The sequence below is a fragment of the Sciurus vulgaris genome (genome assembly GCF_902686455.1).
Source record: "Sciurus vulgaris genome assembly, chromosome: 12".
Lineage (NCBI taxonomy): Eukaryota > Metazoa > Chordata > Mammalia > Rodentia > Sciuridae > Sciurus > Sciurus vulgaris.
In genome coordinates, this window is record NC_136473.1 from 109976105 (window position 1) to 110044478 (window position 68374).

At 44.6% G+C, this 68374-nt stretch overlaps 2 protein-coding genes across 8 annotated transcripts; both read left to right on the forward strand.

Annotated features, from left to right (window-relative positions):
- The first annotated feature begins 1258 nt into the window (after window positions 1-1258).
- Window positions 1259-9864, forward strand: LOC306641730 (E-selectin-like). Of its 4 annotated transcripts, none has more exons than XM_079106971.1 (13): window positions 1259-1763; window positions 2386-2769; window positions 3239-3346; window positions 3513-3698; window positions 4368-4553; window positions 4650-4838; window positions 5730-5918; window positions 6043-6231; window positions 6422-6598; window positions 7113-7211; window positions 8337-8358; window positions 8461-8542; window positions 9406-9864. In XM_079106971.1, the coding sequence occupies exons 1-12, from the start codon at window positions 1727-1729 to the stop codon at window positions 8516-8518; spliced, it is 1824 nt and encodes a 607-aa protein (XP_078963097.1). In that variant the 5' UTR covers window positions 1259-1726; the 3' UTR covers window positions 8519-8542; window positions 9406-9864. The 4 variants fall into 4 exon arrangements, with proteins under 4 accessions (XP_078963097.1, XP_078963098.1, XP_078963099.1 ...); XM_079106972.1 differs by having other exon boundaries at window positions 8461-8533; XM_079106973.1 differs by having other exon boundaries at window positions 8464-8542.
- An 8147-nt stretch (window positions 9865-18011) lies between these two features.
- On the forward strand, window positions 18012-54774 carry LOC306641729 (P-selectin-like). 4 transcript variants are annotated; one of them, XM_079106967.1, is made up of 15 exons: window positions 18012-18118; window positions 18903-18981; window positions 20667-21050; window positions 21279-21386; window positions 23631-23816; window positions 24845-25030; window positions 26086-26271; window positions 27091-27276; window positions 28336-28521; window positions 29503-29688; window positions 37981-38166; window positions 39213-39398; window positions 40857-40991; window positions 44731-44749; window positions 54567-54774. In XM_079106967.1, exons 1-15 carry the CDS (start codon window positions 18116-18118, stop codon window positions 54631-54633), a joined length of 2283 nt encoding a protein of 760 aa, XP_078963093.1. In that variant the 5' UTR covers window positions 18012-18115; the 3' UTR covers window positions 54634-54774. The 4 variants fall into 4 exon arrangements, with proteins under 4 accessions (XP_078963093.1, XP_078963094.1, XP_078963095.1 ...); XM_079106968.1 differs by having other exon boundaries at window positions 40923-40991; XM_079106969.1 differs by lacking the exon at window positions 40857-40991.
- Window positions 54775-68374: the final 13600 nt, after the last annotated feature.

Consider the following 68374-nt stretch of genomic DNA (forward strand, 5'->3'; position numbering starts at 1 on the left):
TCCTCTCCCAGCCCCTGCCCAGGTGAGAGCCCCTCCTGAGACCCTCACAGCACACAGGGGGCAGCCCAGAGTCCCTCTGCTTCCCTCCCCTGGCCCTGCCGTCCTGGGGCCTCTCCAGGGGAGGTCGGCCTGCGCCTGCTCAGCGACCCCGGGGAGCCTGCGGAAAGCCCCGCCCTCTCAGCGCCCACCCAGGGCCAGGGACCTGGGCACAGTCCTGGGAGAACGCAGGACGCTTGGGAGGCAGAATGGACCTAGCGCGGCTCAAACACCGGGTTCTAATTACCCTCCTCACCAGCCTCTCCCGCTCCTTTCTCCTGTCCTTCCTGTGATACTGAATTTCTCCCGGAAGCTTTCTCAGGACAAATTTCCAGCAGTCATGTTGCCCTTGGCCTTGGAGGGAACTCGATTTTGAGTCAGTTTCCCAAGGGAGGTGCGGCTGGAGGTACAGAGCTCCCTGTAGGCAGAGCCAGGCCTGCCTGGTCAGTGTCCTCTGTCCACTTACTCCCTCCTGCTTGTGGTTATGAAACCGATTGCTGTCACAAGAAAATGTGACACATATATATATATATATATATATATATATATATATGAGATTGAATATTACTCAACTTTAAAGAAGAATGAAACTCTAGCATTTGCTGGTAAATGGATGAAGTTAGAGAATATCATGCTAACTGAAATAAGCCAAACCCAAAAAACCAAAGGCCCAATGTTTTCTCTCATATGTGGATGCTGATTCACAATAAGGGGGGGGGGAGCGGATAGGGAAGAAGAGAATGACTTTATATTAGATAGAGGGGAGTGAAAGGAGTGGAGGGGGATGGAGGTGGGAATAATATGGAGTGAAACAGACATTGTTACCTTATGTACATGTATGATTGCATGACGGATGTGTTCCTGCAATATGTATAATCAGAGGATGAGAGATTATACTCCATTTATATATGATCTATCAAAGTGCATAAATGCATTCTACTGTCATGTACAACTCATGAGAAAAAAAATGAAAAAAATTTTTACACAGAAATAAAAAAAACTGAAAAATAAAGCCCAGAAAAAAAAAAAATTAAAACAATACAAAGGCAATACAAGGGAGAATTAACTTTGGGGACAGCACTTCTGATATCACTGTAAGTTTTAGCTTTGTGGATATTACCAGGAAACTTCTGGATGCCATTGAGGATTTCCTCCTGGCTGGATTTGGAGAGTCTGCTGTTGCTCACAGGAAGTGGGTCCTGTTATAAAGGGCCCAGCAGAGGCGATGCTCAACAGGGCTTGGCTGACTTCGCATCAAAAACGCCCAGGAGCAGGAGACAGAGCATCGCCACTCACCTGAGCAGTCTCAGCCCAAGGACCAGCGCAGAACAGTAAGTGCAGCCTTCATTGCAAGAGCGGCCTCGGACCAGGAGGCAGATTCATCAGTATGAACCGATGTGCAGACAGACTTCTGATAAGAGATCCGAGCAAGCTTTAATTGTATTGGGGTTAAAGCCTGTCTTGTCTCTTTTGCCTAAATGAGGAAAATCGTAAATTTTGTATTTATTCATTCCAGTAACACCTTTCAGATAAATACATGCTACTGGGATCCTTTATCTCGAACCTCATGCTGGTGCCTTAAACATCAGAATGATTTGAGTAACTGGCTGCCTAACTTTTCCTTCTGTAATTAATTTTTCTCCCCAGGGAAACTCTTCAAGTCTAACCCACTGGTGAGAAGCCTGAAGTCATGATTGCTTCCCAGATTCTCTCCACTCTCACTTTTGGTAAGTCGCTGTCATGAGATGGGCCAGGGCTTCTCGTCTCCTCCCTACTGACACCAGAGACCAGGTTATTCTTCCTGGTGTGGGGCTGTCCTGTGCGTGCTGGGTGTTTAGCAGCAGCCCGGCCTCTACCTGCCTGGCGTGAGGGAAACTGACTTCTTAGTGTCCTATTTCCATCTGTGTAAATATTGATCAAAAATGGTCTATGCAGGCATTGTGACAATTCAGTGATATGGTAGTTTAGGTGTCTGGGGGCATCTGGACAAATCTGAAGAGGGCAGCAATCTGACAGTTGTGGTGACTTTATATTCCCAAAGATATGATTTTGGTTGTGAGTGCCTCGCATGGTGCCTGGTGGCTCATATTAAGGCTCAGTACTGCAGAATCAGAGGCAGAATCACAAGAATCCTGTTAGGAGGGTGAGAACAGAGCCCTGGGTGGCCAGGCACAGAGAGGGGCACAGTGATGCTGCTTTCTCTCATCTCTCCTCCTACTACTTTTCCAAAGGTGAATGACTTTGTCATCCTAATCCAGACTATGTCCAAAATAAGACAACAAAGACCCAGTGAGCAGAGTTAGACCCCAGCAGGACTAAACACTGCCATTCTTTCCCGTTCCTCCCCAGTGCTCCTCCTTAGAGAGAGCGCAGCCTGGACTTATGGTGTGTCCACAAGCAACATGACTTATGACGAGGCCAGCGCTTACTGTCAGCAGAGGTACACACATCTGGTCGCAATTCAAAACAAGGAGGAGATCGAGTACCTGAACGCCACGTTGAGCTATTCTCCAAGTTACTACTGGATTGGAATCAGAAAGGTCAATGGCGTGTGGGTCTGGGTGGGGACCCAGAAGCCCCTGACCGAAGAAGCCGAGAACTGGGCTCCAGGAGAACCAAACAACAAGCAGAACAACGAGGACTGCGTGGAGATCTACATCAAGAGACTGGAAGGTTCTGGCATGTGGAACGATGAGAGATGCAGCAAGAGGAAGCTTGCGCTGTGCTACACAGGTAGGGAGCCCCAGGCCGCCGCGCGCTGACGACTCGCAGTGGCAGCAACTGGCCTCCACTGTGGTCCTTGGCTCTGCAGGATACGATGCGTCCCTGCTAAGGTCCCCTTTACTCCTTTGTGCAGACGTAGGCAGGAACCCGTGTACTGTGTGGCCTGAGCACACACAGGAGGGCCACACAGACCCAGGTGGCAGCTCAGTCACTCGTTTAGTTTTGGCAGGGGAACTGTCTTCTGGCTTGTGACGCAGGGACACCCAAGCGTGGTACAGCTGCAGCTCCTCCCCTCGTCTCCAAAATTAGTATCCGATACAAAAAGATGAGCCTGGAGCTCAGATCTGGCATTTTGTGCAGCATCATTAAAATCCCAGGCACCCCGTACCCAGGTGATGCCCACTGCACACTGCTGATCCCAACAGTAACCAATTCTTTACAAGCACAACAACTGCCCTGGTGGCTTGTGTTCCCACAGCTGCCTGCACCCAGGCCTCCTGCAGTGGCCATGGCGAGTGTATCGAGACCATCAACAACTACACCTGCAGGTGCCAGCCCGGCTTCCGTGGACTCGAGTGTGAGCAAGGTAAGTTGTTGTCACCTCCCCCTTCACTTGGGACCGAGGCCCCTTCCTTCCCAGCTGCTCTGGAGTGTGGCCTGCATATCTTCCCTCCCTGGACCAGTCAGAGCCTGTCTTCCTCCCTCCGTCGGAGGCAAGGGATGGGCAGAACTCACCTGGGTCCCCTTTGCAGTTGTGACCTGTGAAGCACAGAAGGACCCTGAGCATGGAAGGCTGGACTGCACTGCACCCTTTGGGACCTTCAGCTACAGTTCCTCCTGCTCCGTCAGCTGCGATGAGGGCTACCTGCCAAGCAGCACGGAGACCAGCCGGTGTACGTCCTCTGGGGAATGGAGTGCTCCTCCTCCCACCTGCAAAGGTAAGCCTCCTTCAGATGCGAGGACAGTCCCCACTCACCCTCATCGACCCAGGCTCCTATCCAACCCCAGGGGAAGCTCTTTTGGTGGTCATCTTAGTAAATCGTATGTGGTCTCTCAGGGACACGCTTGGTTTGAGAGAGGTTTATATTCTGTGTTTGAAGTGGGCATCTGAGGTTCTGGTGTCTTCTAAGCGCAGAACCACCTGCAGCATCCTAATGGCCTCCCTTCCCTTCTCCTTCCCTCTCTGCCTTGGCCATGCAATGGGACTAACTTAAGACAGGGACCATCAAGCAGGCTCAGCATTTCCCTTTTTTCTCTCAATCTTACCTTCTGGAACAGAGGTAAAAAGTTCAGGCCTTCCGATCCCACTGAATTTGTATGTCACCATTGTTTTTATCCTAACTAGTCAAAAATACTGATTGGGAATTTATTTTTTCTTCATATTTGCTTTCTTGTAAATAGAGACAATTTTGCACAAAGTAAAATAGATAGGAAAAGAAGGAACCATTAATAAAAATGAGTAAAAACTTCTTTGTGTGGTTTATGTTCCCAAGCATTGACTTTGGGATCTACTTTCAAAAGTGACTGTCTTCCTGTTATAAATTCCAAGCCATTAGGCAGTGAAAATAGGCTTCTGTGAAATTCATGGAGCTCTTTCAACTCCCCAGTGGTTGAGTGTGATGCTTTGGCACACCCAGCCCATGGCACTGTGGACTGTGGCCCGAACTCTGGAAGTGTCCCCTGGAACACCACGTGTGCCTTTGACTGTGAGGAAGGATTTGAGCGCGTGGGAGCGCAGAACCTGAAGTGCACCTCCTCTGGGAGCTGGGATGACGAGAAGCCGTGGTGCAAAGGTAATGTCCACACGGACAAAGTCAACATTCTCTTTCTCTTCCTACACTCGAAGTGGCTGCCAGCCTTGCTAATGTACATGGGTGCCTGCATTGCAGCTGTGACGTGTGAAGTCCTCCCCATGCTGCAGAACGGCTCTGTGCACTGTGTCCACTCCAAGGCTGGAGAGCTCACCTTCAAGTCGTCCTGCAAATTCACCTGTGACGGGGGCTTCAGGCTGCTGGGGCCAGCCCAGGTTGAATGCACAGCACAAGGCCAGTGGTCACAGCAAATTCCAGTGTGTGCAGGTGAGCAGAGATTGTGCCCTTACACGTTCCTTTCTAAAAGAGCAGTGATCTCTGAGCTTGTGCAGGGAAAATGAGAGCAGATGTCCACTTCAGCCATAGTACCAGATTTGATGGGCAACAGTCCTACCTTTGCGAGTCATGTGAAAGAACCAGGGAAAAGACTATGTAATTCTGAGTGAATGCTTTGCTGGTTTCTTAAATATGCTGTGTTAACATACACTATAGACATTGGCATGGAATAGGCAGAATTCTTAGTCTAAACAAAATCCCATTAGAAAATTTAGAAGGCAGAATGAGAACATGACCAGAAGCTAAGCTCTTCTCATTACTTTCTTCTGCAACTACCAGTGACTAGCAATGATGAGGAAGCCCCAGCATGGGCCGGTTGTGGAGATGGCCTTGCACACACGTGAGCACTGAAACTTAGCTCCAGGATGTTGGAGACATGCAGGTCCCATTACCAGGCACGGTTTCCTCATTAGCAAATGCAGCTCAGAATGATTTCCAGGGGAAAAGAGCGGCATCAAAGCCAAGCTACAAGCAGGCAGATTTTCCTGGCGCCTTCTTCTCTTCCTTTCTTTTTGGCCCCATCTGCAAGCATCCAGGATCTGTAAGTTGTCCTCTGGCTGCATAAAATCTTTCCTTTGACTTAACTTCTTTTCCATGTCAGAAGAGCAGTGCTCAGTTTCCTGTTAAAGGCTGCTCTTTAGTATGTGCCATTACAGGTGAGGGACTGGAACTCGAAATAGCCATCTTCCCAGTTGCTCAGGGAATATTGAGGACTCTGGACTTTTTTGAATGTTGCTTGGTCCTAAATGAACTGGGTGGTCAAATCCCAAGCAGTCTGCAGTTTCACAGTGGTATTTTCTGACCACCATTTTGTTGTCTCAGCTTTCCAGTGCGCAGCCTTATCCAGCCCGGAGCGAGGCCATGTGAATTGTCTTCCTAGTGCTTCTGGAGGCTTCCGAAATGGATCCAGCTGTAGGTTCACCTGTGAGCCAGGATTTGCTTTGAAGGGATCTGAAAGGCTCGAGTGTGGCCCCACAGGGGAGTGGGACAGTGAGAAGCCCGCGTGTGAAGGTACCGACTTTGTTTCCATTTGTATTAAGATAAAAGCCACCAGGGAGCCCAGGCTCGGCTGCCTGGAGAGCCCTGCAGCCACCTGGCACACACAGGCTCCACAGGGCTCGCTCTTGCCTTCCAGCTGTGCAGTGTGCTGCTCTCTCTGCGCCCCGGAACGGCTCCGTGAAGTGCACTCCTTCCCCCACTGGGAAGTTCCCCTACAAGTCCTCTTGCACCTTCCACTGTGAGGACGGCTTTGACCTACACGGATCAGCTCAGCTGGAGTGCACATCTCAGGGACAGTGGACACACGAGGTCCCCTCCTGCCAAGGTAGGGGGAGTTCATTCAGGTTACATGCCTCGTAAGATTGCAACCCTCAGTGGCTTCAGGGGCCTTGGTCCTAATTTCCTAATGCTGAGTCCTATGCAGGGTTTATAAGTTGCACTTCTTGGTGACTTAGGGTGCTTTAGAAGCTTCCAGCAGTTTTCCTAACCTCCACCCTTGTGCCTGTCATTTGCAGTGGTACAGTGCTCAAGCCTGGCAGCTCTAGGAAAGGTCAATGTGAGCTGCAGTGGAGAACCTGTGGCTGGCACTGTGTGTGAGTTTGCGTGTCCCGAAGGCTGGACGCTCAATGGCTCTGCGGCTCTGACGTGTGGTGCCACAGGACACTGGTCTGGGACACTGCCTACCTGTGAAGGTGATGCATTGACTGATGCTGGCTGCCGGGTGACCAGAGAGAAGCGAGGGAGCCCTGTTGCCATAGCGATTAAAGATGCCTTGTGTCCATATAGGAATGATTACTCAGCTGGGCACATTTATGCTTATGGAGATAGGCAGGAGACAGAGACCGGGCATGTGGGTGGAAAGGGGAGAATTCCGACAAATGGCAAAGGAGACTTGGAGAGGAAAGGAAGAGGGTGCAATGGAAGTGAGAGAGAGAGAGAGAGAGAGAGAGAGAGAGAGAGAGAGAGAGAGAGAGGATGCAGGTGCAGCCAGAGTCCAGCAGGCAGGGTAGAGTTCTGCCTGGCAACGGTGGGCAGCCAAGGCAGGCTGGACGGGTCTCAACACCCTGTTATTCCACCTCTGCCTCATGACTTGATCCAGACAGTGCTGGTGCTCCTGGGCACCAATGTAACAGAAAAGGTGACGTGGACGGGCAGGAAGATTTTCAAGCCAGGTCCTCATGGCCACCCTCCCCTCTGTTGCCCTAGCTCTGCCCGAGTCCAGCATTCCCTTGGCAGCCGGACTTTCTGCTGCAGGAACCTCTCTCCTGACAGTGACATCAGTTCTCCTCTGGCTTCGGAAGAAAGGTGAGGGAGTTGATGAATGTGCTCCAAAAACATTTTCAAAAATATCATTTTTTCCTGATTGTTGCCATATAGTTTCTCTTATAAATTTAGACAGTTACTACAATCTAGCAATTACATGAACACTAATATACTGCTTTATAATTAAGCAAAAGTCTTAGGAAGCGTTCAAAGGCAACTGAGATTTTGAAGAATTTTAGGAAATATAAATGTTAACCTTGCTAACATTGTTCAACTCCAGAGGGCGCTATTTGCATTGAATTCTGTGTTGTCTCTGAAGTTGTGAAATGGGACTGGCATTGTTCGTGCTCTGGGGAAGATGGATAAATGCTTCCTTAAAAGATTTAGGCTGGGTGTGGTGGCACATGCCTGTGATCCCAGCGGCTCAGGAGGCTGAGGCAGGAAGATTGCGAGTTCAAAGTCAGCCTCAGCAAAAGCGAGATGCTAAGCAACTCAGTGAGACCCTGTCTCTAAAAAAATGTAAAATAGGGCTGGGGTTGTGGCTCAGGACCCGAGTGTCCCTGCGTTCAATCCCCAGAACCCCCACCTCTAAAAAAAAAAAAAAAAAAAAAGATTATTTGGAACACAGTCTTAAATTTAGAGATACCTCCTAAGGAATATGTGAACACATCTATTCACACTCATGGCTTGTTTGGCTTAAAGAGAAAAACACTATTTTAGAAAACTTGATCCCAGGGATTGAACCCAGGAGCTCTTAACCACGAGTCACATCCCCAGTCCTTTCTATGTTTTATTCTAAGACAGGTCCTTGCTGAAGCTGGCTTTGAACTTGCAGTCCTCCTGCCTCAGCCTCCTGAGTTGCAGGGATTATAGGCATGCACCATTCCACCCCACAGAAAAAGGTTAAAACTAATTTTAGACATTTGAGAAATAAGATTCTTCATGTAAAAAAAAAAAAAAAAAAAAAAATCCTGACTTGGAGCTTGTCCTTTGATGGCTGTGCACTTTGCATTTGCCTTAGTTATCAGGTCATGTTCCCGCTCTGATTGTTACAGAGCCCAGGTGCACTGAGCTTGCAAGCCCTGATGATCAGGTCATATTGTGTCTGGATTTGCAATGTCCTTAAAAGTCATTTGGTCTAAAGGAATGGTTTTCTTTCTCTTGCAGCAAGGAAATTTGTCCCTGCTAGGTAAGCTGCATTCCTGTACAATGCATGCTGTGAACATTCTAAACATTTTCCTCTCTTCCTGCTGGAAACAGTGGCTCATTAGTGTTCTTATGTATCCCACAGCAGCTGCCAAAGCCTGGAATCCCATGGAAACTACCAGATGCCTTCAGATTCCATCTAAGCTCAAAGGACTCTGGTGAGACTTGTAAGTGGAAGTCACGAGGGAACATTCTCTCTGGCGCTCTGCTCATCCTTGGGCCCCTCCGAACCTGCCATTTCCCACAGGGACTCTCCATCTCCATGGCGCTTGCTGGAAAGTCATTTTGTTTCTTTGCAGGAGAGGGAAGAAACAGAGATCTGGCTTTCCTGGGCCATTTCCTCTATGAAAGATAATAATGATGGTGACAGTTGGCCCTTATGTGGCACTTACTGTGCCCTAGAAACTGCTCTAAGCTAGGAGCCCCATGAGATAGGGATGACTGCTCTATTTTTCCTCATTTACAAGGAGCAAAGGAGGCAGAGAGAAGTCAAGTGACTTGCCTGAAGTCTCAAAGCCCCCAAGTGGTGGAGCTGGGACGTAAACCCAGGCAGTCTGGTTCTAGCATCTGTGTTCTTAAGTATCTGCTCTGCTTGGGAGGATTTGTAATGGTCAAGTGAAGTCCTTTGCAATACATTTAAAAAAATCAATATCTGATTTTTGTGCAATTTTAAGTGTATAGAAAAATTGAGCAGCGTTTTGACATCTTTAGAGTTACCTGCATCTCGTCCTAGCATGACTCCTCGGATGCAGTTGATGGAGCTGTAGAGATGTAGTATTATTAACGTCCCAAGGTTACTTTAAGGTTCACTGTGTTGTGCATTCTGCCGGGTTTCACAGATGTGTGATCCCCTGTAGCCACTTGAGGGTGCCATGGAGAACAGTTTCCCTGTCCTCGTTGAAGAGCACTGGATGTTGCTCTTTGGGTGACCCCAGCCAGAGTGCACGCTGTGTGTGCTAGAATGTGTACTCTGTTGTCACCTCCAGTATGCACAAGAGTCCTGATGACACACGTTTGCTTGCACTTGCAGGAACCCTGGTGCATCCTAGGAACTAGAGTGACTCACTGAAGACAGCAAAGCTGTCCTGGGCCCCTGGCCTTCCTGGACATTGTACCTGTGCCTTGACAGCTGGGACCACGACTTCAGTGGATGAGAGTTCAGAGCCAAGGACAGCCTTCCACTAAAAGACACAAAGCAGAAGAAAGCCTTCTGTTTCCTATTCCCAGGATAGAAAGTGCTGGGTACTGAGGAGAGAGGATCGTCTTCAAAGCAAGTTGAAGAGACCAAGGCTCTGGACTCTCAGAATTCCTTTCCTAACTCTCCCTGAGGCTCTGAATCTCAGTGGAGAAACAATGTTTCCTGGCTGTTTCTCTTTAGCCCCTCACAGTGTTGCAACTGCTAGTTACAGAATTGCCTTTAGAGGGGTACATAATTATTATCAGCAGTTTACAGGAAACCAATTAGCCATAGATATTTTACTTCCAACTTGGGAAAAATGAAAAACAAAAAACAAACAAAAAACCATGACAAGGTTTTTAATGCCCAGAGGTGACTTTGCAGGCGCTGTTGGTGGTATAAGGTGCAAATCTTATTTAATACGGAGTGGAAGGATCACCAAGCACCATCTTAATCATGTTTACCCCTACAGGACTCAGTGCTTCTAAAGTGTTCTTAGAGGTTGTGCACTTCCTACTTGCCTTGAATATAGCATGCTTCTTCTTAATTCTTAATTCAGGACAAGGTTTAAAGGGACTTTTGACATTGGCTGTGTAGTCGGCTATGATAGTGTAAATGATACTGATCTAGGTTGCTGCCTCCTTTTTATTAATGAATTCGAATTTACATCTGCAGTAGATTTATGTAAAACAAACATGCAAACCAGTGTGTGTTCTGAGGGTTTTACTGCAGTTGTGTAAGACATGAGTTTTTACTCAGGAGAGTAAAAACTGAACAGAGGGTTTATATTTTGTTACCATAGTTTTTCACAAAGTATTGCTTCCTACAATGAAAAACTTCCACGAGGTCAAAATTTCTGATTTGATAAAAGCATCAATGCAAACAAATGAACATACAATTTTGTGACTTTCTTTGTAAAAATAAATGTAGATGTATGGATATACTTTGCCTTCCTACAAAGGTGTTTGTCAGATGTAAACACAATTCTTTTGTATTACATAAGATTTTAAATCCATAATAACCCACCATGTAAAGCACCAGTTTCCAAGAGTGACATGTCTAGTGATTATTTACAGTCGTTTTATTCTGCATTAGGTGTCCTGGAAGGGGGGAAGCTTGTGTGCATGAGCATTGCTTCTAAGGAGCATTGTTTCTAAAATTCCTAAGGAACTTCCAAGTATCACTGAGAATGAGACAGTCCCATCAGTAAGTGCCAAGGCTGCCCACACCAAAGCTTTCCCACATTTCCTTAACTTGGCATGTTGAAAAGTAAAATTTCAAATAGGTACTGATTGAATATCATCAGTGGCAGAACCAGCAATAACCAGGGAGGTGTGATAATGATGAGAAAGCAGAGGTTTCTTAAGAGGCAGAAGGACTCAGGGGAGGGGGGACTATTGTGATCAAATTACATTTGGAAAGAGTTATTATCTCTGAAATTGCTCAAATGCTGTAAATATTTACATTTACATTATAAATAACTGATGAAATATAAATGTGGTCTGTGTTTGGTTTCATATACTATTTTAAATTATGGTTTAAAGTATTTTGCGGTTTTAATGTATGTATTTATTTGAGGTTCTGCCAGATTTATTATACTTGACATGGCACTATAAAGTTTGACAATAAATGTGTGTATTTTTATCTTTGTATAGGCTCTTTCTTCAAATTCTTATTGCAGCTGGGTACAGAGGCACAAATAAAAATCCCAGAGGCTCAAGAAGCTGAGGGGGCCTGTGGTTGTGGCTCAGTGGTAGAGTACTTGCCACTTGGTAGCATGTGTGGGTTTGATTCTCAGCACTGCATATAAATAAATGAATAAAAATAAAGGTATATCAACATCTAAAAAAATTCAAAAAAAAAAAAAAAAGAAGAAAAAAGAAAAAAAGAAGAAGAAACTGAGGTAGTAGGAGGAGGAGGATCACAAGTTTAAGCCAGTCTCAGCAATGTGGTGAAACCCTATCTCAAAATTCAAATGAATAAATACAAAGGGTTGGTGTGTGGCTCAGTGATTGAGTGCTCCTGGTTCAATCCCTGGTACCAAAAAAAAAAAAAAAAAAATGTATTTAGATAAAATGTATACAATGGAATACACTATTTTGAACTGTGCAAGCTCAAGCAACCAGCGGCACACTCTAACCCCAGAATGTCCTATCTCCCCAAAAGAAACCCATTCCATTAGCAGTTCCTCCACCTTCTTCCCTTCCTCCTGTCCTGGCGACAGCTAACCTGTTTCTGCAGCTGTGGATCCGCCTATTCTGGGGATTTCTCACACGCAGACCGCAGGGGACCTCTGTCTGGGCTCCTCCCCTTGGTGGCACTCCCCAGGCCACCAGCCGCCGCTGCATGGCGCCTCCCTCTGTGTCCTGGTGGAGTCGCCTTCCACTGCAAGCACTCAGCACACTTTGCTTCTCCCCTCGTCAACTCCTGGGCTTTGGGTCCTTTCCTCTTTCTGGCCACTGAGAATAATGCAGCCATGAGTGTGCAGGAACATGTTTTCAGGTAGACTTAACATCATCCATTTTTTTGACATACAACTAGCAGTGGAATTGGGACATATGGTAACCACGCTTCATCGTGGAGGAACCACCAAACCCTTTTCCAAAGGGCCTGCATCGTTTTACAGTCCCCCCAGTGATGTACAGGAGTTACCATTTCTCCACATTCTGCATAGTACTTGCTATTGTCTATCTTTTTGATTGTCACCATCCTAGTGTGTGAGGTGGTTTACAAAGAGGCCCTTCAACGGTCTTTGTGGTATATGAAAAAATATTTAGAACCTAAAAAATTCATTATGGCCAGGGAAACAAAGCCCCCTTCCTGAAACCATTGCCTGCTGCCAGTCTCAATTCTACATTGCTCATGCTAATCATTTAGACTGCAGGCTCCACTATCTTCTAAGGTAGACCAAGAGTAGTTTCTATAAAATTCTCTCATCTGGAGCAGTGTCAATCCACAGGCCTGGTATGTACTGAGTTGGAAACCACCTGAAGGATCTCATTGTTATCAAAGACTCAGAATATCTGAAATCTCTAAGAATATAGGGTATAATTCTTGACTTGGTCACTCTGGCTAAAACACTTATGGCAACTATAACAATAGCATAAGAAAGAACTGTTTTCACTTGAATTTTATAGTTCATGTTACCTCAGAAGTATTACTGAGTAGAATTCTGAGGTTATTTATTAACCCAATCAATAAATGGGCTAAGGAACTGAACACTTCACAGAAGAAGAAATACAATTCATCAACAAGCATATGAAGAAATGTTTATCATCTCTTGCAATTAGAGAAATGCAAATCAAAACTGCGCTAACATTTCATCTCACTGCAGTCAGAATGGCAATTATCAAGAATAGGAGTAATAATAAGTGTTGGTGAGGATGTGGGGGAAAAGGTACACTCATACATTGTTGGTGGGACTGCAGATTGGTGCAACCACTTTGGAAAGCAGTATGGAGATTCCTGAAGAAACCTGGAATAGAACCACCCATTTGACCCAGCCATCCCACTCCTCTGTTTATCCCCAAAGGACTTAAAATCAGCATACTATAGCAATACAGTCACATCAATGTTTATAGCAGCTCAATTCACAATAGCAAACCTGGAACCAACCCAGATGCCCTTGAACAGATGAATGGATGAAGAAAATGCAGTACATATACACAATGGACTATTACTCAGCCTTAAAGAAGAATGAAATTATGGCATTTGCAGGTAAATGGATGGAACTGGAGAAGATCATGCTAAGTGAAAAACCAAAGGTGAATGTTTTCTCTGATAAGTGAATGTTGATGCTTAGTGGTAGGGGGTAGGGAAGAATGAAGGAACTTTGGATTGTACAGAGGGAAGTGAAGGGAGAGGTGGGGCAAGTGGGGATGGGAAGGATGGTAGTTTGAGACAGACGTTATTACCCTATATACACATATGAAAAAAATAAAAAAAATTATCACTGTCAAAAAGTAGTTAATGAAAATAAATAAATAAAAGTTAAAACAAAAACAAAAACAAAACAAAACAAAAAAGAAGAGGGCAGCGCACAGCAATGAGCACATGCACAAGACAGGAAGGAGGAAATGTACAGCCATGACGCATCTCACCAGCTCCGAAAAGCAAAAACAAACCAAACCCGAAATTCATATCAGAGATGAAAATAAACAAAATAGAGACTAAAAACAAACAAACAAATAAAACATCAGTGAAACAAGCGGTAGGTTTTTTGAAATAAAAAATAATCAACAAGCCTTTTGCTAGACTAACCATGAAAAAGAGAAGAGACCCAAGTAAATGAAATTAGTTTTTAAGAGACATGACAACCATTTTCACAGAAAAGATCGTTAGGGATTATTTTGAAAAATTATATACAAATAGGTTGGAGAACCTAGAAAAAAATGGACACACTTATGGACACTTATCACCTGCCAAAATTGGACATCGGGAAATTAAAAAAAAAAAAAAAAAAAAACAAAAAAAAAAAAACAGACTGGTAACAAGTAGTTAGATTGAATCAGTAAGGAAAAAAAAAAAGTGCTCTCAACAAAGAAGAACCCAAATCAGAGGGCTCCACTGCTGAATTTTACCAATCTTTTAAATGGAACTTACATCAATTCTTCTTGAAATGTTCCATAAAATCAAAAGGGAAGAAAGCCCTTCAAACTCATCCTATAAGTCTAACTCTACCTGGTTACCAAAACCAGATGAAGACATAGCACAAAGAAAAGTATCGACGAACCTTCCTGATGAACATAGATGCAAAATTCTCAAGAAAATAATCAAATTCCTTGATACATCAAAAGATCATTCACCATGAAAAGAGGAAATGAAGTAAGCACAGCAGAGACACCTGGTGTTTGCTGTGCTACTCACCATAGCTAAGGCGTGGCACCATCCCTGTGACCTTCAACCCATGAGTGGGGAAAACGTGGTGTCTAATCACAATGGAATATTATTTGGCTATAAAAAAGAATAGATTCTTGTCATTTGCAGCAAAATGGATGGAACTGGAGGATATTGTACTAAGTGAAATAAGCCAGATACATGTTTTCTCTCCTTCAGAGGCTAAAAAATTTGGCCTTAAAGAAGAATAATGATTATTAGAGATTGAGAAGTGTGTGGAAGATGTGGACAAAGGGAGGTTGAATTTGATCAGACAACACCGCACGGCACGTGTGGAAATATCACACTGAACCACATTAAATCATACAATTAATATGTGTAACAAAAATATAAAAAATGAAATGAGTACAATGTGAAATAAAAAGGAAAGGGGAGATGAGTTAATGGCTTAGGGACTCAATGAGCTAGGAACAAAGAGCATCACCATGAGATATTGAGCAATAAGCCAGCAGGAACGAGAGACAGGTAATGGGCCTGGGGCGGACTTGATTGTGTGACTTTAGAGATGCTGAAGTTTCCCGAGATGTCAAGGTGGAGGCTGTGTGGAGGTGGAGGCTGTGTGGAGGTGGAGGCTGTGTGCAGGGCAGGAGGCGGCTGACCTTGAGTAGGGAGGCTGCTATTGGACAGTGCAGTTCCTGCTGTGGACAGGTGTGGGAGGTGCTTCCAGATCAGGAGGACCAGCAGCCAGCTGGCAGAGCCACCAGAGCAATGAGGACAGTGACAGTGTGATGCATCCTGGTGCTGTGAGCTTCAGGGACGCTGGGTCATTTTATTGCTGCTTCCTTTTCTTTACAGTGTGGTGGGGAAAAGGGATGTGCACCAGGCCCCTCAGGAAGGAGGAGCCCCGTCCTGCAGACTGTCCAAGAGATGTACAGGGGCCTCAGGAGGCTGCTGATGAAGGAAGGAGGCGGAAGAAGGTTTTGGGGAGACCTGCAGCATGGGGGCGAGTTTGCTGGCTGAAGCAAGAATTCTGGGATGGCAGGGGAGCATCTGGGAAGGACGCGAAGCCGTGTTGAGACAGGGGTGTGGGTGGACCGTCCGGGAGGCGGCTTGACCCCAGGAGTCGGGAAGCAGCTGGGAGCGGGCGGGTCCCTTTGGAAGGGGCTGTGGAGGGGTGGCGTCTGGCCTTGGGTGGCTGGAGGGATAAGGGCTGTGGTGTGGGCTGCACACTCCCCCTCGCTGGGGCGACCTGAGGTGACTGCAGTGGGAGCAGCCTCACTGGGCAGGGGTCCAGCAAGCTGTGGCTTCTGCAGGGGCAGCCGGGGCAGCGGGGGTGCTTCTGTGGACCTGGGACGCTGCTCCCAGAGGCACTTGGGGCTCTTCCCTGCACCCTGGGGGGGTCTCCCGCCCTCCAGCAGTGTTGCTCCCTCCAGGTGTGGGGTGGGTTGCAGTGCCCAGCAGACCCACCTGGGGGCACAGCCCGGTCAGCCCTTCTCCTGGCCCCTTCGAGCTGCTAACAGGCCTGTGGCCTTTGCTGCCCCGGTTCCTCTCTTCAGGCTGAAGGCACACTCTTTTTCATGTTGAGGTGAAGTTTATGTGACGTAAAAGCGGCTGTGTTAAAGTGTACAACCTGGGACCTCACCGTGCTGTGCGACCACCTCCTGTACTCAGTTCCAAAATACTTTCATCAGAAGTCCTCGTCTCCTGCTCCCTCAGCACCCTAATGGCCTCCAGTCGGACTCCTGTCCCTGTGGGTCTGCCTGTGTCGTGTATTTCCCAGAAGGGACTCGTCCCACGCGCGGCCTCCCTGTCTGGCGCCTGTCACTTAGCATGCTCTCAGCTCCGGCTCCTGTTATGCCAGGGGCCGGGCGGCATGCCTTTGTGTGGATGAATAGATTCCATGACCCAGACGTACGTGCTCTAACTTTAAACCAGACTTTTCACTGTGTCCCCAAGAAAAATGTGGTCCAAGTAGCTAGAAATCTAACTCGATATACAGACAGAATACAGAAAAGTGAATCAACTGCATGTGTTTGATGGTGTTCCCTAGATAATCGCCTCCCTCTCTCAGACACACCTTTCCCCTGCAAAGTTTGGCTGGATCTAGGTTGTTCTGCCTGACAACACCTGAACCAAAGGAAACCTCTGGGGCCTGAGCCAACCATCTGTGTGCCAGGAGACAAACTGGCTTTCTGCAGAGAACTCTGCATTTGTATACGGATTTAAAAGAACAGAAATGTCCATCAAAAAAATAGAATAACAAATAACAAACAAATAATGAAATAAAACAAAATACATTCTATATTTGAGAAATAAGGTACATTTTATGGTTCAGAAAATCAAGCAACTAAAATGCGTTTTATACTCCAGGAATCTCCCGGGGCACAAAGCTGGACTCCAGGGATTCACCTCAGGAGGTGCGGTTCACAGGCTCCTCCACTAGGTGGCGAGCAAGGACAGGAGAAGGAACCGGATTTTGTCAAGTGGCCCAGGGAACTGTACTGAAGTGGGACACCCACCTTACCTTGGTCTGAAATAGAGTTTTGATCTTTGGTATTGCCAGGGCCACCTCTAAGAACCTAGATATCACTCTGGACATGGGAACTCACATAAGAGGGTTTATTAAGCAAACAGAGTGTCTCCCCCTGCAGGGTAAGAGAGAAAATGAGAGGGAGGGAGGGAGGGGAGAAGAGAGCGAGAGAGAGAGAGAGAGTGAGAGAGAGAGAGAGAGAGAGAGAGAGAGAGTGAGGAGAGAGAGAGAGTGAGGAGAGAGAGAGTGAGGAGAGAGAGAGAGAGAGAGAGAGAGAGTGAGGAGAGAGAGAGAGAGAGAGGAGGAGAGAGAGCGAGAGAGAGAGAGAGAGAAGAGAGAGAGAGAGAGAAGAGAGAGAGAGAGAGGAGAGAGAGAGAGAGAGAGAGAGAGAGAGAGAGAGAGAGAGAGAGAGAGAGAGAGAGAAGCAAGGAGGAGAGAGAAAGAAAGTGAGTAGGAGAGAGAAAGCATGAATGTGAGGAGAAGAGGAAGAGAGAATGGCGGGAGCCATCCTTAAGCAGTCGAATTCCGCAGGTTAACGAGACCAATAACGGAGAAGGATACTTGCAAGCTGACTGATGAACCGATAGCTGGCTAGGATGTTCACAGCCTGACAAGTAGTTGGGAGGCGGGGAAATGGCTGCAGCGGAAAGGGCAGGAGAGCAGCTTTACATTATATTACACCACCTACGACAGGTAGTCAGGAGTTAGCCTAGCATTAATAAGGAGAGAGAGGGAGGAGGAGGGGGAGGAGGAGGGGGAGGAGGAGGAGGAGGAGGAGGGGGAGGAGGGGGAGGAGGAGGAGGAGGAAGAGGAGGAGGAGGAGGAGGAGGAGGAGGAGGAGGAGGAGGAGCAATAAGAACTACATGGGAGGGGAGAAGAGGGAGGGAAGGATGCCCAGGACAAGGAAAGAAGGGTGGAAAGATGGAAGCAGGAGAGGAAGGAGAATCTATCCCCAACACCACTGTTCTCAGGGAGAGGGGATAGAGGCAGCTAAGGAAGGGGGTGGGGCAGAGGCCAGAAGAGGAGGAAGGGGAGGGAGGAGGGAGGAGGAGTGAACTGGGTGGAGAGAGGGCCTGTGCCACTCGGAGCCCTGCCCACCCCCCCGGCAAGCGGGCTCCCCTCTGCCAGGACCCAGAGAGGCCAGGTGCTGCCTGCAGAGGCTGAGCGCTGTGCAGCCAGAGGAGGACAAGCAAAGCCATGGTGAGCCTTTGGCCTTCCAGATTTAGCCGTGCAGAGAGACTGTCCTGGGCTTAGAGGCAGGTGGCGTGGGGCCAGAAACAAGCCATTTCGTTTCTGATTTTAAGCATGCCAGAAACCACAAATGCTCCCAGTCTCAGAGTGCAATCCTGGGGGTTCTCCCCTCAGGTGGCGACGTCCTCCCCTGCCAGTCTCTGGTGAGGTGCTTGGGTGGCCCCACGCGGAGCTGCCAGAGAAGTGTCCTCTGCAGAAAACTCGGCCCTCAGGTCTGCAGAGAGCCCGGGCGCTGTCGGGCAGATGCTCAGAAATTTATTTCTTATTTTTAAAAAATGACCTGCTTTGCTCCTCTGGAGTCTGGTTCTCTAATTCTCTTAGATATTTGAGGTATTGACGCATCATGGTCAAGTGTGAGAAGATAGCTGTCAATCTAAACACCATAGGGCATTAAGCGCCAATGAACACTTGACCATCATGCACACCAAATATTCAGTAGTTTGATGAGAAAGTAGCATAGAAAAGCAGGAACAAAAATTACTGAAATGCAGAAGAACATGAGAGCAATAATGATCAGCAGTATGAGACTAAAACTGAAATCAGAATGGAACAAAACTGCAGCAGGCTTGGGTCGATTTGATGTGACTTTTTCTCCCTTGTCTGGGAAATCTATGGCCGGGAACAGGGTAAATGCATATGTGTGTTTAATTTGGAACCTTAAGAAAGTTGCAGGTACCCCCTAAAGATGCTTTAAACTTGTTTCCAGTCTAATTTGTCCTGTATTTTGTTGCAGATATTTCCATGGAAATGTCAGGATGCACAGAGGGGCTTGTGGATCACCAAGTGGTGGATCTGGACAGTGCTCTCCTGGGGTATGTTGTGATATTCACACTTTGCCATGCCTTTTAACATATGTTCATTAAAAAGATACCCACTGAGTGCTCACAGACGCAGGGGAATTATTAGGTGGACATCTGCAGTTCCATCCCTTCTGTGACCTCTGTCTTTTTCTTCAAGCCCTGGTACTTCCCAGAACCCCAGAACCCCACCCTTGCCTGCCCCAGCCTGTACTGCAGACTCCAAATCCCGACAAGCCCAAAGCCTTTGGCTGAGAAGGACTGAGGTCAGGAAATCTCTGTAGGCACTTGTGACCTGTACCTGTTTAGCACTGGCCTTCCTCTTAATATGCCAGTGTACTTCAAGGCAATTTCCGCAGTTCCAGGGTGAACTCCTTCAGGGCAGGGGACACAGGTCCCCCGTTGGTCCTCCTCTCAGGGATGTTGCAAGTTTTCATGAGTCTTCACGATGCTCCAGCCATAGCTGGGACCCTTCCCATTCCCAAGTACATGATGTCCCCTCCCTCACCTGGACGTTCTGCTCTGACCAAGCAGGCACGCCTGGCGGCTCCTCCTGTCCCCTTACACCCAGCCACCTGGTGACTCGGAGCCCAGCGTCCCCTCATTCTCCAAGAGCTCTCTGAGTCCCTGCAATGTGCAGGCACTATTTTAGGCACTGAAGGTCAGAGTGGCCAAACAGCTTCTCCCATGGTAGGACGGGCATCGCAGCGGATGGCTGCTCCCACACAGTTCAGGGTTCCCGGGGTGTCTTTGCCCACTGCTCACGTGTTTCCGAGTCCTCTGATCAGTTCTGACATACGTGACCAAGATCAATGAGAGAACGGGACCTGAGCTGGCAACTCTCCAAGGACAGGCGGGGGCTGTAGGGCTCTTCCCCCTTGCAGAGTAGCACTGCTCAGAGACCCCGCTGTGCCTGGCATGGTGCACACCCTGGGGACGGTGTCTGTTGTGTGTTCTGTTTGGTTTCTTTGACGCCCTCATGTTTGAAGTGCCCGTGTGTCTAAGAAGCACCAAGAGTTGAGCTGCTCTGCAGACAGGACCTGGTGCGATCAGTGTTACAGTTCTACATCACTCGGTTTGCAAAGTCACGTTCGCACTACGTGATTAGGTCTATATGGCTTGTGCCAGAAGCAGCTTTCCCTGTTTAAAAAAAGGGGGGTGGGGTTTGACATAGAAAGGGTGGGAAAGTCCATCAAAGTTCTTCCTGTTCTAATTTTGCATCTCATTCAGGAGAAGACAGAAGAAAATGGATTCATGTATTATGACCACAATAATACATGTTAATGATACATGGCAGTTAGGAAGTCATCCCAGAATAAAATAGACTGTAAATATTAATGTTATATGATATGATGCTTCAATTAGTTTTAAATGATTGACAATCAATAAGACAATGAAATTTGAATTTCTAGAGCATTAAAGTCACGTGAAAGAATTTAGAGAAAAAAAACTTGTTACAAAAATAGATCTAGAAAACCTCCATGTTTGTATAAAGCAAAGCCATGAGGAGGAGCATCCATGTTCAAGTGGTGGTCCAGGTCCTGCTGTCCAGCTGCTGACAACTAGGCTGTGATCCTGAGCAGTCACTCACCCTCTGGGCCTCAGCTCCTCATCCTGAGTGGCAGGCTCAGCCTGGATGAGAGGTGGCTCTTCTCAGCTGAAACACTCTGAGTAGACATGCTTCCTGCTCTGTCTTTCAGAATTCCTGGCCCATCAAGGAACGGACTGTTGGACTTACCACTATTCTGAAAAACTCATGAACTGGGAAAGTGCTAGAAAGTTCTGCCAAGAAAGGTACACGGATTTAGTTGCCATACAAAATAAGAGAGAAATTGAGTATCTGGAGAAGACAGTGCCCTTCAACCGTCATTACTACTGGATAGGAATCCGGAAGATAGGGAATACATGGACATGGGTGGGAACCAACAAGCCTCTCACTGCAGAAGCCGAGAACTGGGGACCTGGAGAACCCAACAATAGGGCCAAGGAGGACTGCGTGGAGATCTACATCAAGAGGATGACTAATGGGGGCAAGTGGAACGACGAGGCCTGCTACAAGCAGAAGGCGGCCCTCTGCTACACAGGTGGTGACCAGGCTGGGCTGCAGTGGTCAGACCTGCCCATGCAAGGGCTGGAGGGCGGCGGGGGCTAGTTCACCTCCCTACCTCCCCTCCTCCAGCTAGGCTAGTCTCAGGTCGCTTCTGAGCGCTTCTGGTGTGTGAAGCCTGGACAAACAGTACCTACGACTGAAGAAATGACTATTAATCCTGAAAGGCAGTCGATTGAAATGCTTTTTCTCTGACCTCTTGAAGCTTCCTGCCAGCCCGGGTCATGCAGTGGCCATGGAGAATGTGTGGAGACCATCAACAATCACACCTGCAGCTGTGATGCTGGACACTACGGGCCGCAGTGTCAGTTTGGTAAGCCCCTCCCATTCCTTTGCTTCTTCCCTTGGGAGTCCCAGGACTCACCGTAGCTTATGACAGAAGTTGGTTGGGATGAAATGATACAAGCCGTTCTGAGAAATGGGAAGTTGTGGTCAGCAATTATGCTTTTGCAAGGTGTTATCTTTCTGCAAAGATTCCACAAGTCAGCATGAAGTTTCAATTCACTTCGCAAGTGTTTTTGATTTCCACCTGAGACCAGGCGTGGAGTGATAGCATTGAGCTCCACAGTAAGGGGTCAGGTGAGGGCTGAGTGACAGCACTGAGCTCCACAGTAAGGGGTCAGGTGAGGGCTGAGGGACAGGACTGAGCTCCACAGTAAGGGGTCAGGGGAGGGCTGACTCCTGCTCTCAGGGAGCTCACAATCTGTGAGCTTGATGGATTAATTAGAATCTGAAGTCTGAAAGAAACTGTACCATTTACCATTAGGAGAGAGAGTTACCCAGAAGGTAATCTCACGTTTTTACAAAGCGATGACAAGGAACACCAAAGAGAAAAGTTCATGTTGGTACACAGCGCATGTCAGAGATGCGTAATAGCAAATTCTACATGTTCATTTGTGCTAAGTGTTTCAGGAGAACACAATGGGAATCTATGTATAATCTTCCCCTAAAGGGTTTCGGTTAGTTAAGGGAAAGCTTATTTGTTCACAGTTCCTCGACTGTGATGGAACCCAAGACAAGCTGCAGTGAGCCTAGAGACTGGAGCCGCCTAGTGAAGGAGGCCGGCCGTGTCTGCACTGAGAGGCTCAGGGGTCTTCCACGGGCATCTGGGCAGTTATCTCAGAAGCACAGGGGAGACACTGGGGACAGAAAGAGAGAAGGTGGAGAGGCTCTTCCTGGTCTTGGTTAGTCACTCAGAGCAAGGAGGTGGCAATGGAAAGGAGAGAAGGCACAGGTTAAAGTCAGACTTCGACCCGGTTGCCCACGGAAGGAGGCACGCAGTACTCTGAAGCTGTGGGTCATTTCAGAATGTTGTACGTGTCTGATGTATAAAATAGAAAGTTATTGAAAAAGCGATATTTGTAAATAATAATGACTTAAATTCAAAATGAATTTGAATATCAGCCCACCAGAATAGATGCAGTTCATTTTCCTTAATCTCTGAGCCAGTACACCTACCTGATATTTTACTCCTGTTCTGGAACTTGATTTTTCAAACCTTACATAATGGTATTCCTGTTCCTCTCCTTTCAAACATTGTAGGTATGTTTTTGTCTTGCTTTCCATCGAACTATTCTTTTCTGGTTCTGTTTCTACCTAACACCATTCTTCTGTGTTCCTATGTAGGCAGTAATCCCAATCCTACTACTATTAATCCTCAAATTCTGTCTTTTGCCTTTGGCTCTTCTGACTACATGTTCTTTGTGGTCAAACGTACTGACTTTTGTGGACTCACAGATTTCTCTTTGGACTGACCAATCTGTCTCTAGCTCTCATGTCCAAATACGCTAAGGATTTCTTTGGGGATGTCCAAAAGAATGTAAAGTCCATTGTTCTCAACTAACTTTCCTTTTTGCAACTTTTCTCTGTGTGTGGAGCTACCATGTATGTGGGCACTGCTGTGACAGCTTACCTCCCCCAACATGTATGCAAGGTAATCCACTATAATATTCAGAAATTATGATTTTTCCAATATGTGTCCTGTTGTCAACTCTGTCACTGCCCTCATTGTCTTTCTTCTAAATTATTGCAGTGTTCTTCTTGATGTGATCCATACCTTTAAATTTGCTCCCCTCAAATATATTGCTTATGCCTGCTGACAATTAAAAATAATCAATATACAGCCCACACCTAATATTGATGCTTAACATTTATGAGCATCCACCCTAATATTGATGGTTAACATTTGTCTTACAGGATGAAATCAAAGTCCTTCAAGGCCTAACATAAAATCCATCTATTATAGGTCCTCATTATATTAACTAAAAGGAGAAGAGTATGTAATCTGGGTTTCTATTTTTCTCCCTAATCATATCAGGTCTCATTCCCTGCCACCTCTTTCTTTCTTGTAACATCAAAATACTTGTGTTTTTCCATTTGCCACATGTGTTTTTTATCACATTGAATTTTCTCGAGTTCATTATCATGTTTAACATGGGGCTGACGCAACTATTCATCTTCAAAACATAGTCCAGGAATCATTCCTTCCAGGAATATTTTCAAGGACACTATGATAGGTTCTGAACCCATCCCAACACTGTATCTTTCCTCATTGAAGTGGTCCAGTGTGAAGCATTGGAGGCTCCAGTGATGGGCACCATGGTCTGTAAGCACCCGTTGGGAGACTTCAGCTTCAACTCACAGTGTGACTTTACGTGTTTTGAGGGAACGAATTTAGTTGGTCTTGATAAAACAAGTTGTGGGCCATCTGGAAACTGGTCCTCTATAGAACCAACCTGTCAAGGTGAGTAACTTCCAACTAAATACTTTATCGTGATAGCCCTGGGTTTCTACTCTGAGAAAATGCTAATATGTGTTCCATCTTTCCATCTGCTCCATGTATTTCTCCTCTTTGTTCCCATACTTGTGGAGATCCATACTGAAAACTTAATATCAATAACTGTCTTATTCTTGGTTGCATCTCTGGGACTCAGGCTATGCTTGGACTCTATCAGGTACTATCTTGTGCACTTGAATTAGACTGGACCATTTAAATTCCTTTGATTTAAACTTGCACTGAATGTGGGAAATAGAAAAGTTCTCCTAATTGCTTGAGATGAATCTTCATCAAAATCTCAGGACAAGGTCAGAAGGATGGCTGATCATAAGGAGTAAGACATGAGACTCAAAGGCCATGAAAGGGCATGAAATGTATGGGCTTTGGTTTCCAAGTCTGAGTTTGATCTTCTGTACCACCAGTCAGAGCAGGAAAACTGACACTGTTTCTGGAGAGGGTAGTCAAAAGTCAGTGGGCTATACTTCTGCAAGGGACCTAGGGAAGATAATGACAGACCAGAGGCCAGGGGGATTCCACAAGTTTTACCCCTCCCCATCCAAGAAGACCGCATATGCAGATCCCTGCTTCCTCTGAACTTCTGACTCCCAGCACTCCAGGATACTCAGGCTCTGGTGTGAGAGTTGTTCCTCAGCCAAGCCCTTCACTCCACTTAAGCTGATCTGGGTTTAAAATTCTCTCCCCAGTAGTGCCAATGGTATGATGTGAAGACTAGTGAACATTTAGTTAGGATTTCTGAGGAGCCAGGATCCATTCTAGGTCCTTGACTACAGTGGTGGAATGACATGTAGCTCCTACACCAACTCTATGAAGTTAATAAACTTATCGTCGTTGCCCTTTTGTAGATGAAGAAAGTGAGGTTGCAGGCTTTAAGGGACCTTGCTTGAAGGCACGTGGTTGTCAGCTGGCTAGCTGGGATTCAAATCCTGCAGCAAGCCCTCTGAACCCCTCCCCATACTTCTCTTTCCTTACTGAAGTGGTCCAGTGTGCGGCTTTGGAGCCCCCGGAGCTGGGCAGCATGGTCTGCACTCACCCTTTTGGGACCTTCCGCTTCGGCTCACAGTGTGCCTTCAACTGCTCTGAGGGAACAAAGCTACTTGGTCATGACAGAACGAGATGTGGCCCACTTGGAAACTGGTCATCCCTAAAACCAACCTGTGCACGTGAGTGACTTCCGACTGTAGGCCTTGCCGTGGTAGTCCTGGGCCTACAGCCTGAAAACACCCATAGGAGTCTTGCTCTTCTGTGTCCCTGTTGCTCCTCGTGTTCCTTTTTCATTCTCCCACAGTGGTTGAGCTCCTCTCTATAGTTATTCACCTGAGTACTGAAACTTTGTAGGATCTATGTGTGTCATATTTGTGATAGCATATGCTGCTTTCAGGCTATGTCTGGATTCAGGCACGTTTCTTGTGCATCTGAACTGAATCAGGCAACTTCATTTTCCTTCATTTGGACTCTGTAGAAAAAAGAAAAATTCTGCTCATTCCTTGAATCCATTCTTCATTGAAATTTGAAGAGCAATATCCACATGAAAGCTTACGTTTGGTTCATAAGGAATAAGACAATATGTTGTAATTCTTGCCAGAATGACATAGAACATTCCGAATGCATAACCTTTGATTTCCAAGTCTTCATTTGGTCCTCTGTGCTATCACTCAGAGCAGACATATAGACATATTTTCTGAGGAGGGTTGTCAAAGTCTAAAGAACTGAATTGCCACATAGCTTAGGAGAATAAAGCAGACTAGAAGGCAGAATGACTCCTAAACTTTATGTTCTCCCCTTCTGAGAGAACTGAATATGGAGGCGTGCTCTTTCTCAGAAACTCTAAATCCCAAAACCCTAGACAACTCAGGGGCAATGATGTAAAAGTCACTTCCCAGCCCAGCTGGTCATTTCCACTGATACCTGTCTAGGATTAGTTTCTCTCTCCAGATAATGCCAATAATAACAATGTGAGGAATAGCTAATATCTAGTTAGTACAAGCCATGCTCTGTTCTAAGCATTTCATACAGCCATTCAATGGTATGCAGCTCTCACACTAACTCCAGGGGTTAATTCAGTTATCACCTTGTCCTTTTGTAGATGAAGACACTGAAGTTGCAGGGCTTAAGTGACCTTGCCTGAGGCAAATGGTTACCAACTGGCTGAGCTGGGATTACAATCTCAGCACCAGGCCCTCTTAACCCTGCCCACGCTGTCTCTTTCTTACTGAAGTGGTCCAGTGTGAGATTTTGGAGGCCCCGGAGCTGGGCAGCATGGTCTGCACTCACCCCTTGGGAGTCTTCGGCTTTGGCTCACAGTGTACCTTCAAATGCCCTGAGGGAACAAAGCTACATGGTCATGATAAAACAAGATGTGGCCCACTTGGAAAGTGGTCATCCCTAGAACCAACCTGTGTAGGTGAGTGACTTCCCACGGGAGGCCTTGCCGTGGTAGTCCTGGGTTCACGTGAAAATGCAGAAGTCCTGCTATTGTGTGTTGCTCCATGTATTTTGTTCTCATTGCTGCCACATTTCCTGAGGTCATCTACGGTTATCTATTTGCCCTGGTACTGATGGCTTCTTAAGATCTTATCCATAATGGTATCTGGGGACTCAGGCTATGCCTGGAATACATCAGGCACTTTCTTGTGCACTTGAATTAGACTGGACCATTTAATTTCCTTTGATTTAAACTTGTACTGAATGTGGAAAATAGAAAAGTTCTCCTAATTGCTTGAGACCAATCTTCAACAAAATCTCAGGACAAGGTCAGAAGGATGGCTGATCATAAGGAGTAAGACATGAGACTCAAAGGCCATGAAAGGGCATGAAATGTATGGGCTTTGGTTTCCAAGTCTGTTTGATCTTCTGTACCACCAGTCAGAGCAGGAAAACTGATACTGTTTCTGGAGAGGGTAGTCAAAAGTCAGTGGGCTATACTTCTGCAAGGGACCTAGGGAGGATAATGACAGAGGCCAGGGGGATTCCACAAGTTTTACCCCTCCCCATCCAAGAAGACCGCGTATGCAGATCCCTGCTTCCTCTGAACTTCGGGCTCTCAATAGTCCCAATACACAGGCTCTGGTGTGATAGTTGATTGTTTATAGAAGAAGAAAGTGAGGTTGCAGGCTTTAAGGGACTTTGCTTGAAGGCACGTGGTTGTCAGCTGGTTAGCTGGGATTCAAATCCTGCAGCAGGCCCTCTGAACCCTCCTCACACTTCTCTTTCCTTACTGAAGTGGTCCAGTGTGCAGCTTTGGAGGCCCCGGAGCTGGGCAGCATGGTCTGCACTCACCCTTTTGGGACCTTCCGCTTCGGCTCACAGTGTGCCTTCAAATGCCCTGAGGGAACAAAGCTACTTGGTCATGACAGAACGAGATGTGGCCCACTTGGAAACTGGTCATCCCTAGAACCAACCTGTGCAGGTGAGTGACTTCCGACTGGAGGCCATGCCGTGGTAGTCCTGGGCCTACAGTCTGAAAACACCCAGAGGAGTCTTGCTCTTCTGTGTCCCTGTTGCTCCATCTATTTCATTCTCATTTCTCCACAGTGTTTGAGTTTGGTAATCCATCTGCCCTGGTACTGAAGGCACCTTAGGATCATTAAATATCTTATTCATGGTTGTGCCTGTGGACTCAGACTATGCCTAGAATACATCAGGCACTTTCTCGTGCACCTGAATTGGACTGGACTATTCAATTTCCCTAATTTTAGACTTGTACTGAATGTGGAAAATAGAAAAGTTCTCCTAATTGCTTGAACCAATCTTCACTGAAATCTCAGGACAAGGTCAGAAGGATGATCATGAGGAATAAGACATGAGACTCACAGCACTTTTTCTAAGGCCATGAAAGGGCATGAAATGTATGGGCTTTGGTTTCCAAGTCTGAGTTTGATCTTCTGTACCACCAGTCAGAGCAGGAAAACTGACACTGTTTCTGGAGAGGGTAGTCAAAAGTCAGTGGGCTATACTTCTGCAAGGGACCTAGGGAGGATAATGACAGACCAGAGGCCAGGGGGATTCCACAAGTTTTACCCCTCCCCATCCAAGAAGACCGTGTATGCAGATCCCTGCTTCCTCTGAACTTCTGACTCCCAGCACTCCAGGATACTCAGGCTCTGGTGTGAGAGTTGTTCCTCAGCCAAGCCCTTCACTCCACTTAAGCTGATCTGGGTTTAAAATTCTCTCCCCAGTAGTGCCAATGGTATGATGTGAAGACTAGTGAACATTTAGTTAGGATTTCTGAGGAGCCAGGATCCATTCTAGGTCCTTGACTACAGTGGTGGAATGACATGTAGCTCCTACACCAACTCTATGAAGTTAATAAACTTATCGTCGTTGCCCTTTTGTAGATGAAGAAAGTGAGGTTGCAGGCTTTAAGGGACCTTGCTTGAAGGCACGTGGTTGTCAGCTGGTTAGCTGGGATTCAAATCCTGCAGCAGGCCCTCTGAACCCTCCCCATGCTTCTTTTTCCTTACTGAAGTGGTCCAGTGTGCGGCTTTGGAGCCCCCGGAGCTGGGCAGCATGGTCTGCACTCACCCTTTTGGGACCTTCAGCTTCGGCTCACAGTGTGCCTTCAACTGCTCTGAGGGAACAAAGCTACTTGGTCATGACAGAATGAGATGTGGCCCACTTGGAAACTGGTCATCCCTAGAACCAACCTGTGCACGTGAGTGACTTCCGACTGTAGGCCTTGCCGTGGTAGTCCTGGGCCTACAGTCAGAAAACACCCATAGGAGTCTTGCTCTTCTGTGTCCCTGTTGCAGCACAATTTATTCTACCCATACTTGTTGAGTTCAGGTATCCACGTGCCCTGACATGAAGCCTTCTTAAGATCCATTGTGTTTTATTCTTCCGGAGGGGCTCACTATTACTGAAATTTGTCAGATACTCTCTGTGCACCTGAGGTGAATTGGATGATAGTTTTTCTTCATTTGGTCTTGTACTGTGTGGAAAATAAGAAAAATTCTAGTAATTTGAGTCTAATCTTCATTGAATCCTAAGGGGAATGTCAGAAGGATGGCATGCCTTTGGCCAAAAAGGAATGACATGAGATGTGCAATACCTGCCCAAATGGTATGAAAGGACCTGAAATGTGTAGCCTTTGGTTGCCAAGTCTGAATTTGATCTTGGACTAACATTGACAGCAGGGAAATTGATATGATTTCTGGAAAGTGTTGTCAAAATGCAAAGAGCTGTCCTTCTGCCCCTGAACTAAGGAGAGTAAAGATGGAATTAATGCCAGGATGATTCAAATGCTTTTTCCTTCTCCCCTTCTAGAAAACCCATTACCCAGGCCACTCTTTGGAATACCGAGTGGCACTTTCATCTTAGTTATTTCCCTGGCGATCTCCAATCTGCCTTTTAAATTATCAGATAATGCCAAAGATAACAATATGAAGAAACCCAATGCTTAGGACTTCTTAAGAGTACTACTGTGTTCTAAGTACTTGACTTACAGTGTTTGAATGATGTAGCTCCCACACCAACTCTATAAGGTTAATGCACTAATCATTGTTGACCTTTTATAAATGAGGAGACCGAAGGTGGGCTTAAGTGGCCTTGCTTGAAGGCACATGGCTGAACTGGGATTCAAATGCAGGCAACAGGTCCTCTGAACACTCATCATGCTTCTCTTTCCTTACTGAAGTGGTCCAGTGTGCAGCTTTGGAGCCCCCGGAGCTGGGCAGCATGGTCTGCACTCACCCTATGGGAACCTTCCGCTTCGGCTCACAGTGTACTTTCAAATGCCCTGAGGGAACAAAGCTACTTGGTCATGACAGAACGAGATGTGGCCCACTTGGAAACTGGTCATCCCGAGAACCAACTTGTGTAGGTGAGTGACTTCCGACTGGAGGCCTTGCCGTGGTAGTCCTGGGCCTACAGTCTGAGGAAATGCAGAAGAATCTTGCTATTCTGTGTTCCAGTTGCTGCACCTGTCTCGTTCTCATTCATTGCATAGTTTTTTGAGTTTGGTAATCTGCCTTCCCTGGTTCTGAAGACTTCTTGAGATCAGCAGAAGGTTTTTTGTTGTTGTTGTTTAACTTTCCTGTCCCTTCACTCTCCCTTTCCCCTCATCCCTTCCCTTTACTCTACTGATCTCGTTTTGATTTTCAAAATTCCCTACCATTTTCTTTTCCTTTTTCCTCTCTAGCTTCCACATATGAGAGACACACTTGACCCACTTGACCTTCTGAGTTGGGCTTATTGCACTTAACGTAATGTTCTCAAATTCTATCCATTTTCCTGCAGAAGACATTATTTCATTTTTCTTTATGGTTGAATAAAATATCATTGTGTACATATACCATATTATCTTTATCTATTCATCCATCAGTGGACACCTAAACTGGGTCTGTAGTTTGGTTTTTGTGAATTGTGCTCCTGTAAACATGGGTATGCACGTATCACTATAGTATGGTGACATTATTAGGATAAGTACTGAGGAGTGGGATAGCTGGGTCATATGGTTTCCATGTCTAGTCTCTTGAGGAACCTGCATACTGATTTCCATAATGATTGTACTATTTTAGAATCCCAGCAACAATGTAAAAGTGTTCCTTTTCCCCAACATCATCCTCTCCGGCATTATTATTATTATTACTATTATTATTAATTATTAGTTTGTACTGGGGATTAAACTCAGGGGCACTTAATGATGAAGCCACATCCCTAGGCCTTTATGTTTTGAGACTGGGTCTCAGTAAATTGCTTAGGGCCTAAGTTGCTGAGGTTGGCTTTGAACTTGTGATCCTCATGCCTCAGCCCCTGAGTCACTAGGATTGTAGGTGTATGCCACCATGCTCAGCTATGTTTGTATTCTTGATGACTGTGATATAAGACTCTTGATGATGAAGGTATAAAATGAAATCTCAGTATAGTTTTGATTTCCATTTCCCTAATTGCTAATGATATTGAACATTTTGTCATAAATTTCTTGAACATTTGTATTTTCTTCTTTTGAGAAATGTCTGCTTAGTTCATTTACCCATTTAATAATTGGGTTATTTGTTTTTTCTGATGTTAAGTTTATGGGTTTTTTATTCTGGATATTAAAACTCTGTCACAACAGTACATAGCAAAGGTTTCCCCATTCTGTACTTTCTGTCTTCACTTCTCAATTGTTTCATTTGCTGTGAAGAAGCTTTTTAATTTGATGCCATCCCATTTATTAAAACATGGCATTATTTGCTGAGCTTCAGGGTGTCTCACTGAGAAAGCTATTGCCTGTGCATGTACGCTGGAGCGTTGACCCTACATTTTCTTCTAGCAATAGCATAGTTTCTGGTCTAATGCCTATGTCTTTGATTCATTTTGAGTTGACATTTGTGCAGGCTGAGAGATAAAGGTTTAGTTTCATTCTTCTCCATATTTGTTAAAAATATGCACCGTTTGTTAAAAAGCCTGCCTTTTCTCCGATGTATGTTTTTGGCCCTTTGTCATAGATCAGATGACCATATCTGAGTGGGTTTTTTCTGTCTTCTCCTTTGTACCATTGGTCTATGTGTCTGTTTTTATGCTGTTACCATGCAGTTTTGCTTTTTTTTGCTTAGAACTGCTTTGTCCATTCTAGGTCTTTTATTCTTCCAAGTGAATTTTAGGATGGTGTTTTCTAATTGTGTGAAGACTGTCATTGGTATATGGAGATTGCATTGAATCTGTATATTATTTTGGTAGTATGGCCATTTAGCAATGCCGTCTTCTTGTGTCTTCTCCCATTTCTTTCCTCAGTGTTCCCTAGTTTTCATTGTAGAGGTCTTTCACCTCCTTGGTTAGATTTATTCCTACATATTTTGTTTTATTGTTTTGAGGCTATTGTGAGTGGGAATGTTCTCCTGCCTTCTTTCTCAGCATGTTCACTGTTGGTATACAGGAAGCTACTGGTGTTTGTGTGTTGGTTTGGTAACCTGCTGCTTTGCTGTATTTGATTATTGAGCAGTCTTTTGGTGGAGCTCTTTGGATCTTCTAAGTATAGGATCACATTATCTGCAAACAGATTTTCGACCTTTTCCTTCCTATTTTTATCCTTTTTATTTCCATCTCTTGCCTAATTCCTCTGGCTAGAATTTCCAGTAATATATTAATTGGAGTGGTGATAGTGGACACCTTGTCTTGGTCCAGATTTTAAAGGAAATGCTTTCAGTTTTTTCCCAGTTACTACGATGTTGGCTTTGGCTTTTTCATACATAACTTTTATGATGTTGAGGTAGGTTCCTTCTATTCTTAGCTTCTTCTGTGTTTATATTGTGAATGGGTGCTGAAATTTGTCAAAGGCTTTCTCTGTGTATATTGAGATGATGAAGATTTTTTTTCCCTTATTCTATTTATGTGATGAATTACATTTTTTGATTTGCATATGTTAAACCATCCTTGCATCTCTGGATCATGATGTGAAATCTTCTTAATATCTTGTTGAACACTATTTGCTAATATTTTTTTTAAGGATTTTCACATCTAAGTTAATCAGGAATGTTTGAAGTTTTCTTTCCTTGTGTTCTTATCTAGTTTTGGTATGAGTGTGATACTGGCTTCATAGAATGAATTTGGAAGTGTTCCATTCCTTTCTACTTCATGGAATAATTTGTAGAGACATGTTTAAGCAGCCCTAAGATGGTGGCTGGCGTTGGGCCAAGAGGTGGCACATAATTAGTGTTAACATGGCGTGATCTCTTATGACCTTTTGCCTGATTAATGTCTCCTCTGCGCTAGTGGTCAACAGACGTTCCTCATTCTTTCTTGATTGGTACCGTGGCGCGTTCTTCAATTGTGTTAATCTAAGCTGATTGGCTGCCTTAGTGTATATAAGACATTCTCTTCACCTGGGAAGAGATGGCAGGACGCAGGACTAAGAGCGCACCTCTAGTACGCACCTCTAGGTTGCAGGTCACAGATCGCAGATCACAGAATGCAGGACCAAGCAGAAACCTCTAGGTCGCAGGTTGCAGGTCGCAGGCTGCAGGCTGCATGCCGCACGCCGCACCCCGCACCTCCAAGAAGCGACGGGCCTCTAAGAAGCAGACCTCTGAAAGCATAGCCTCTCTGAAAGCATAGCACCTCTAAAATTAAGCAAAGCCTCTCTTCCTCTATAAACTAGCGAATAAGCAAGCAAGAAAGAAAGCAGCCCACTAAAGAGAAAGATAATAGAGGTAGTTCATTCCCAGTCCACCTCTGATTCCTTCCTGCGGGATTGTTGCTGCGGGTGGCAACAATAATTTGAGGCCTTAATTCTTTTTTAAAGTTCTGATAGAATTTAGCTAAGAATTCATCTGATTCTGAATTTTTCTGTTTTGGAAGTTTAAAACAAATTTTTACTGTTTCTATCTCATTGCTAGTTATTGGTCTGTTTAAATTTTCTATGTCCCTTTGATTCAATTTTGACAGATTATATGTGTCTAAAAATGTATCCATTTCTTCTAGGTTTTACAATTTGTTTTCAAAATAGTCCAAATAGGGATTTTGATGTTGATTTTTAATTTCATTCCATTATAATCTGATAGATGTAAGGAATTATATCAATTTTTATTTGTATTTGCTAAGAGAACCACTGAGAAGAAATTGTATTTGCTGAAATATTTTATAGATGTCTGTTAATTTCATTTGATTTATTGTATTTTTCCGGTACAAAGCATCTTAACTGAGTTTACTTCTGGGTGACTTAACTAATGTTGAAAGAGGTGTGTTGAAATCACCAGCATTATTGTATGGGTGTCCACCTGAGGCTTCAATTTGTGTAGTGTCTCTTATGTAATAATTACACCCAGTTTGGGGCATAAATGTTTATTATTGTTATATTTTCTTGTTGGATTATTCCCTTTACCAGTATGAAGTGACCTTATTTGTGTCTTCTCATTAATTTTGGCCTGAATTCTGCCTTATCTCCATATGAGAGTGGCTAATCCTGCTTGTTTTCAGGCTCCATTCACATGGTGTATCATATTTCGATATTTTCACTTTCAGTCTATGGCTGTCTTTGCATGTAAGGTAAGTTTCTTGAAAATAGCTTAGAGGATCTTGTTTTTTTTTTTTTTTTTTTTTTTTTTTTAATCTGTTCTGCCAGTCTGTGTATTTCAATTGGAGAGTTGAGATCTTTTACATTCAATGTTATTGTAGAGGGATGTTTACTAATTCTAGCTGTTTTGATTGATTTCTAATGTTTAATTTGGTCCTGTTTCTCATTTGCTTAGCTACTCTTCAAATGAGATTTGTTTATTTGTGAGCTCTGGGGTTTGTTTTTTACTTCTTCTGTTTGGAGTATTTCTTTAAGTAAGTTATGTACTGCCAGTTTAGTAGTCATAAATTCTTTTAGTTTCTGCTTATCTTGTAATGTTTTTATTTCTTCTTTGCTTTTGAAGTATAGCTTTGTTAATAGCAATCTTGTTTGACATTTATTTTATTTTAGAACTCAGAACACATTCCAAACTCTCCTGGCTTTTAAAGTTTGTGCTGAGAAATCAGAAGTACTTTTGGTTGGCTTGATTCTAAATTTAACCTTAGGTTTTCTTTTGAGGGTCTAAAAATTCTTTCCTTGTTCTATATATTAGAAATTTTAATTATAATGTGTCATGGAGAGTTTCTTTTTTGATCTTGTTTATTTAGGGTTCTGAATGTGTCTTGTATCTGAATGTCCATTTCACTCTCAAGGTTTGTAAAATTTTCTGTTGTTATTTCCCTGAAGAGGCTATCCACTCCATTAGCCTGCATCTCAAAACCCTCCTCAATTCCAAATCTTAAGTTTGTTCTCAATATTGTCCCAAAGTTCTTATTCATTCTGACCATAGTTACTTATTTTCCATTATTTAATACTGTCTGAATGTTCAAGGCTGGGCACTTTGTCTCCCACTTCTGAGATTCTGTCTTCAGCATGTTCAACTCTTTTGGAGAGACTTTCAATTGAATATTTTATTTGACTTATTGTGACTTTCATTTCCATGGTTTCTGTTTGGTTCCTTTTCTATGTCTGTTTCCTATTGGATTGTCATTTACATGCTGTACTAACCTCCTTAATTCATTCAGTTGTTTTCCTGTGTTCTCTTAGAATTCATTGGTCATTTTTTATAATCATTCTTTTGAATTATTTACTTGATATTTCATTCTCTTTGGGGTCAGTTCCTGGTGAACTATAACCTTCAGAAGGTGCTGTGTTCCCTTGTATGTCTATGTTGGGTTTTCTGCATCTGTTGGGATGAATTCCTCTTCTACCCTTATTTTGGACTTTTTTAAGGCACAGCCTTCACTTGTCAAAGTGTCCTAGAGTGATCTAGATTGGGACCCCATTGTAGGTGTGGTATCCACAGACTTTGTATTCGTTCTATTTTTGTTGTAGGAGTAGATATCTGTTAGTGGAGCATGAGGGTCCACTCCTAGCAGTTCCTGGTCATTAGTTTGTGCTTTCATATCTTCTATTCTTTGTACTAAAGTATAGTTAAAGTTTGAATGTCATTAAATTGTGTGTGGAGAAGGTGTGCTGTCTTTTAGCTGAGTTTCAGTTCAGCAACAGAGTCTCTACTCTGTGAACAAACAGTAGCAACAACTTATGCAAACAATAAGTAGTATTAAAATAAATGCTCGGTTTCTACTATGACAAATACATTAAGTACCACAAAACACAGGAATGGTAGTGTCAGCAGTTACCAACAGCAAAAATAATAAGTAACCAAGAATTAGACCTAACATTAAAGAAAGCAGCACATGTCAACCGTGTTATCCACAGCAGTAATAATTGCAACAATATGAACGGCGGGGGTAGGAGTCATATAAACTGATTAGTTCTTAAAGATGGTGAAAATGCAGTTTGTTTAGAGAAAAAGAAGTGTGATAGGATGGTAGAAGAGAGTTTACCGTGTTCAAAAAGTGAACAGAGAGAATGCAGAAGAGATTTAGCAGGTGATGCTTATGAGGAGGAAAAATAGGGAAAACCAAAGTAAAGGGAAGAGAAAACAAAATTTTTTCCCCACGTTCCACAAACATGGCCTTCCCAGGCTTAGCCCCTAAGTGTATTCACACCCTCCTTTCAGATTCCTGACCTGCTTCAGCTGGTCATGTGAGTTGCCGGACCCAAAGGAGAAGTGAATTGGGCTCTGCTTGTTTTTCTGACTGAATCCCCGGGTACTCTTCTCTGTGCCTGATTCGCCTGTGCTCTGCTTGGCACACCCTAGGCCTGAGGGTAGGCACTTGCTGGGGCAGTGTGGCAATGTGCGCTGTGACCTCCCAGCTCCTGCCGCAGCCACTGCAGCATGGCCGCTTCAAGATGGCTCCCGCCTCAGCTCTCTGCCTGCCAGTTGAGAAGTACAGAGTACTAGTTTGCTGTGCAGCCTATGGATCAACTAAGTTCAGGCTGCTTTTCTGATCTACAGGTTTTTTCATACCAAATCTGTCCATTGTGTTTCCTCTCTGTTATCCCTCTCTGCTGTAGTGAACCAGCACCAGTACTGCAACTGACTTGGGTCCAATGTGCTCTTTCATGTTCTTTGTTCAATGAATCCAAATTTCTGAGTCTCTAAAACCCTCTGACTGTCCAGTTTTGAATTTCAGTGAAATCTCTGTTTTATCCACCTTGCTGAAGGCAATACTTGAATCCTAAGTCATGGAGCAACATGTAGCCTTCCTCTAATCCACCATCTTGAATTTCCAAGATCAATAATGCTTTTTTCATGGTTGTGTATGTAGTACGCAGACTATGACTGAAATATATCAGGTACTTTCTTTTCACCTGAGTTGACTGGAAAATTCAATTTCCCTTCATTTGGTCTTGTACTAAGTGTGGAAAATAGAAACATTCTCCTAATTGCTTGAGACCAATCTCCATTAAAATCTTAATAGGAAGGTCAGAATTGTGGTTCATTTTTGATTGGAAAGGAGTAAGTTCTCCTATATATTCAAAGGACTTAAAATCAGCATACTACATGAAGCCACATCAATATTTATGGCCATTCAATTCATAATAACTAAACTATGGAAACAACCTAGACGCCCTTCAACAGATAAATGGATAAAGAAAATGTGGCCCATATACACAATGGAATATTAATCAGCCTTAAAGAGAATGAAATTATGGCATTTGCAGGTAAATTGATGGAGCTGGAGAATATCATGCTAAGCGAAATAAGCCAAAACCAAAGGCGGAATGTTTTCTCTCATTAGTGGATGCTGGTCCAAAAGGGGAAAAGGGGGATGAAGTGACTTTGGATTGTGCAGAGGGGAGTGAGGGGAGGGGAGGAAGTGTGGGGATGGAAAGAACGGTTAATGAAATAGACATCACTACCCTATGTACAGGTATGATTACATTATGGTATGACTCTGCGCCATGTTCAGCCAGAGGAAGGAGAAATTGTGCTCCATTTGTGTACAATGTGTCTAAATGCACTCTACTGTCATGTATAACTAATTAGAATAAGTAAAAAAATAAAAAAATTTATTTAAAAAAAGAAGAAAAAGAAAAGGAGTGAGATAGGAGAGTTGTAATGTGATAGTTTTTCAAATGTCATGGTAGGGCCTGAAATGAGCCCCTTGATTTTCAGTTTTTCACTTGCTCTTCTGTGCTATCAGAGCAGGGAAATTGATATTCTTTTTTGAGAAGTTGGCCAAACTCCAAAGGCTAAGCTTCTGCACCTGAGCAAAGTAGAATAAAGACAGAAAGGAGGCCAAGATGATTCCTGAACTTTCACCTTTTCCCTCCATGAAGACTCGGTTTGGAGATCAGCTCTTTCTCCTACCCTCCTGCTCCCACGGCCCAACATACTCTGGGGTTGGTGTTAGTTATTTCCCAGCTAAGCTGGTAAGTCACCTTTAATGCAATTTTGGTTTTAAAATTCCTTATCCAATTACTAATGGATACTAATACCAATGATATCAATTTTAAAACTACCTAATATTTAGTTAGATCTTCTATGAAGGCATGCTCTATTCTAAGTCGTTGACCTACAGTATTTGAACGGCATGTACTTCCTGTACCAACTTCATGAGGTTAATATAGTCATCATTGCTGACCTTTTACAGATGAAGAAACTGAGGTTACAGGCTTTAAGGGATCTTGCTTGAAGGCACGTGGTTGTCAGCTGGCTAGCTGGGATTCAAATCCTGCAGCAAGCCCTCTGAACTTTTCCCCATGCTGTCTCTTTCCTTACTGAAGTGGTCCAGTGTGCAGCTTTGGAGGTCCCGGAGCTGGGCAGCATGGTCTGCACTCACCCTTTTGGGACCTTCAGCTTCGGCTCACAGTGTGCCTTCAACTGCTCTGAGGGAACAAAGCTACTTGGTCATGACAGAACAAGATGTGGTCCACTTGGAAACTGGTCATCCCTAGAACCAACCTGTGTAGGTGAGCAACATCAGAGGCATTATGGTTTTAGAAAATGCAGCAGAGTCACATGAGAAGTCTGTATCTGCTTTTGGATTACAATTTAATATGCCATAGATTGTAATGTAATGCTTTTCTAAAGAGTCATCCTAACTAACATCAAGAAAGAAAACCCTAAAACAAAGGGTTGTTTGCCTCTAAATCCAACTGTCAATGTGCAATTGGGTCATAGCCATACAATGTGATTACATTTTCATTTTATTTTTCTCATTGCTATCATGTAAACAGTCCACCTTGCTGAAGAGTCCAACTTTGTTCCTCACCTCTTATTAACACTTATTTTATATGGTGTCCTACTTAATATCAGCCAGTTTTCTCCACTAGGGCTGCAGGTCTTTCTTGATTGTTTTATCTGGTGTGCCTTAAGACAATTTTTTGCTTCTCATATGAACTACCAAGGGAGTAACACAGCCATAAAAAAACACAAAACAATCTCTTCAGCTCTTCACACTTGAAGTACAGTAGATTATTTTCCTTTCTAACTTCCAAGATTATCCCCACACAGGAGAATATTGGTGGTTGTATGTACTTGGGAAGTTCTACATTTATACTCCTCAATCACTAGTTTAATCAATTCTCAAAAGAAACATCAACATCCTTTATCAAAATCCTAGAACTAAATTGTCCCAACTCCCAATTTTTACAGAATTGGGATTTTGCAGAACTGGGATGGTTTTCAAAGCTTCCTGGGTGGACTTTACAACAGGAGAGAAGGTGGAGATTCTGCACGTTCATGAGGGTATTCCAGGGACTCTTAGGCAAAGGTGTGCGGCCTAGTGCTTCATCAGGGCTGCCAAGACACCATGCTGGGCTTCATCCTCGACCTGTCACTCATCATCATCTCAAGAAGACAGTCTGGAAGCATTACCAGAAGTAACGTCTAGAAATGAGGACTCCTACAGACATGTGGATGACCTTAAGTCAGGCAGCTTGGGCTAAGTCTTTGGCTAAAGGAGAGTTCTCTGCTCAAAAACACTATCTTGAGTTCTCTTTCTTTTTCACTGAAGTGATCCAGTGTGAGCCTCCAACAGCGCCTGACCTGGGGTCCATGGACTGCACTCACCCTCTGGCCAACTTCAGTTTTACCTCCACATGCACCTTCAGCTGCTCAGAGGGAACTGAGCTAAGTGGGGAGAAGAGAACTGTTTGTGGATCATCTGGACTCTGGTCCAGTCCTCCTCCGATATGTCAACGTAAGTTTGCCCAACACACAGAAGACTTCAAGATGGGGTGATGGACACACAGATGCGGGGACACATACTAAAGTCGACATTTCATTTGCTAACTAAGTTGTCCACATTAACTTACTATAAAGTGCTTGGCTGTCCTTGTCTCCTCCTCTAGTGACAAACATTTCTTTTTTTTCAATTCTCAACTCTTCCTGCCTTAACTCTTAAAAAAGAAACCTGCTGTCTCTAGTGAATCACCTCTTCTGCATTGCTCTATTCCTCTACAATCTGACTTCTCCGTCAGTCCCTTGCAATGCCTCCTCAGAGGTCACCCAGCGCCACCTAATTCCCCAAATCATAGACTCTTCTCACTTGTCACTCAACTGATGTCTCCCAAGTCAGCATGAGAAGGAGTGTGCCTTCTTCACCTTCATCTTTCCTCCACCTGACAGGTGCCGGCAACACTTGCTGGATCAAAGGCACATTCAGTTAGCATAGGAGACATGGCCACGATGTCTGCCCCACACGCCATCTGCACGGGTGACAGGGGCCTTCTCAGGGTGGGATCTGCAGAAGCCACTAGAGACTCTGAGCTCTGTGTGTCTAGCGTGGAGCGAGGCAGGCATCAAGGGTGGCAGGGAGGCCTCTGAGCATCGGGTTGTCGGGTACATTTGCTCTGAGGCCTGGCAAGCGTCCATTCCCTGACCTTCCTCAAGCCAATGGGTGCCTGTTTGGTGCCTCTGGGAAACTGGAGCCTCCTCTGCATCCCTCTAGGTGTGGGATGGAGGCACCGTGAAGGGGTCAGCAAAGCAGTGTGAGGACAAGGGCCCCGGTCGGACCCTGTGCCAAGATGGGGAAGGAGCCTCCTTCAGCAGGAGGTCTGCAGGGCAGGTTCCTCCACTTAGGACTTTGTCAATAAGCGCCTGCAAATGAACTGAGTTTACATTCACGAAGCCTGTGCAGCGAGTCCTCTTCATTTTGGTGAAGGAGGTGGAGGGAAGTGGCGGGTCTGCACCAGTTGATGGGTCAGTGCAGGTCCTTGGCACACAAACACGTGCTGCTCCTTTCTCCATGTCTGCTTTATAGTAAGAGCAGCAGTAGTTTCTGTTGACAAGTTACCCAGGTCAAATCCTTGGCTTCTCTTGTTCCTGAAGTTGCGTATGACTTTGTAGATCTTCTCTGTATTGGAGGTCCAACCATAGACCAAGGCCCTGGAGCTAAATACAGTGACAACCTTTCCTTGCCAAGATTTTGTCTCCATTCCCAGGAATCCCACCAGTCCTCCCCGGGGGACTGGCACTGGGCTAGAGGCTGGGCCAGTCCGCCTCTGCGGTAGACTCTGGGGACCTTCCCATGCATCCCTGTGTCAAGAGCATCAGTGGCTGTAATGGGAAGGCAGGAGGAAAAATGCCAAGAATCCTGAGCTGCAGGGAGTCCGTGATGCTTGTGGCCTCACTCTGTGCCTTACTGCCTCTGTTGCAGAATCAGACAGAAGTTTCTCAAAGATCAAGGAAGTTGTCTCTCTCCATAACTCACTCTTCGTTTCAGTGGCAGTCATCGTCACTGCATTCTCCGGGTTGGTGTTTATCATTTGTCTCACAAGGCAACTAAGAAAAGGTATGTGAATTTAACTTAATAAGAAAATAAAAGAGGCATTAAGTAAAAGAAAGAAAGAAAGAAAGAAAGAAAGAAAGAAAGAAAGAAAGAAAGAAAGAAAGAAAGAAAGAAAGAATCCCACAGGAAATTAAGTGAAATTTGTTCAACTGAAGCAGGATTCCAAGCTTAATGTTCTATAGACATCAGTCCCTGGAAATGTAAATCAGTCCAGGACACACCTCCAGTAAAACAGGCGGGTTGGTTTGCTTTTCATTAGGCAAACTTTTTATTTTTTATTTTTTGATTCATTGTACACAAATGGGGTACCACTTTCATTTCTCTGCTTGTACATGAAGTAGAATCATATCATTTGTGTAATTATACATGTATGTAGGGTAATGATGTTTGTCTCATTCTATTATCTTTCCTTACCTCCCACCCCCTAACTCACCCCTCATTTTCCTCTGCACAATCCATCCTTTCTCCATTTTTGCCTTAACCCTCTCTGCCGTTATATATCATCATCCACTTACCAGAGAATCATTTGGCCTTTGGCTTTTGGGGATTGGCGTATTTCACTTAGCATGATATTCTCCAAATCTATCCATTTACCTGCAAATGCCATTAGTTTATTTTTCTTTATAGCTGAACAATATTTCATTGTGTATATATACCACAGTTTCTTTATCCATTCATCTACTGAAGGGAATCTAGGTTGGTTCCACAATCTAACTATTGTGAATTGAGCTCCTATAAACATCGATGTGGCTGCATCAGAGTAGTCTGCTGATTTTAAGTCCTTTGGGTATAGGCCAAAAGTAGGATAGCAAATGGTGCTGGGAAAACTGGAAATCCATATGCAGCAAAATGAAATTAAACCCCTATCTCTCATCCTGCACAAAACTCAACTCAAAATTGATCAAAGATGTAGGAATTAGACCAGAGACCCTGCACTAAATAGAAGAAAAAGTAGGTCCAAATCGTCATCATGTTGGCTTAGGACCAGACTTCCTTAACATGATTCCCAAAGCACAAGAAAAAAAAGCAGGAATCAATAAATGGAATAGATTCAAACTAAAAAGCCTTTTATCAGCAAAGGAAACAATCAACAATGTGAAGAGAGAGCTGACAGAGTGGGAGAAAATCTTTGCCACACGCACTTCAGATAGAGCACTAATCTCCAGAATTTATATAGAACTTAAAAAACTTTACACCAAGAATACAAGTAACCCAATCAATAAATGGGCTAAGGAACTGAGCAGACACTTCATAGAAGATCTACAAGCAATCAACAGATATATAAAAAAATGTTCAACACCTCTAGTAATAAGAGAAATGCAAATCAAAACTATCCTAAGATTCCATCTCACCCCAATTAGAATGGCTATTGTCAAGAATACAAGCAACAATAGTGTTGGCGAGGATGTGGGGAGAAAGGTACACTCATACATTGCTGGTGGGGCTGCAAATGCATGCAGCCACTCTGGAAAGCAGTGTGGAGATTCCTTAGAAAACTAGGCAAATTTTTGAAAAGGCCTTTTATCTTGTAGACGTCTTGCTAAGGGGATAACAAATAAATGAGACATTTACTGTTATTTAATTACTAGAAAGGAGGCATAATCTCTGTCCTCTAAGAGGTCACATGCCTCTGATTTCAGTCTTAGAGTTGCAGTAGGAAGGGATCCTGATGTCCACTAGGGTTACAGGTGCTGCTCTCACAGGCCTGACTTGTTGAAGAGTCCCAGTCCTGTCTGGCTCTGGACTTGTGGGAGCCGCACGGTCCTGGGGAGAAACCCCTGTCTTCCCCCTGCTGTCTATCCACCAAGGCCACAGCTGGAGACAAGTACTCCACGCACACCTTCCCTCCAGCCTGGGCTGGAGAGAGGGCAGAGCAGGACTGCCCTGAGCAGCTACCGTCTGCTGCCTGGATTGGGAGTCCAACACCAGCACAGAGGCACGCAGGGTCACGTCCCTTGCCCCCACCCCCAGAGTGTCCACCCCTGAAGGTGGGACCAACAGTCTGCACCAGGCCTTGGGTGGGCACTGCACATTTGGCCAGACTCACTTGGCAGAACCATTCAAAACTGAACAACTCACAGGCATGGGGCAGCCTTTAAGATACACCTGTTTTAAGTTCGGGGGCCATGGACAACCTCAAAACAAGTGCAGATCAACTCCTCTGTGCTGTCTGAGGCATCAACTGATTGACGTTTAAATTTCCCTTCCTTCAAATAAGGTAGCATGTATTCTGTTCATTGAACATGCTATGTCAAGGTTGCCCTGCCTGCACGCTGGCAATTCCAGGAATTGGATCATCCAGTCCCTAATGGTCTTGCACTATGATCCAGTCTTGATCCATATTGAAGGAGTTGCCAGATTCATTTTCTCACCAACGTGAAAGACAACAGAGGGGGCACTATCTGTGTGAAAGAACCCCATTAACTAAAACCTGAGAGCACTGAGCTGTCACAGTGTCCACTCCTGTGGCTATAAATTCTGGGAGACTGGATTCCACCATCATAAGCTCTATACCAAGTCCCTCAGTACTTGGGAGAAGAAGAGTGACAGTTGTCTGTCACCACTGACCATTCCTTCCATGGAGACTTTGAAGCCTGACTTCACTGTCCTTTCTTCCTTCCTGCCTTTGGATGATGGCAGAGCTGAAGGGCTGGAGAATAGAGCGTGAATTGTACCCTGTGCCCTGCTCTGGGATGTGGTGGCTATTATCTCAGTAACTTCAGGGACTTTGGCACTGAAAGTCACCTTTGTAAGGAGGATGCTTGTCTCCAGTTTTCTTAGTTTTTAGGCAACATTTGTTAGAATCTGAAGAACAGAATCAAGGTCATGCGTTTTTCACGAGGGGTTAGCTGGCTAAGACTCTTGTATAAGCAAGGTGAGAAAAGCACTAGGATCGTTTTGTGAGTTTTTTTTTTTTTTTTTTTTTTTTTAACCTGGAAGTCATTTCTGTACAAGATCTCAAACTGATAACTCAAAAACTGCATGCCCTGCTGTGGGAATCAGTGTGGGGCAAACAGGAAGCAGATAACGGGCACTTAGGCTAGTTACAGTTATGCCACCAAGAGACAGAGCCCCAGAGATCACTGACTCTGTAGGAGAGGCAGAGTTAATGCAACATGTGGATGGTCTCTTGTGAATCATCTTCCAGGATCTCCGACTTGCAAGTAAGTGGCTTTATCTTCCAAAAGTTTTGTCAGTTGTTTCTCTAAAGTATGGAGAATATTTTTGCTACAGAGGCAATGTTAGAAATGATGGCTTGGTCTCCAACCTAAATTCACAGAGCTTTAGCTGATGGTGTTTAGGGTGGAAAGTGAAAAATAAAAATTCTCTTTATATATAGATGGCTTCTGTGAATTTTATAGGCTTGTTAGTTTCAAAAATCTGGGAAAAGGCAACATATGGTGAGCAGCTGCCCTGAACTGTGGGTTAACAGGTGAGTGGCCATATTGGGGTCACCAGCAGGCAGTTCAGTCCATACGTCTGTGTTTGTGAGCAGCACAGGTGAGGGAATGGGGCGAGAGGGCTCCGCAAGAGCAAGCCTCCTGCACGTGGGCATCTACCACTGAATTCGGTCATGTGCTGCAGGGGCCTTAGGTGCCTCTGGACATACATGGGGTCATCCTGACCACTGCATAATATATTTCAAAAGAGAGTTTTGAGGGTAGGACTCTCCCTTTTCCCTTACTTTAAAAATTGAAATTGTCTACTTTTTGCTGATGCCATTTCTCTTTTCTATTTTTAGGCAAGAAATCTCAGATACGGTAAGTTTTATCAGTGAGTAATTTCCATATCTGTTGATCCCTTTTCAAAGTAGACAATACTTCTTGAAATACCTTTTGTTATGGCTAGTCACATTAATTCCATGGTTGACACTATGTGAGTCATGTCTAGATGAAGTTTCCAGGTAAAGTTATGAATTGCTAGCCTTCTTAAAGTTTTTTTTTTTTTTTTTTTTTTTGTGTGTGTGTGTGTGTGTGTGTGTGCTTATGAAGCAAAATAAGTGGATGTATAAGTAATTTTCTATTTGGAAGAGCAGTTTATGGAAAGGGAGCTTTTCCTGATTGTCCCTGAAGTTTCTTTAAGTGTTAGAAGCATTGTGTTGTCTTTTTCTATCCTGTGTGAACACATGTGGAGGCTACACACAGTCACTGAGAAACCCACCACTCCACAAGCACTTATTGAGCAACCAATATACCCCAAGGCTTAGGAAGAAGGTACAGCCCCAGACCCCCAAATTTCCCTCCAGTTTCCTCAAAGATGAAAAATTTTTTTTTAAGCTTTGGTCTTGAAATGCCAGTGCTTCACTTGGAGAAATATTGCAGGATACTGAGAAGAGATGCAGATGCGTGAGAATGCACGGTCCATCTGGCAGCAATGAGAATGGCAACAGATTTCAGGTTTATGAATTTGGTGGCTTGCTTTGGAATTGCAGGAGGAGAGGGTAGGTAAAAATAAAGATGGAGATGAGACCTTGCTGAGGTGCTAAGCACCCAGCTGGATAACTTAGTTCCTTTCAAAAGGCTGCGAATGAAGCAAGATGATTCCTAAAGAAGTTGGGTGCTTACTCAAGCTACCTACTAGCCACAAATCATCACTGAGAAGATCTTAGTACAGCAGGCTGTAGCTCAGAGTGCAACAGAGAAACGGGGGAGAGAGAGGCACCAAGGCCAGATCCTGAAGCCATCTAAGGAGCATGGCCTCATGCTGAGCTTGTAGGTGACACCAGAGAACTTGTGCAGTGTGTGAATCTCACATCTTGTGAGGATCACCCTGCGCAGTGTGCAGACCCCAAAGGTGGGTGAGTCTGAGGCAAAAAGACCAGTCTGGAGACATTTGAAGTTAGGAGGTTAAAGCTCATGGTACCTGTCTAGAGAGACCACGGGGAGGCAGGTTAATGAGGTAAGAAGAGGTAGGATCAACTGAATGTGGTGCCTAATTGGCAGAAAGACACAGAGAGAGCGAGCAGAGCCCAGGAAGCTGCATGAGGCTGACTGGGGACTACTGGCGGGTGGTGCTGTTTGTGCTGAGAACACAAGGGAAGGAGCAGTTTGGGAGGTGACCATCACAAGTTCAGGTCTCACCTGCTGAGCGTCAGTGTCCGTGCTCCCCCATGGTGCGCTGGGTCTGTGCCAGCACAAGGGGCAGGAGATGTGGATTCGGGGGTTCCCTCCTTTCAGAAAGTAATGACCATCGGAGGAGGGTGCACAGTCACCCAGGGACAATGTGAGCGTGGGAAAGGAAGAGGACCTGGGAGAGGGCGGGAGCCAGAGGACCATGGGTATCTAAGTCGGCTGAGGGAAGGAAAGTGAGGACAGGTGGCCAGAGCAAGGTGAGAGAGTTCGGGGCCACAGATCTAAGGAAGAAGGAAGTGGAAATGGTCTCAGTGTGGCGGGAGAACCAGCAAGTGCCCAGGGGCTATGCCATGGCATCCCGGGGACAGCGTTGCCAGTGCAGACACCACGATGGAGTCCGAGGGCAAAGGGTGTAGCAGTCACTTGGGAGGAGGAGGTGGAGGCAGAACGTGTATCTGTGTATTTTCAAGTCTGGCTCTCAAGGGGAGCTGTGGGGAAAAGTGAACGGGGACATAGACCAGGTCTTCTATTTTTGCATGTGGTGTCTCCTACATGGAAGACGCAGTTTCTCCTTCTGTGTCCCTGTGGAGGGACTTCTATGTGGCCAAAGGCTTTTTCTGCTCCCATTTTGCCCCATATTCATCACCTACCCAAGCCCACTGTATTTATACAGTTTTGGGGTTTTGTTTTGTTCTTTTGTATTGGTGCTGGAGATTTTGGTACTGGTGCTTTACCCTTGGGCCATGTCCCCAGTCCTTTTGATTTTTTATTTTGAGACAGGGTCTCACTGAGTTGCTGAGTCTGACCTTGAATTTGCTATCCTCCTGCCTCAGCCTCCTGAGTCACTGGGGTTACCACCATGTGTTACCACCTCGGCAGCTCAGTCTTTTGTTATCTCCTCTGTGGGGTAAAGGGTGACTATGGAATGTAAAGATACCTGACTTGCTCATTCCTGATTCTTTGTTTCCAGCTTCAATTCCGTGCTGTATATGACAACAAACAGTACAGTAAAAATCTGATACATGTGTAACTACTGTCTCCGCTTTAATGAAGGTCAAGCTTTCTCTCCTCTGTCTTCCTGTGGGGTACACTCATAGAGAAAACTCATCGAGTTGGTGTTAGCCTTGCTTTCCCACTGCAGTAAACCAGAGGGGCTCTGCTCAAGCTGAAGGGCCCCACTGCACGTATTCTGCCTGTGTGAGCAGAGCCACCCTATCCAGCCACCTGCAGCCTCCCCACCTCCTGGGCCACCTCCCTTCTCCGCTGGCTAACTTCCACACGCAGCATCTAGGCACCAAAGCACAGGACACAGCGATGGCGGTGCTCTTTTGAGGTTGTGGGTGTTGCTGTCTCTTCCTATGAGACCCGCCCGCCCTTCTCTGAGTCGGTGCTTCTTCTGACTGCCATTGCTGATAAGTAAGGAGCATCCTGAAATGCTGGCTGCAGGTGACGACCCCTCAGGGCTATCAGGCGAGGGGAAGCGGGCAGAGGGACTCCCTGGCCCCTGCTGAATGCTCCCCTGCCCCTGCCCCCAGGTCTCCTACCCACCTTCCTAGACTCAGTCCTTCGGGCTCCTGGCAGGCGCCCTCCCCAAGCCACCTCCTCATCACATTCACATGGCCTAGGGTGCATCCCTGAGGCTATGCGGGGCACAATCTGCAGACTCACCGCACCTGCCCTCACCGTGAGTGCTTGTTCACTAGGACACAGGGCAAGTGCAGACTGCGTGCTGGGAGTGCGACGCGTGGCTTAGAAAGTCATCTTCCAGGCCGTGTTCTCCCAGCTCCTGCTCTCTGCCAGCTGACGTGCCTCTGGCTGCCTCTCTTCCCCAAAGCTTCCTAAGCTCTCCCTCTTGACTCGGCCACTTGATTCTTGCCTCCTGCTCACAAGTCATTCTAAAATGCTCATGCGGTCATTCTAAAGCACGAGTCCCCGAGACTCATCCTCGTCGGCCTCCACACTCCTTCAGGAGAAAGCTGCCCTTCTGGATGAGCCTTCGCGGAGAGGAGAGCCCACAGTGTTGGAGCCCATGAACTACAAGTGCAGAATTCAGGTGCTCTGGTGACAAAGCGCAGAAAACTTAGCTTCCTCTGCCTCTCTGAGGACCCGAGAAAGAAAGAAAAATGAAAGAAAAGAAAGAAGCAGGCACAGGTGATCAGAACTGAAGGGCGGACGCAGGCATGTAGAAACGAGAAACAAAACAAAGATTACGGTTAAATACGGCTCATGCAAATGTTCCTGTTTCAAAGATCTTTTAGGAAAGCCCATCCTTTGCTGTTTTTCTTCTGCGTGAACCGATCGCTTTTGTTCTTTTAATTTTTTTTTTGTTTTTTAGTTGAGGATGAACCTTTGTTTTTATTTATTTATATACGGTGCTGAGAATTGAGCCCAGTGCCTTACACATGCTGGGCAAGTGCTCTGCCACTGGGACACAACCCCAGCCCCTCTTTTCTTCTTAACAAAGGATGGAGTCAAGAATATGATCAAAATGCCCAAGAACTAGCCAAGACTGGGAATAGGAAAAGCCCGTGTCTAAGTGCTTCTTACAGGTGTGGGTTTGAATCGATTCTGACCCCTTAAAGCAAACTCAGTTTAGTCTTGCCAGTGCCCCTTTGATTAAAACCCTCATGCCCGGGTCAGTGATGAGGAGCCCAGTGCCTGTCCACTGGGCTCACTTGTGACCATATGGCTGTGTCAGCCACTAAGCCAGACAGGCAACTTCAGGGTAAGCTCACATATTAACACGCTTTCAAAGTGTCCGTTCCTTTGTTTCACCTAAAATTTTGTGGAAAAACATGAAGATCCAGCCATGATCTCCAAGATCCTGAGAATCAGATCACTCTGACTTTTCCTTTTGGGCTCCTTGGATAACCTTGGATGGTGCCCAGAAGTGTTGGTGTCCACTACATTAATGTGTCTGTCATTTTAACCTTTTACTATGTGTTCTGTGACCTTGAACTTGAAACAGAGCCCTTTATTATTCAAAGCAACTTCAAAATGAAAGGGAACTTCCTGACAATTGCTTTTCTGCATCTGGAGTTTCCTCCTGCTGAGAATGGAAACCGAGAAGCTACCAGGTAACCTCCGCAGGTGCCCAGGACAGGACTTGGGGTACATTTCTGATCCGTGTGGACTGTGTATGGGAATTTCCTGCCCTTGGTCCCACTGTGCTCCCCTGCTCTTACACAAGATGCCCACACACCTGAGTCCCCAGAGATGAGTTTTTTTGTTTTTTTTTTTCCCCCTGGTGGTGCTGGGAGTTGAACCCAGGGCCCTGTGCATGCTAGGCATGCACTCTACCAACTGAGCCATATCCCCAGCCCAGAAAGATGAGGCTTGAGACGGACCCTATCCTACCTTCCTCAAGGCCTGCTTTGAATAAGCCTCTTTCCCTTCACCAACCTTTAGTCAAGTGGTGGAAACTTGGTTCCCAGTAACAGTTTTTGGTAAGCATCAGGGAGAAAGAGCCCCCCGCCTCCTGGCCCCTGACCAGCCTCCACAGAGGAGATCAATGGAGACACTTCAGGAAGAAGGGGAGGGACTGCTCGTGGCCAGAGGAACCTGCAGTGGGCATTTCAGGGGAAATCCCAGCAGCTGCCCGACCACTTCTGATCCCGGGTTCTCCCCTTCTTGCCTGCCGAAGCATCCAATACCTACACAGTTTGGCTGGTCAGAGGAAAAGGTTTCAGAAAACTGGTGGGTTCCAGCCGGGTAGCCACTCTAGGATGCACCTGAGAATTGGATCTCCACCATTAGGGCCTGAAATAAGCCCTTCCCTCCACTGGGCAGGGCGTCTTGGGGCTGCCTGTCCGCGTGGCATAAACTGCCCACGCTGCCTTCCCAGCTCTTTCGTCTTCTTGGAGAGTACCCATTTGGTTTGATTTGGGGTTCATTTTTTGTTTTTCCCCGTGGTTAGAAAGGAGTCCGTAGGCCATTGCATGCTGCGTGGCCTGGTGTCTAAAAGGGCGCTCCGATGGAGGGGAGCTGCTAGGGTTGTCACCTTGAGTGCCTCGCAAGGGGCCAACATGTGACAGTAGTGGCAACGTAGCTATCCACATGAATCTTCTGGAGATTCTGGCTGCTCATCCAGGAGGGCCCCCGACACCTGGGCCAGCACACGTACCCCTCGGTGTGTAGAGCTTTCTTAGAGGCAGAGAAGGACTCTCCAGCCCCTGGAGACACACTGGGAAGGAATTCCTAGAAGCAGCACCTTTAACTGACCCCAGACTTCTGACATTGCCCGAGCTTGACACTTGCTTCCGTCACCAGAAAAGCCTCTATCAAAAAAAAGGGGGAGGGGGGAGGCAAAATGTAATTAAAACATACCAGAGCAAACAGCCCCCAGGGTCTGGGAATATCTCTAGCTGGGATATCTGTGCTCACTTTAGTTTGAACTTCTGTTTTGTTGACTCTGCTTAATATACTTTTTGATTCTGTGAACTGAAATTACTTATTTTGTTTTATTTTCAAAACCCCCTTGTTAGAAAAGATTCATGTTAATATAAAGATTCTATATTTGTCACTGCTAAAAATGGAATTGACCCATGCCATTTGCCTACATTCTCAACCCTCTTGGTTCCAGTGATTCTTAAATTCAGTCTTTCAATATTATCCCAGTGTTCTTATATATTAAGGCCATGGTTGCTTATTTTCTTTTCTTTAATACTGTCTGAATATTCAAGATCAGTCACTTTGTCTTCCGTGTGGTCTACTCCATTAGAGAGACTTTCAGCCGAACATTTTATTTGACTTATTGTGCCTTTCATTTCCGAGATTTGTTTGTTTGCTTTTTTAATATTTCTATCTCATTGTATTTCTCACTCATATCCTGTAGTAACTTCCTTAATTCAATCAGTTGTTTTCATACGTTCTGTTGGAATTCATTGATCATTTTTATAACCAGTTTTTTGATTCCTTATCTGGTATTTCCTCCAGTTAAATACCTTGGAGCCAGTCACTGGTGAATTATGAACTTTAGGAGATGCCATGTTACTTTGTATTTTCATTTCTTATATTCCCATGTTGGCTTTTGTGCATCTGTTGGAAAGCATTTCTCTTCTACTCGTAGGTGTAGACCTTTTAGGGGCACAGCCTTCTCTTGGCAAAGTGTTCTGGGATGTATGTGTGTGAAATTTTCAATATATTTCCAGGCGGATTTTGTAGTAGAGTCTCCCTGCTAGTTTCTTTGGTGATGGTTAGTGTATTTGATACAGTGTGTATTGTGTCAGAGTTGAGGATACCACTTTCCTGCTGGTCTCACAGAGTGGGGTCTTTCTTGTTGATCTGGCAGTTGTGTTGTATACAGTAGGCTATACAGGGCACACCCTTCATGGTTACTCTTCTTCGGTTAACAATACTCTGTGTATTATAGGGGGTAGTAGTCTGAACTGAGACTGCTCACAGGTGTGGTTTCCACAGGCTGTACTAATTCTGTTTTGCTGTATGAGTCATGTCCATGAGTGGGACCTGAGTGCCCCACTGAGCAATTCTTACTTGGGGACTGGTCATTGGTTTGGGGTCTTGTCTCACCTATTCCTTGTATTCAAGTATCCTTGAAATCTGAGCATGGTTAGTTTGTGTGGGGAATAAGGTGCAGTGTCTCTTAGATAGGTTTTGGGTGAAGTTCAGCAGCAGAGTCTCTACCCTGTGAACTTGTAGTGTCCCAGTAGATGCCCAGCTCCTCATGGGAGTGGGAGGAAACAACAGAAACAACAGCAGCAGATAGCATAATTAAAATAAATTTCCAGTGTCTGCTATGACACCTATAACACTAATTACAAAGAAAACAGGAATGGAGGGGTCAGAAATTGACAACAGAAACAATAATAGTTTTGAACTAGATCCGGCACCAGAGTGAACAGTAGTTGTCAACTATGCCATCCACCATACTAATAACTACAACAGCATGAATGGTGGGGCAGGATTTACATAAGCCAAATAGTTCTAAAAGAGGGTAAAAATACAGCTCATTAAGAGAAAAGAAAATGGGGTAGGAAGGTAAATTAAAGTGTAGAATGTTCCGAATGTGAACAGAGAAAGCCGAAGAGATGTAACAAGTGATGGCTATAAAGACAGAGGAGAGAAAATTAAAATAAATAGGAGGGAAAAAATAAGTAAAGAGAAAGAAAAAGAGAGAACAAGAGCATTTGGCCATTAGAGGGAGAAGAAAGAAGAGAAAGAGAAGCAAGTAAATGAAAATTAAATAAAACCTCTAAGCCCCAAAGACAAAACAAAGAAAAACTATAAACAAAAAATGAACAAATGAGTAAAAAGGAAACATACATAGCTGTATAACTCCATAAGCAAATCTTTCAGGACCTGTGTTCAATGCAACTGAATTTCTGGGTCCCTGAGTCTCTCTCCAATATTGAATTTCAATGAATTCCCTCTTTCACCCCATCTCACTGACAGGTAATACTCCAGCTGTTTGGATTCTGAGCCACAGAGAGACTGGAAATTCAGCCTTCCTCTAATCCACCTTCTCAAATCTCCTAGGTTTTGGAGTTTCTTGCTAAAATCTTACATTAAAAGAGTTTTAAGGGTTGATGTATGTCTCTCTTATAGACATGAGACTTCAAAAACAATGAGTATTAGCCAGCTGTGGTAGTACACACCTGTAATCTCAGTGACTCAGGAGGTTGAGGTAGGAGGATTGCAAGTTCAAGGCCAGCTTTAGCACGTTAGTGAGACCCTGTCTCAAAATAAAGAACAAAAAGGTCTGGGGTTGCAGCTCAGTGGTAAAGAGCCCCTGGGTTCAATTCCCAGAACCACATACACACAAGTAAGTATTGGATTAAAACAACTGGAGTTTCCCAAAGCAGTGATGAGAGCTTATGACGTGTTACTAGGGAGTATCTAATCTCAGAACACACATACTTTGTCACAGATAAGCATGTTGGATATGGAATTTCTGGGGAAAATTGAGAAAAAATAGATAATCATTGAGTGAAAAATGTAGAAAATAGTTCATCTTTCTGGTCTGTTTGATTAATGTTTAAATCCTAGAGGAACTTTTAAAATGCATTTACAGGTAGTATTCAGTAGGTTGACAATGCCTGCAGTTATAACAGAGAAAACTGATATTTCTGTAAAACTATAAAAACGATGTAACAGTCACATATGTCTTTCATGTAAAACATTCAAACATGTTCTGGTTAGAGATAGTCAATTTGAGGAAAAATACGTTAGGCCAAAAGAATTTCATTTGAGGTTTATAGGTAATGAAGTCAGTCATAGATAAAAAGTTATTTATAGGTCTTTCTAAAATTAAAATGTAATGTACAGATATAGTCAGAAACTAGTTCTTTATATTTGTTATTATTAGTAGTAATAGTAGAAGAGCCCAGATGCACTTAGTGACTGAGCCACATTCCCAGCCCTTTTTATTTTATTTTATTTTTTATTTTGAGACAGGGTCTTACTAAGTTGCTTAGGGTCTTGCTAAGTTGCTAAGCTGGCTTTGAACTTGTGATCCTCCTGCTGCAGCCTCCTGAGTCACTGGGATTACAGGCATGTGCCACTGCACCCAGCTAGTTCTTAATAATTAAAACAATAAGAATTTTTAAAAAATTGGCCCGATCTTGACAAAGTTTACAACAAAACAAAACAAAACAAAACTTAAAGAACAATGCTTTTAATTATGTTTCCTGCTGGTTTTGTTCCAAATTTTTAATTGCTTACAAGAAAAATGAAACACTTTAAGAGTTTTTTATTCATCTTTATTTGTCTGATAGTCTCTTTTTGGTTTGTAACTCTAGTCAAATGAACTACTATTTTTATAGTGATGGGATAGCTTTTGTTGAAACAATATTCTAAAACTTTAAAAACCCCATAGTCTGGATATAATGCTTTTAATCATGATTGTTAACATATTGGTAGGGCAACTAAAAGCTCTCTACATTATAATAATAATCTTCTGTACTATTCTTGTCATTTTAGATAACATGAGCCATGTCTCTAGAGTTAGGGGCAATCTTTATTCATCTGCCATCTCAAGAAGAATTTAAGGTTAAAGGTTTTGGTATATGATATGTGTGAGACTGGCTATTTTAAAAGGGTTTTCTCAGTTATACTGGCTCCATCGAAACTTGGTTTACAAAGGGCATTTAAATTATACTCATATAACTATGCACATATATGATATATATATGTATTCTTAATTGGTAAATAAATGTTGATTCTTATAGCCTGTATTTACTTTTTTTTTTTTTTTTTTTTTTGCAATTCTGTAATGTACCTAAATTCTGAAGATATAAATGTGAGGATGAGTTTTCTACACAAATGGAAATTGACCTTTGTGTACATCAGGTCTCTGGCTAACAGACACTCTTTAATGCAATTCTGACAGAACTACTTTTAGAGACAACTTGGTTTTCTTTGATCTGATAAATACAATAGAACGAAAGAGATTATTATTTCAAATCTATTATGCCAACTGGGTTTGCTTTGTTCCTATTATTTTCTATCTTTCAGAGCTTTTAAATAATTTAGACTTTGCCTCCTTTAGGAACAAGTATCTGGATCCTTACACGTTGGAGTTCCTTGATGGGATCTACACACCAATACAACAATAAACTGGGGCCAGGTGACATAGCACCCCAAGGCCCTCAGGATTGAGGGATTCCACACAGGGGCAAACTGAAACAGTCCCTTTAAATTTAAAACCAAGCTTCAACGGAACTTCCTGATAACTGCTTTCTGCATCTGGAGTTTCCTCCTGCTGAGAGTGGACACTGGAAGCTACTGCCTAGCCCCAGCAGGTACTAATGAAATCGACTGTGACATGTTTCTGATTAGCACAGCCCAGTTGAATCTACACAGGTGCATTTCCTGACCTATGTCCCCCATCCACTTCTCTTTTTATGAAAGCTGTTCGCACACCTGAGCCCCTTCAAGATGGAGACTGGAGAAACAATGGCCTCTTCTAGCTTCCTCAAGGTTGTCTTTAAATAAAGCTGTTTTCCTTAACCACCCTGTTTCCCGATTTTTGTAGAGCCAAGTAGTGGGAACGTCATTCCCAGTAACAAGATGAGCTCGCCCAGAAATGAATACCTTAAGCCAAGCAAGCTCAGGAACACATCTACCCCTAAAATGAGTATCTGCAGGCTCCCAAGGGAACCCCCGGGCTTCTGCTCTTGCTGATGACTCTGGTGTCTTCCTACTTGTGGGAGAGTAAGTCTCTCTCCATGCTGGTCCACTGCTCACGCTCTGGCCTTGGACTCACCAAGAAGCAAACCCATCGCCTTCAGATACACTTGGTTTCACGTGGATTTAGAGGAAGCAGGCAGAGCGCCTGGCAGACCATGTACGTGAGCTGCACAGTTTTGCTTATCACTTCTGAAGCATTATGGGAATGTTCTAGAGAAATGTAGAACAAAAAATGTTATGGTACAAAAAGAACATATCACTCTCCTATCCTTCCTACCCCCATAGATGAGAAATTACACTCTATTTATGTATCATTTATTGAAGTGTATAAATGCATTCTACTGTCATATACAACTAATTAGAACAAATAAAAAGAATTAAAGAATATATCAAACATATAACAGATCATTTTTAATTAAGAAAACATTGAAAACAATAAAAATTTTTTGATAATAGACAAATACATTTGTCAAAATTATTTTATTAAAGTTGCTACTGAAGAAGTAGAAAGAACGATGGTATTCTATAATAATTAAATAATTTGAATCTGGAGTTAAACATCAGGCTCAGATAATTTCCCAAGTGAGTTCTTCCAATTATATTTAACACATTCTAGAGAGAGAAAATGAAGACCTCTTCTTCAATTTTTATGAGTCAAGAATACCCTTGATCCAAAAACCAGATAAACACTCCAATCTCATTTATGAATATTTGTGAAAAATATTAAACATAGCTAGTAAACCAAACATGGTAGCAAATAAAAAAAACATAATCCATGATGCTCAGTTCAGATTCACTTCTGAAATAGAAGAGTGGAACTTATTAGAAAACTGCTGACACAAATAATCATGTTAACTGATTAGAAGGAAAAAAAGCATAATCACCTCAATATTGCCAAAAAGGAATTCATGATTTCTAAAGAGGAGCATTTAGTGAGTCAGAAGAGGGATTTCCTTAACCAATCAAGGGTTCCTCCCAATCACTGCAGCAAACATCACCCTTCACAGGGTCTGTTTGAATCTGCGCCTCTGCGCTCAGGAGCGGTTCGGTGACTGGCCCACCATGGCGGCCATGGAACGCACAGTCGCTCTCCTGCCCTGGGAGCAGAGTGACTGACAGCCCAGGACTACCCTCTGGTCGACCACCATTTTCCAGCTGAGGCTGCACATCTCTTTAGGCGGTTTCTGACTGTGAAAGGCACCGTTGTGAGGCCAGCACGGCCCCTCATGTGGGTGAGGAACTCCTCCAGTGAACATTTAACTCAAGGACTTGCCATGGGCCTGGTCAAAACCGCCTCAGGACTGTAGGACAATGGAGCGCTTCCTCAGCCTCCTCCTCCTTCCTCTCCTCCCATGGCAGGCGTCACGCATGCACGCCAGTCGGAAGGTCAGCCTGCTTTACTGCTTCTGTCCTTCGCAGGCATATCTCCCTGCACATTTCTTCAGTGCCCAGTAATGCTGGTGCCTGTTTCCTAGAAGCCTGAACCAGCACGTTGTATTGGTCAGCTGTGACAAAATACTTGAGGAACAACTTAGGGGGGGAAGACTTATTTTGGCTCATGGCTTCAGAGGTTGCTGTCCAAGATCAATAAGTTCCACTGCTTTGGGCCTGAGAGAAGGCAGAGCATCAGACTGGGAGGGTCTGTTGTAGCAGCGCTGTGCACCTCATGGAGACTGGGAAGGAGAAAGTCTGAGACAGAGAGAGAGAGAGAGAGAGAGAGACAGCAAGGAAGGGGCCAGGGGCCTCCCATGGCATTCCTCCAGAAACCAGGTTCCTCCAACAAAGCCCCACCTTCTACAGTTTCTACCACCTCCCAATAATGCCATCCAATTAGGAGTTCATCAGTGCATTAATCCAGTGCCATCCAAGTACAAGTCTATCAACAGATCAATCAGAAATCTTATTACGCAGTCATTTCCCAAAACCCCAACTCTAAACACCACTGCCCTGGGGACCAGATGATAACACACCTTAACGGTAACTGCTTCTGTCCAACATTGCATTAGGCACCAGGCGTCTGCAAGGGCATTACCCAGCAATCTCTGACCCTGACCCTGAGTTCTAGATGCAGCAGTGTAGCTGGCTTTCCTCGAATTCACTGTGTGCATTTTTCCCCAAAATCTTTATTTGGGCTATGTTACTTTCGCATCCCCCAGTCTCCGTTGAAGTTTAGGCCATCCTATGAGACCCAGTTTAGGGTTAAATTGACTCATGAGATTCTTCTAAAGCTCCCAACCGGGGCAAGCACTCCCTCTACCAACTTCTGCATCAGCCTGTGGGATTTTAGTCATGACCACACTTGTCACACAGACCTTATTCGATTGTGCCATTCCTCTACCAGATACCATTGCCGAGGAACTGGACGCAGCCAGATAATTAACTCCTGACACTGCTCACAGCTTGTGCTTAACCCACCTTAGAATCAGCTCAAGTTCTAACCCCCGCACCCATTCACGCCCTGCCAGTGAAACACACCAGTAGGAACGTCTTCTCCCAGCCCACCCGCCTTCATTGCAGGGATGCTAGAACGAACACAGTGCCAGGGTGGATCCACCCTCCGAGTTCCACTTAACCTCCATATCATGTTAGCCTCTACTTTCTTCAGGACGACCCTACAGAAGGCCTCCCCCCAAAATGGTTTCAACATGTGATTAGCCTGGCATTCAGGAAGTTGTTTTGTTGTTTACCTAGCTCGAATCCCTCTTGCTGCCACACCCCGAATGTTCTTCTTTGGGGGAACTGATGCAGGCTGTTGAGACTGGCTGGCCATCATGGAGGGACAGCCTGCGCTCTAGGAACCATGATTCCATGAGCATTTTTTCCTGACCATATTTAAGTCTTTCAACAGTTTTAACGGAAGCTGGGGTAATGCAGAAAATGTGTCCCTTGGGACAGGGGCAGTAGCTTCTGTTGGTGCGGGTTTGCGTTTCTGCCCTGTGTGGGGCTCTTCCAGGCTGGGCCACTTCCTCAGAGCAGACAGAGAAGGGAGTGGGCCTCTGGCAGGCTTCCCGAGGTTACAGGCGCCACTCCCCTTCCTGCTCTGCTGAAATGCAGTGACCAGGCCAGGCTTCCGGGGACAAGCCCTAGCAGTTCCCCAGGTTGACCCTCTTGTGTACTAACCAGCCTGTTCACCAAACGCAGGAAGATGCTGCCTGTAAGTCAGGCTTGGGGAAGAAAGCCCAGGGACGCTGTGACCTGGGCCCTGATTCATGGACCAGCCAGCAGCCACACGGACGGGAACGGACGGGACACTGGAGCCACGGGTGGACTAGCACACAGGGAAGATAAGCTTGGCTTCAGCTTTGCAATGCCGACAAGCAACTTGCCAAGAAACTCATTTTCCTTAGCAGCAACTTGTTATCACCAAATACTCCTGTTATCTGATTTGACGCTGATTCATCCATTGTTCATCAACTAGAGGAGGCTCCGTTTGTACCAGTGTCTCCGTCCTGCTGTGCCTCTCCCTGCTCAGAAAGTACCAGTTGGACCGAATCCAACCTGGATACAGGGCAGAGATGGGGCATGGGATGAAATCAGTTCCTGGGCCCTAGTGTGTCCCAGATAGTGAGGGAATGCTAAGTAGGCTGAGAGCAGGACGGGCACCCGACTTGTTTATTCCGGGGTTTACTTGAATGACCTTCTCCTTGCTCTTACTGTATTGGCTGGGTTTTAGAGCGTAATGCATGTGGAGTTTAAAAGGCTTGCGTGTGCATGTATGATTACATGAATGGTGTGAACCTACATCGTGTACAACCATAGAAACGAAATGGTGTACCCCATTTGTGTACAATGAATCAAAATGCAGTCTGTAAAAATAAAAAATAACAAAATAGTTTCAAAAAAGGCTCGCGTCTAAACTCAGGTCAACAGTTTATGTCTCATTTTTGATACCGGTCAAATGATAATCATGGTGACATGAGCATGGTAGCTGAATTGAGTTTCCTGTCACTCAATTTCCCCAACCAAAAAAAAAGACCACAAAAAAAAAAATACAACATTCTAACAGAAGTTAAGAAGTCTCCTACACACATGAGAAGGGGCTCATGGCAAAAGCATGTAGTTATATAAGGGTTTATGGTCCAAACCCATCTGTAACCTGCACCCAGGTTAAGAGACAGATCCCACACACGCCAGGGGCTTCCCCTGCCGTATTTCCCCTCATTAACTGCCTGCCAAAGGCAGCCCTCCTCTGCTCTCCAGCAGCGCCATCGATTGACCCACTGGCTTCTAGGTTTACTTATGTCCACTTCCAGAATGTCCTCTGTGCCTGGTTTCCTTCACTGAGCACTCTATATATGGGATCATCTATCTTGTTGTGTGGACCATCCACCATCCTTGCTGTGTAGTGACCTATTGTTTTTGTAATTTTTGATCAAATACTCATTTTCAATACTCATCGTTGAAGATGGATATGCACTGAGGTTAAGGATCTCTTTTTCCAATTTCGTACACCCCCAAGTGGAGTTTCCTAAGTTCGGCAAGGGAACTCTGCTTTAGGAAGGCAGATGCTGGATTCCCGTCAGTCCTGGTGTTTGGATTTTTCCACAATGGGAGGCCTGAGAAAGGTCTCTTCAGTTTATCTTCAAGTTTGCCAGGCCAGTCAGCTGGCTTCCCGTATAAATCCCTAGGTGCTTGAAGACAGGAAGGGATGCTGCTGCAGGCTGCTCCTGTCTCAGTGCCCAAACGAAAGCCAGGCCCAGGCCCCCTGTGGCGTGGTTAAACCGTCTCTCATCTCCCACTCTCTTCCCTGCATCCCCAGCTGCTGCCTGTCTCCTATGGCTTCGTGAGGGTGAGCCTGAGATTTTGGCCCTCTTCTTCATCCACAGGGACAGGCCACCTACAATGGACTCAATTCTGTGAGAGTTTCTCCACCACGTCTCACCCCCCTTGGCATCTCACAGTTGGTATAAATGAGGCTAATTTCCTAGACCCTTTGTATGCAGTGTTTCTTCATTTTAGAAATATCTGGAGGTCAAACATCTTCAAAAGAGGGGAATATAAGTTGACCAACCTAGTAATGTATAGGGAATCCTAGTAATTGAATTTTTATAGGCAATGAAATGTGTAATTCCTGTTATGGTTTAGATGTACAAATATCCACTGAAAAACTCATGTTTCAAAAGCGTGATACCCAATGCAGTGAAGTTCAGAGGGGAATGTTTTAGGCTGTGATCAGGAATGTAGATTAATCGGTAGATTGCAGATCCATCCATTGGATGAACTAACAAATTGAAAGAACTACTGGGTGGTAACTGTGGACAGGTGGAGGTGGACTTGGCGGAGGAAGGAGGTCATAAGGGGTGACTTTGGGGACTTTATTTTGTCCTTGACTCGCTCTCTCTCTCTCTCTCTCTCTCTCTCTCTCTCTCTCTCTCTGTCATTCCTGCTGTCCTCCCTTCCCCCACGATGTTCTCCCTCACTTCAGGCCCAGATCGTTGGAGTTGGGTGACCACTGACTAAAATTTTGAAGCCGTAAGTTCAAAATAAACTTTTCCTCCTCTAAGTAATTCTTGTTAGGTTGTTGGTAAAGAAAAGCTGACAAATGCAATTCCATGCCAAAGACTGGGGTCTGCTGGTATCGTCACCATTCTTCTGGGATGCTGATGCCAGTGGGAAGAGTCACAACCTGACGCTTCTGTGTGTCCCTTGACCTGGTCTACTCAAGGTCACAGTGGGAAACTTATCTTACTTCACTTCAGAATATTGGCTGTATTTCCCTTTACTTCATTTTTTGGTATGTGCCTTATACAAAGCATATGCTCAGCAATAACCATGCTATTGCCATTTCTATGTCACTTAGAGATATTGGCATTGTAATGAGGATTCTATGTGCCTCAATACAAAGAATAAATATCAAACTTATTGGTTGGAATAAAAAATAAGAATAGGCATTATTTTACATAGCATTTCCTAAGTGCCAGGTACTACATTAAACACCATAAAGGCATTTTCTTGTTTGATTTTCCTATTATTCTCTTTTCATGGATGAATCATAGAACTCTAATAATCTGCTTAAGCTCACACAATGGAAAAGTGGCAGAATTGTAACTCAGAGCCAAGTCCGTCTGCCTGTGAGTTTTCAATCATCACACTATAGAGACTGTTATATCGTATATTCACTTGTTTGCATTAACAATTCTGTTTTTTACTATTTACAACCTTTATTTTTTTTTGCTATGTCATATATTTCATTAAAACTGCAATTGCTTATACCTGCTTCTGATGTCATTTCTTTATTATTTCACTGTGCCCTGCAAGTAGGTAGTTGTGTAAAATATTGTCCCAATTCATATGTACGCATTGGAGGGAAGGCATTCCTCAGCTCATGGCTTTGTGCTTCTCTGATACGAAGCATTTGCTTTCTTTACTCTTCAGTCTCCATGATTTTAAATTGTTGATCCTTGCTGTTACTCACAAATCTGAAAAAGAATTTTAAGCATTCCTCTTGGACAACATGTTTGAAGCTTCCTAGAACAAGGCCACAGGAGGAGGCAATAAGGAGTGGCAGGCAGGGACCTGGCCAAGTGGGTCACCAGGGTTCCATCTGCTACGGCGGAGGGAGGGTCTTGGGCCTCATTTCTGAGGTTTGCATGAATGAGTTCTCCGTGGCACATCTGCTTACTAAGGTCAGTCACATCAGGTGCCTGGCTGGACGGTGGCAGATTGACTAGGTTGTAGGGTGGTATAGGGTCTTCATGTCCACATCACTGTAGTTACTGAAAAACTTAAAGTAATGCACTGGAGACAAGAAGGTTGCTGTCATTGCCACTTATTCCACAGTCTTCCCAGAAACCCTGCAGTCTGAATCTCCAAGACTGAGACAGGGCAGGGAGACCAGCTTTTAGAGGACCAGCTCCCCAGAACCACATCACAGCTGGCCATCTTGAACCCCACACAGAGCCCGGGGACGCTGGCCTCACAGACACACCCTGCCTGCCACTGCTGCGGCCCTTGACTTCTGCAGCTCTGTGCCCATGTGGTGTGTGTTTCTTGGCGTTTCAGGGACATCCATGGCTTTATGGAGGCACACCTAGAAATGAACTGTGCTTTGGGTCCAAAGAGGCCAAAATCTGTCTGAACTTTTAGTCGAATGGAGTCTGGGAACTTTGCCTGATGGACATGGAAAGAAAATGGGCTTTTATGTCACTTATCAACTTTGTGTGAAAACTTGTCTGTAATATTTTCTCTGTGATCTTGACAAAGCAACTCACTTATTTAAGCTTCAATTTTATCGTCTGTAAAATGGCAATCACGCAGCTCATAATCTTCATAAGACACTAATAATTGCTATTTCAAGATAGTTTTTCTTACCACTCTAACGTCCTTCAGCTTGGGACCTCACGTTTGCTCATTGCCATATCCTTGCCTAGGACAGTGGCAGGCGAGGACTAGGTATTCAATAAATACTGAGTTAGTAAGAAATTCCTTTCCCTGATGACGTGTGATGTGGAGCAGCTCTTCATGTGCTTATTTTCCATCTGCATTTCTTATTTTATGAGGTGTCCTTTAAGGTCCAGAGCCAATTTTTAAGTGGATTTGTTTATGTTTATTGTTGAGATTTAAGAGTTGTTTGTATATTTTGGGTAATAGTTCTTTATCAGATGTGTTGTCTACAAATATTTTCTCCTCATCTGTAGCTTGGTTTCTCATTCTTTTGACATTGTCTTTCACAGAGTAGTTTCAATTTTTACAAAAAATATTAATGAAGTCTTGATTATCAATTTTTTCTTTTATGGGTTAAGCTTTTGATATTTCACCAAAAAAGTCAACACCAAACCCAAGGTCATCTAGGTTTATCCTGTTATCTTCTCATAGTTTTATAGTTTTGTATTTGATGTTTGGGGTCTGTGATCCCTTTGATGTAAATTTTGCAAAGGGTGTCAACTCTGTGTATAATTTTTTAAAGAATTACGGATGTCCAGTTGTTCCAGTGCCATTTGTTAAAAAGACTATCTTTGTTCCTTGGTACTGCTTTTACTTCTTTGCCAGAGATTGGCTGACTGTGCTCATGGGTCTATTTCTGAGCTCTCGGTTCTGCTTCATTTACTTATCTATTCTTGCACCAGCACAGCATGGCCTGATAAATCAAGCTTTATACAAATCTAGAAGTCAGGTAGTATCAGTCCTCTAGCTTTGTTTCTCTCCTTCCGGGTTTTGTTGGTTGTCCTGGTCTTTGGCCTCTCCACACAGTTTTGGCAAGAGTTCAAATTTTCACTCTTATTTGGAGGAAAATTAAATATCTAACAGCATTTTCAGTGTACATATACTTTTCTTTCTTTCTTTTTCTTTTTGTGGTGTAGGGTTGAACCCAGGGCTTTGCACAGACTGGACAAATGCTCTACCACTGAACCTGACCCCTAGCTCTTGTTATTTTATTTTGAGACAGGGCCTCACAAAGTTGCCCAGGCTAGATCTGAATTTGTCATCCTCCTACCTGGGCCTCATAAGTAGCTGGAATTACAGGTGTATACCACCATGCCCAGCTTTTAGTGCATATATGCTTAGGCCTAATAAATACACTTCTACTAATTTTCCTAGAGAAATTATGAGACCTATATAGGCAAAGATAAATAGCCTAGGATATTTTGCAGCATTGTTTATACTATTAAGAAATCATGAAGAGCAAATTATTTATCAATATGGAATGTCCTAAATAAATTGTGGTACATTGTACAACAGAACTCTGTGCAGCCATTATAAAGGCTGATACTGACATATTCATGAACGTGAAAACTGTCCTTTTTTGGTGCTATTTTAATTTCCTTATATATTCTAGATATGAATCCTCTGTCAGAGGGTGGCTGGCAGATTTTCTCCCATTCTGTGGGTTCTCTCTTTGTACTATTGCTTCCTTGGCTGTGCAAAAACTTTTAAAATTGGATGCCATCCTGTTTACTGACACTTGGTTTGATTTCCTGAGCTTCTGAAGTTCTACTGAGGATGTTGCTGGGTGTGCTTATACATTGGAATGTTTCCCTTACGTACTCAAAAAACAACCCACTCAATAAAAGGGTAAATGAACTAGATGGTCACTTCTCAGTAGAAGTAAAAAATGACCAACTCTTATATGAAAAAATATTCAACATTTTTGGCCATCCCGGAAATGGAAATGAAAACAAACTGAGATTATATCTCACTCTGGTTACAATGGCAGTCATCAAGAATACCAAGAGAAATGCTGACGAGGATGTAGGAAGATAGGAACTCGTATGCACTCTTGGTAAGATTGCAAATTAGTACAGCCACTATGGAAATCGGTATGGAGATTCCTCAAGAGACAAGGAATAGAACCACCATATGATCCAGCTATCTCACTCCTTAATATTTATTTAAAAAATTAAGGGTAGCATACTATAGAAATACATTCATACCCATGTTAGAGCAGCACAATTCACAAAAATCAAGTTATGAAAGCCACCTAGGTGTTCATCAACAGATGAATGGATAAAGTGTGGCATTTGGAGTTTTATTTAGTCATAAAGAAGAACTAAATTATGTCATTTGCAGAAAACTGGAACTGGAAAGCAGCATGTTAAAATAAATAAGCCAGATTCAGAAAGTCAAGGGTCATGGATTTTTTTCCTTGTGCGTGGCTGCTAGTGAAAAATCAGGTGGGGGGAGATCTCATTAAAAATGAAGGGAGACGCTTGGTACAGTGGAAGGGGACTGGGGGAGGGAGGAGGGGTGAGGAAGGAGAGGCCCTGGGGTTTGAACTAGTCGACTTGTGTTATGTGCTGTGTGAGTATGCACCTTGATGCCCCACTTTTCTATATAATTTTAATGCACCAACCTAAATGGAGTCCTTAATATATGACTTAGTTTTAAACTAAAGCACAAAAATAAGACTGAAACGACTTCTCTTGAATTTTATTTAAGAATATATAAATTTAAAACTTTGAAGATATGCTGATGCATTAAGAGTGGTTTCTGGGGAGGGTCTAATATGTAGTTTTTATTTTTTCTTTATGCCTTTCTATATGGCATGGATCTTTTATAAAAACTACTTTTATATACTCAAGTTAGCAATTAAGAATGTTTCCTTGTGGAAATTTGGTTTTGTTAAACTGACAGAGGAGCTACAAAATGAATCTTTTATTTTAATGACAGAGTTTTACTTTAATAACAACAGACCCAGTTCCAGAGAGAGAAAGCGCCTGAAGAGGAGCTGGAGCACAAGCAGGTCCCCAGGGCTCCGCGGGCGCCTTTTCTGCCTCTTGATGGCCCAGAGGAAAGCGTGTCCCCAGGAGGCTACTCTTCCTCTTGGTGGCACGATGCCATCTTATCGGCCGCCACGATCACAGAATTATTCGAGGACTTGATCCTGGACTTGATTGAGTGGAACGTCGCTCTTTTTCCATTCTTGACTTCGCCGCCGTCCGCCGCTCGCTGTCACAGTTGGGCTCGAGTGTTTCAACAGACCACCGCGTTGAGGACCGAGGTACAGCCAAGGTCACGGCTTTTACTTTATTTTATTAATTAATTATTTATTTATTTTGCAGAGCTGGGGATCGAACCCAGGGCCTCGCGCTTGCAAGGCAAGCACCCTACCCACGAGCTATCGCCCCAGCAGGACACGGCTTTGGGGCAGACGCGTCGGACGTCACGCGCAGCTGGCGTCCCCTGCCCGCCGGCAGGACGCGGAGCCGCTGGGGCGGAGGCTGCTGCGGGCAGGGCGCCTGCGCTCTGGAGGCCCGTGCGGGTCCGCGTCCCCGGGGGAGCCGGGCGGCGGCATCCGGGTGACTGGGCCACAGCCTCTGCGGGAGCCGCCGCTCGGGAGGCCGCCTCCAAAGCTCTGCTCCAGGTCTCTCCGGACAGACTCTCTTGTTCCTCCAGTTTCATTACTTTTTTGTTCAAATTGAAAAGTTGTGGAATGGGTAACGTCCCTGGGGAGGTGTGTGTGGGGGGACAGCAGGACCTGGGAGGTGGACATTTCTCAGGTTCAGCAGGACCTGAACGCAAGGACATTTCTCGAGCTGCAGTGAAAAGGCGTCGTCCCACAGGGGCTGTGCAGTAGGGAGCACGTCGCTGCCCTGAACAGAAGGCTCCTTGGAAGGAAGGGTAGCTGGGGTAGTGCACCCGATAAACTTGGACTGGCTTTTAGTGAGTGTAGGCAGGGCAGAGAATATAAAAATAAGACTTGGATCCTGTGGTCAAGGAACCCGCCACCCCCCGAGGGAGGCCCACGGGCGGGGCCTGGTGACGGAGCAGGGTCGTGGGCACTCAGGGCATTTGGCACCAGGTGAGAGCACATGCTTGCAGTCCTGGCAGAGCCTGCAGCTGCCCACATGCTCCTTTATCCACTTCTCTGTGTCCCTTTCAGGCTTTCAGAACATACAAGTCCTAGGAACCGACAATCAGGGCAAATGTTACAGACAAACAGAAAAAATTCAGTGTTTACCAAATTCATCAGAAACTCATTATAGTTGAAAGAGTACATGCACATATACACAAAGTGAACGTGCAGGCCTGTCTGTGATTAGTGGTGTTGACACCTTCATATACCTGATGGCCTTTGGAGAAATATGTTTGGAGAAATGTCTGCTCTGGTCTGTGTGAGTCAACTTTCTATTACTATGGCAAAATACCTGAGATAATCAACTTTTAAGGAGGAAAGGTTCATTTTAACTCGCAGCATCAGAGTTCTCAGTTCATGGTCAGTGGGTTCCATTTCTTCTGGGCTTGTTGGCCAGGCAGTACCTGATGCAGGGCTTATATAAGGGAGGAAACCCCTTACCTTGTGGAAACCAAGAGATAAAGAGTGAGGAAGAGGATGCTTCGGGGTCCCAATGGTCCTTTCAAGTGCATGTCACCAAACACCAGAGATTTCTTGCATAGAATACCATACAGAAATAAGGAGAAGGGGGTCAGAAGGACTTCTCTTTCAGAAAGCACTTATCAATGAGTCTGATGACCCCTACCCACTTTAGTACGTGATAGAGTCATTGCAGGCGAACTTGAATTTGAATCCCATCTTCTCCACTAATCAGCTGTGTCACCTTGAGCAAAATATTGAAGTCTCTAGTCCTGAATTTCCTTCTTAATAAAAGGCACATCATAACAATCTTTGAGTAATGGACTGGTGCAGACAGGGCCTACTTGATGGAATCATTGTAAGCATTAAATGAAATACAACTTCTAAAGTGCTTAGCACAGGGTCTGGCCCAATAAATGCTCAGTAATGGAAGTTCAAAAATATAACAAAGAGTATATCTGCTTCACTTCCTCAGAGGCTTTAAACAGCCGACTCATGGTGTTATTTGTGAGCAGGTCACCCCATTTAGCTGTTTCTAGTGCTCTGGTGTAGGTGATAACCCTTTTATGGTTACCACAGCCTATGGTTCTCAAAGGGCTCAGAACCAATGTGCTTTTGGAGGAGTAAAAATACTGCTCATAAGGAAAACCACTTACTTCCTAACTCATCGACTGTGTTCGGAGCATTTCCACTGAGCTTTCACAAAAGATTCTGACTTCTTCCGCTCAGCTGAGGGTCATCTCCTCCAGCAGCCGTCTGACCAGCACCCCCCCCCCCCCATCAGACCATCAGACACCCTCCTGCAGGTCTCACACAGCCATGCAGGTGCCACTCTGCCACATGGCTTATAGTTAGCTTTTATGTGCCTGTCCCTCCACTAGTCTCGGAGCCCCTTCAGGAAAGGGACTGTGTCAGAGAGTAGCTTACGTTATAGCACGGAGCTGCTCTCACCAAAACATGTAGGATGGACACAGGCATCCTCAGGTGGGATACGTGGGTGTGAACATGGAGCTGGGATCCCGTTTCCATTTAAGGCTATGTGGGTGCAAGTTCTTGTGAAAGCTCATGTTTATTGCTTGGGACCTTTGCCAAGCTGACTGATTTCCTTGGCTTTCCTTCCCTTTCAAAGACTGCAGGGCAGAGATAGTGAAAAGAAATGCTTAAGCATCTCACCACAGACCAATTTAAATAGACTCTCAACAGGAAGAGTTGGCAGTTCATGAAGCTTGAGCAAGATATCTTCCTAAAGCCACACAGAGAAAGCTGGCACCTCTGTCCCTCTTAAGAGGGAGGGAACATGAGGACAGGGCCAGACACTACAGGCAGAGAGACCAGAGGACCCCGCTTGTCTGGGAAGTTTTGGTGTGGGCATTCAAAGCATGGGGAGGTTGAATTTACCTCCAGCTGTGCAGGCT

What these genes read in the sequence shown, in the direction of transcription:
- LOC306641730 (XM_079106971.1), top strand. Translation starts at nt 1,727, where the DNA reads ATGATTGCTTCCCAGATTCTCTCCACTCTCACTTTTG. An exon ending in TGGACTCGAGTGTGAGCAAG is followed by an intron (nt 3,347 to 3,512) that starts GTAAGTTGTTGT and finishes TCCCCTTTGCAG; the next exon opens with TTGTGACCTGTGAAGCACAG. An exon ending in CCTCTGGCTTCGGAAGAAAG is followed by an intron (nt 7,212 to 8,336) that starts GTGAGGGAGTTG and finishes TTTCTCTTGCAG; the next exon opens with CAAGGAAATTTGTCCCTGCT.
- LOC306641729 (XM_079106967.1), top strand. An exon ending in CCTAGAACCAACCTGTGCAC is followed by an intron (nt 28,522 to 29,502) that starts GTGAGTGACTTC and finishes TCCTTACTGAAG; the next exon opens with TGGTCCAGTGTGCAGCTTTG. An exon ending in TCCTCCTCCGATATGTCAAC is followed by an intron (nt 39,399 to 40,856) that starts GTAAGTTTGCCC and finishes CCTCTGTTGCAG; the next exon opens with AATCAGACAGAAGTTTCTCA.